This window comes from Apteryx rowi, unplaced genomic scaffold (assembly GCF_003343035.1).
Source record: "Apteryx rowi isolate R43461 unplaced genomic scaffold, aptRow1 scaffold_260, whole genome shotgun sequence".
Classification (NCBI taxonomy): domain Eukaryota; kingdom Metazoa; phylum Chordata; class Aves; order Apterygiformes; family Apterygidae; genus Apteryx; species Apteryx rowi.
This window is the reverse complement of record NW_020448975.1, coordinates 980,095-1,052,183: the sequence shown is the minus strand read 5'-3', so window position 1 is coordinate 1,052,183 and position 72,089 is coordinate 980,095. Positions and strand designations below refer to the sequence as shown.

The window sequence follows — 72,089 nt, the reverse complement described above, 5'->3', positions numbered from 1 at the left end:
GAAAGGGAGAGGAGGAAGATGAGGGGAACTACAGGACGGTCACCTGGCCTGGGTTTTTGAGTTAGGCTCATAACTGGAAAAATGACAGAAAGTTTACAGTAAAAATAAATTTTTAAAATTCTGTCTTTATGAAGCTAAAATAACAGTTTCTAAAAAATAAAATAGCTAAAAACAGAATGAAGGGAACAAATCTTGAAAAGAAGTGAGATAACAGAATGGAGTCACAGAAAAAGTAAGCTGAGGGGAAATTTAATGCTGAAAAAAAGAGAAAAGAAAAGCATGTGAGAGAAGAGAAGGACACAAGCTATGAAGAAAAAGAAAGAAGGAAGACGGATAAATAGAAAAACAGAGAGCATAACAGAAATTCACTTGACTAAAGTCATCCTTGGTAGAAGGGCTGCACTTGGCTCATTTTTATTGTGTAAAAAGTGTTTGCCAAAGTCCATAATGAGGGCTGGATAAATAGAAAATCTACTCTGCATTCTCTGGGTCTCTGCATATTTTTAAATTGCTCTAAATATCACAGAAAAAAACTGATAAATTAACACTCTTCTGTGTCTCCTTACATGGGAATGAGATTTTATAACATTTTGAAAAAAACTACACACAAATTGTGATCATCAAATACGGTAGCAATTTAAAAACTGTGTATTATAATCACAAGAGATCATACCACACAAGAGATCGTTACCACATCTATAGACAAAGAAATCTGAAATAGCCTTTTACCAAAAAGGCAATAAAGTAAAGCAGTTTTATATAGATCTTAGCACTTAAAATTTCCGGTAGAATAAAAAAAGTTGAATTTTTCAGATCATATCACTGCAGTGCTTCTGCATGTTTCAAGACATCATCATCATCATCATCATCATCATTATTATTACCAAAATTAAACCCCTTGCATATTACAAGTTTGACTAAAAACATACCATAATTCCTCATTAACAGTCCTATAATCCTAAACTGAATCTGTCTATGGAACATAGTACTTAAAGATGAATGAGAGCTATTTCCACATTCACAGCAAATTTGAGATACCAGCTGAGAGACTGGTAGATTTGTATACAATATTCTGTGCAATAGTTGTCTTGTGCATGACAGATGAACTCCCCAAGTGTGAAAGGCAGCAATGCAATGCAATGCAATATGCTATTTAAGAATCGATTCTTCTTTATGCAACACAGATACCTGTATAGCTGTGTAACTGAAGAGCTGGGGGGCATTTGTGCAGAAGAAAAAAAATAAAGGTCAACTCAGTGATCCTGTTCATCCTGTGTGAGATACCCTTCAGGCTCCACCAGTGGACAGAAATTCAAGTAAGGGATTCAAATAGTCCAGAATGTCTCCTCAAATTCTTATTTTCCAAGTATACCTAAAACACTGAGTGTCTTTGTATTGTAAAAAGAAAAAAGGAGGTCCTGATGACACTGGTACGCAGTGCTGTACTGACATCATTTACCATCCTGTCTGGTCTGCTTTCTTGCGTTTTTTTGTTCTCATTTGTCCTCAATGCATCTGCCCCTATGCTCTGAGCGTTATAAAATGCCAGAGCAACTACTGAAGTCAGGATTCTTGTGTTTTTTACTTTTCTCTGGTTATTAATAGGGTCTATCTGTTCTAACTGAAACCTCATATCTTGAAACTTATTGGAATCTAATCTTGAAATCTCTCCTTGCTCTGTGAAAACAGCACAGCAATCCTACTTAAAGCAATAGCTATGGGAACAGAAGGGTGGCAGCGTTACTTTTGAGGAAGTGTTTTTCCAAATTGGAATGGCTAGTCCGCGAAACTCTTCCCTCCCTTCTTTCTTCTTGTTTGAGAAGAGGAGAGCAACGGATTTTACCAGGAATCAGCAAGAATGGGCTGATCCACAGGGGTTTTGGAGACCGGAGAGGTCTTGCAGAGGGACCTCCCACCGATTAAAAGAAAGGAGTTCTTCGTGCAGCAGTGAAGAGAACTGAAAAGAAGGACGTGAGGCACATAAAGAGGAAGGAAGGGAGAGATGGAAAAAAGACAGGATCTGGATGAGAGGAAGAAGTGACAGAGAAGAAAGAGTGAAAGACAAAAAAGGAGGAAAAAGCAATAAAACACAGACTAGAGGATGGAATAACCGCAACCCCAATATGCGCAGGAAAACATCACAAACTGGGCTACAGTCCCCTTTTAAACTTTCCCAAGAATCAACAGGCAGTTTGGCACCCAGAGCATTTATGGGAAGGATCCTCAGCTGTGGGGCAGTTTTGCCTATCGATATATCAGAATTGTTAATTTGTTGGTCCTTGTACTTCAGCATACTAAAGCCAGATCCTTCCCTCCCCCTCTGCTGATGGGGATCCTTTTTCCTGGGTCTAGTATTCAGGTGAGTGGTCTTCCACTGCTGACATTTAATATTGTTCAAAACAAAGAGACTGTGGGACCAGAGCTCTTTATCAGCAAAAAGCAAACACATTTGTAGTGCTAAATTTTGTTGGGCTGCCTGAAATGAAAACTAGACTGAGAGCTAACAGGTTGAAACACCTGAGACTCAAACAAATCAAAGATTACTTTAACAGGGACCAAGAAAAGTCTTTTGAAAAAAATTGCAAGAGCAAAATACTGTATGGTGGCAAAGAGATTATCTTGAGATAATTACAAGCTGTTTTTCCCCTCCACAAATGTCAATGCAAAAAGACAGCTGTATTTTCCACTACAGAAGCTGGACAAATAAATGTCTATTCCCACAACCCTACTCAATCCCCAATGGCATTCTTACAGTCTTTTCTAAGTCTTATCAGCTAGTGAGAGAATGGGAGAGCACTAGTTAAGGTTATATAAACCATAATGTTGCCTCTTCAATGTGATTTTGGGAGTTTCCTATTTGCAGGCTGAATGGAAGGATGCTTCCAGAAAGGGTATTTCATTCTTGGGTAATAAGATCCACATCAGACAGCTTCTGCCACAGAATTACACTCGACAAGAGTTTTCAAGAGAGCTTTCAGAGATGAGTGAATAGATAGATTTCCCTCGCTTAAAACACTTCAAGGTAAGAGGACTAACTGATACTAGCTCTGTGCATTAGGCACTGTTGTCTGCCAGTGCCCTTCGCTTGGAGAGACACCTCCTTCTACAAATATTTCCCTTTCCCTTTACTGCAAGCTCCCTCCCGACAGTTGCTTCTCTCGGTCCTTTTACCAACAATAGCATCTGAGGGATGTTCTTTCTCCATGCTACATTAAACGCTACCCTTACAAAACACGGCAAATTTGTGCATCTCTGCCTTGTGCTGTGCAATAGTCCCTTTCACACAGAAGACTAGAAGCAGATGAGCATGTCCTCCCCCTGCCACCCCGCCAGCACTGCTTCAGGAGCTCCTACTCGATTCCCTCACAAAGCTCGCCCCGGTTCCGCTTGTGATCACTAATGCAACAGCTGTCTCTGGATTGCCTGCCTTCTGTCACTTCCTGAGGTTAAAATGTAATTTTTGCTTCTGAATAGAGTCAGGCTTGGATTCAGTAATGGGTGCTACATCTGGTCCTCCCTCAGCATTAGCATTGTCCAGCGGAGCACTGTTGTTTGCAAGCTGGTTGGAGCAGCAGCCAAATGCCCTGATGTTGCCCATGCCTTGTCCCTACCACCATGAGTCTGGTGCCATCCATCTGGTGAGTGGCATAGTCATTCCTTATATCTGACTCATCTGACATGTCTCTGGTCACAGTGTGCAGGCATTAAGTGACACAAAGGTCTGTATTTCCCAGACTAAAAATATGGGGGCCCTAAGTATCCCCTGCTGTGGTTGCAGTTGCAGGGCAGTCCCTGCTACCTCCTGCAGTTTGCTCCAGGGCTGCTGCCACCGTGCTAGGTGCAGGACACAGTGCTAACCTCCCATGAAAAGGTAGCTGCTGACCATGGTAGTATGATTTACCAGATCTGCATGAACCTGTGATGAATGATGAATGTTGCCAAGTATTGGCAAGGGGCATAAGTGCTGAGGGAGTATTTTGATATCTTAGAGGTGAGTCAAGGGAATTCCTTATTTTCCATTACCAAGAGTCCATTCCAAATAGAGATAATAGCTAATATAAGAATAGCTATTCTCAGCTCCAAAGCTAACATTACTGAATTCTTCGCACCCCAGAGAAGCCCATAAGCATTTAACCACCCTATGTTACAGGAAGTAAAAGCTGAGAAGCAGCTATTTGCCTGAGTGTCAAAGCTAGAATTAAAACTTGGTTGCTAGCCCCCAACTGGTTGTTCATATCACGTGTCTCTTCTAAGACACAAAAACTTAGAATGGTCAAATACTTAGTTCAGGTTGTTGCTCAAACAGAACCTGATCCAGTCAGCATGCTAATGGGAGTATTACTTCTGTGAACAATTTGCTGTGTAGTCAATGAAGCTGTTCACATAAAGTAGGTGTCCACAGCTTCTCCCTGTGAATAGATGGAAGGCTAGAACAAATTATGTTTTCTCTAAAACGGGAAAGAGAAACGGTCAGACAATTTTCCAAATTCAGTATTGTAAGCTGTTGCTAAATTAACAAAACATCCAGTACGTGACCAAATTATCAAATGGCTTAAATACAATTATAGTGCATTTTAAATATCAGTTCTAATTATATTTTCCTTTGACAAAGTAATTACACTTCAAGAAACTGCAATCAGAACAATTTTTCACTGCCAAATCTGAGAACAGAAGGTGAAAAAGGTGCATTTAGATGATTTTATAAATGACTAGCTTAACTTTTATATAATAAAAAACCATAATAGTAGAACAGCTTAAAATAGACTAGAGAACTCACATTTTAATCTTATTTCAAGTCATTCAATGATTTGTAATTTAATGAACCTTAATACAAAGCTTATATTTAGTTTTCTTTCCCTCCATTAACTTGATTTCTTGATATTCAAAGTTGCTGGGCTGAAATAGAAAGACTACATATTTCTATTCACACAGAATTCACACAAGAAGAAAATTAAACAGAGTCAATTCCTGTCCTACCCCAGATCCAGCAAGGTTGTCTGAATTTCTGCTGGAGAAGACTGCAAAATATCCCTGTAAGGACTGTGAGGTTACCTGGTTTGTGAGGATATCTGGCAATGGGCTGTTAAGCATAAAAGAATAGAACAAGAGACAGGAAGACAAGTAATAAATTAAACACTCGGATACATACCCAAAGAAACAGGAGATAACAGTGACTGCACCAAAAAACAGAGATGGCAGATCGTTTCTTGATGGGATGCTGCAGGAATCACTCCAAAACCTTGAGGAGCTTCAGCCAGAACTTTGTAACTGATAAGAAGGGGGAAAGAAGATTAACATGGGTCTCAAAGGAAAGAGCAAATTTATTATGGGATACTTGAGGGGGATTGTGGGAATGTGGTAAACATACTATGGCATGTTTAAGGGAAGGGCTAAAGGCAGGAAAAGAAAGGGATCAGGGTGGATTGGGGAGGACTAATAATGGAAAAAAAGAGAGGAGGGGGGACAACAGTGGCTGATGGTGCGTAAACAAGCTGCTAGTTAGTACACTTTTCTGGCCAAGTAATGTGCCTCATCACCGCAGTCTGCCGTTATTAAGCTCTATTCCTAACTATTTTCCTGGGAGAGAGTGCTCTCCGCTCTGTGTGAATGCTACGCTAGTGAACTTCAGGACAGAGTTGCTGGCAAGTAGGATAAGAGGTCTGGGGGCGAGCTACTGGGGAGACCCTAGGTCTGGAGGCCAGGAAGCGGAGTCTGAGAGCCCACTGCTGGGAGGGACTGTACAGGATCTCCCTGTGCGGAGACCCATTTGTGTTTGTGTGTGCACATGTGTGAGAGAGATCTGCTAGCAAGCTCTGAGCCTGATCAGCCAGCAAGTAAGGGTATTTCATGTTTATATGAATGCTGTTTGTATGTATGTGGTGCCTGTAAAGGTGCTGCTCTGCTGTATGTGTTACTCTTTTGGCGGTAGGCCATGTCTATAACATACTGTGTGTGTGTGTGGTGAGGATGCATGCTCAGCCTCACTGCTGTCTGGACCAAGTGCCAAGGGATCGCAGCAGCCTGGAGAACGGCTCTGGGCCCTGAAGCCCACAGGGTTCAGCTTCCTTCCAACAGTGCTCTCAGCAGGCTGTGTTCTCCCGCTTAGGTACACACCTCTCCAGGTTTGCTTTGATGATCAGATCCATTCTGTAAAGGCAACATCGAAAAAAAAAAAGTCTGCCGCTTCCCTGCCATGTGGACCTGGTGTTCTTCCAGCCTGAGGGAGTAAGTGATGCACACAAAGACTCCCAAATTTCCACTGAGCTGACTTTGATGTATTGCTCCATCTGGACTGACAACAGTGGGATATCATCAACATGACGAGAGCAAGGAAAGCCACTGTTCAACTGTTTTCCTCACGCCTCCTCAAGATGTGAAGCATGGAAGGGATTTCTGATGGCGCTCAGATTATAGACTTAAAGGGGACTATAGGATCCTCTATGAGAGAAGGTTTCCTCTGAAGGCAATGCTGCATGCATGGTGACCTGGATGCAGCTCCTTCTTAAGCCCCACCTTAGTTTCAAAAAGCACCAACAAGCTCTCAGAAGTCTCAGTAACCACTCGACATACCACCTTAGCTACTTACCTCCCCACAGTGCTTTGGAGAAAACCCACAGGCCCAAGATAGCTAGCTCACTGAAAAGCGCATGCAGATAAAGGAAAATAGTGGGTTCAGTAGAAGTTTATCGGCACAGCCAGACTAGTAGCAGACTGAGAGGGGGAAGATGATTAGCAATTTTGAGATGTTGACTGTATGCAATTTGAGACAAAAATATTTGTTTTGAGGCTCTGACTCATATTTTTAGCACCATTTCTGTACCAGTCTCACTTTCGGATGCTAGATGCTGCCCAAATTCTTACTGACTGATTTTTTTAATCTCCATTTTTTTGGGAGAGGGTGGTTCGTCTGTGATTGAAGTACATTACATACTTCTGCAATTTGATAGTTTTGTTCAGTCTTCTTCTTTTTCCTGTATTCAGCTAATGAACGTCACAGCCATTAAATCTGAGCTTAGCTTGGTGCTTTTCAAATCCCACCCACCCTTGTCTGAAAGGTTCAGAGCCACTGCAATCTCTTAGCAGCTTCTTGCATGCATCCAAGTAGCTCATATTCTCTGAAGGATATTCTCTAACATATGTTCTGAAGAAGGGAAATATCCCTGGAGCAGCATTGCATAACAATTACAGTTGTTATCCTGACTCTTTTTGCTGTATCAGAGACCATTTTGTGAAGGGAATCCTCTTTTTCATCCTTTTTCATTCCCATACATCTTTTCCATGTCTTTCTCCCATAGTAATGCCAGAACATGTGTCACTTGTTTCAGTGTATACAAAGTGTTTCGGAGGCAAGCACTGGGCTCTGAGACATTGTGAAAGCCACACAATTGAACTTCAGAAGTGCAGCATCAATGTCTTCCTGACAGGTAGGACCTGAGAGTGACAATATATATGCTGGTCACAAAGAGATATTGGGATGTAGCTGTGGAAACAATGTCCATCATCCTTGCTGCTATATATGACCGGACCAGAAATAAAGGCCTACCTCGTATCAGCTTTACAGAGAACAGTAACTATGACTGAGACCTTGCAGGCTAACTGGCCTAATCAGGACATGTTTTGACACTGGAATTCAAATCTATTTCTCATATGAATACTGGAATATACTGGAATATTGCACCCATCCAGTGTTTGACTGCAGTTCATCGTCAGGTTCTGAATATGAACAATGCCCAGTAATCATTTCTTAAAGGCCTTTTTGTAATAGTGATTGCGATTAGGACAGAGAAAAACAAATTCAGGTACATTGGTATTCAGATCCAAGTAAAAAGCATTAGTGTAGTCCTAAAAGTCATTGGCCTGATTTATTATATTGCTCCAGGGTTTCAGTGATGACATACTTGCTTCATGCCATATGTTTCACACAGTTCTTGGTCTTTTTCAGTATTATTCTGTGAAAGTTATCATTTATGCAAAATAAAACTAGGAGAAGATTAGAAAGGCTATAATGGTACTAGGCCCAGCATACAAATCACACTGCCAAAATGGCTTATATATTGTTGCCAGTGGCACACTTGTCCCTTCTGCTTTCCACCCCCACTCACTAAAACATCTTTGTTTTCCCCGGAGTATCATGATGCTTCTTGGAGAAGTCCATGAGCGTAGCCTTGAGCCAGGGTTTGCAGTGGTAGGGCTTCACTGCTGATTGTCAACCATTCTGGTGTTTTCATTGATTACCATTCAGGTTTCTCTCCTACACAACATCTGAAATGATTCTTCATGCTTTTGTTGTCCTCTCTCCTCATACAGGAGGAAAGGGCATTCCCCAATACTGGAAGGCAGATAAGAAACAGTTTCTGCAAGCAAAACATGACTAGCCTGTGGCTAGACTTTCCCACAGTATTCTGCTAAGTAAGGCAAGAACTTTCCTAGATCCTAGAATGATTATGCATTCGTACTGATAAGGAAGATACCCAGAGGTACAATGCTAAAGAATAACAATAAAAATGCCATGAACTGTGGTAGGAATATGTGTCCTCATTCTTTCTTCAAGGTACAAAAAGCTTCTCACTCAAGGAGGCTAAAAAGAAACTTCCTCTATATTCAGAGTATTCCATAACTACCAACTGTATTTCTGTAATACATCTGGTACTTCCGGTTGTTGGAGGCAAAATACTGAGACAGATAGATCAGTGTTTGAGTAACAAGGTTATTGTTTCTTTATTAATGCCGTAAACAGTGTTACTTTTATATTACTTAAATGGTGATTAAAATGGACTCCTATTTTTCCCAGTAGACCATTCTGCCTTTTCACAAATGCATGCCCACTCTTACAGCAGTCAAAAAATAAGACACATAAGTGTGATACCCGCATTTTTTTCTCATTTTTTTCATTTTTTCATTTGTCTCCCAGTATTTCTTTGCAAGTCCTACTAACCGGTTTCAACAACCTCACAGTTTATCTTGCTCAAAGCAAGAACTAATTTTTAACTTGAATTACCTATTCCCTCACAAGCCATCTACCAGCAAGAGAATTTTTTTTGTGGTTTTAAACTGACTTTATAAATACACTAATATGAAGTTGGAGGCAAGAGTTAATGACAGTTATTTCTACCTTTCTCTAAGTACTGACTATATATGCAGGGACTCAAAGCAATTCTTGTTTCTAGCAGTATGTGTCCTTCATTAGAAGATGAGGAATGAGGCAAGTTTCATTTCCTTTCCAGGAGGGCAGGCTTTTAAAGACCTAACATCACTAAGAAATCAAATGCTAAAATAACAGTACTACCATGCTTTCATTTGCTATTTCACCCCAGGTTGCAGGCACACCAAATATGTAGCTGCATTGTCACACATCATTCAAAAAGAAATATAGAAGACATTGTGGACCTTCAGCCATTACTGTCACACAATATGTGGACCAATGCCAGACTGACTCCATATAAAGTGTGCCTAACTTCAGGATTTTCCCAGTGGAAAGCTCCAAATGTTAATTCTTCACCACTTCTGAAATCTTGAGCACAAACATTCTTCTGTTCTAAATGAATAAGCTTTTCATTATGAGTCACTGGAAGTGTTAAGAATGATATTTTAATTCTATTTTATTTATTTACTTATAGAGAGGCTGAAGTCACAGACATTAGCAAAAGCTATTTTACTACTGATAACATATGACAAATGAAAAGACAGGTATAGTGTTTAAATGGCTTTTCCTCTTTAAGTCTTTGTAAATAATAAATGTTTATCATGTTTTTAAGATCTGACTGGCAGTTCCAAAGTTGCAGGTTCCCTGATGAAATAGTGCAGTTTCACAGAACTGGATGGCAACTCCCCCCTCACCATACACTTAAATAATTTAAATAACAGCAAGTATTTAAATGAGCCATACTTTAAGTCTTCTCCAACTAAACGTGTATAACTGAAAGCAGCTGAAAAAGAGGCAAGAAAGGGTGATAAGTCACCACCATGGCAAGGAAAACAACTCCTTGTCCAACTTAAGACACCAGCTTTCCAAGCCTTCTGCATATGATATATAGAGTCTAATGTTTCCCAAGTATTTTGCCTTGCATATTCTTTAAGACTATAACTCACTTAAGACATGCCTTGACAAAGAACTGAAGTAGGCATCACACCTATGGCAGGTAGGCGCTGACATTGTAGGAGAATATAGGGACATTTTAGACATCATATGAGTGTTTAGCCAGGCGTGCCCAAATCCTGGTTTTCTGGACCAGCTCTGTGTCCTTTGCCCTGTGGACCTCAAGGACACACAAGAAGTGAGCCCTATCCTCATGCTGTTCCTTCCTCACAAGACCAGCTCCAGGGAAGTTAACAGCAAGATTAACTCATCATTTAATGAGAATTACATATGTGACTATGTCATTTCACATCTTGCTCTACAGTTTATACTTGCCCTCACTAGAAGAGTCCCACCAAACGGGAACTTCTCTGGCTTTCTCTGCATAAGCTGCACAGCTGTCAGAGGTGCTCCAGACATGCACATGAGACATCTGACATTTCAGAGAGCATCAGACTTGCTATCCAGCTGTGAACTGATTTCACACAGTATGGACACTGAGTTTCAGATATGTCCAGCCTCATCATGAAAATCATGCAATTGAGCTATGCTAAAGCTAGTTATTAACTTCTGTAGCTAAAACAGCCCAACTAAGGCAAGCAGCCCAGTAAAAGCAATAGATTATAGTGAATGAGACAGAGCTAGTTTTGCACATATTCACCAGATGTGTTCTCAACCCAGCTGGGAGGTGCAAGTTTGTGAGCAACAGTGGACATAGTCCATGGCTGCAATTTGTAGGCCAAGAGAGAACTCTCCAAATGCCTCAAATCCTGGAGCTGACAAGCCTGCTCTATAAATAAGAGAAGTGGTAGTTTTTCATCCTGAGATTAAATTAGGTTTGAACGTACTAAAAAGCCTGTGAACCTGGAATGCTGATAGGAGGTACATATCTTTACTCCCTGTCTGATCTGTCTCAGACTAACCTCCCTTCACCCATGTAACTTCTTTCCATTTGGGGGAAACTTGTGACACTGATTCAGACCCAGAGAAAGGTTTAGGTATCTTATCCAAAGTACTGTCTCCAACTGAAATGCTCAGTTACTTATGGAGGCACCTATGCTCCCTGGCTAAGGCTCAGCAGTGCAGTCCCAGGGCTCTCACATCTGCCTCCAGCACACACCCCACGCATGCAGTCACACAGGAACCTGTAGCCCGAGAGCAGCTCTGAACGTCAGCTCTCCTCCTTGGTGAGATTCATAAACAGCACCTTGCCCACCTGCTGAGTCCGTGGAAACAAACCCAGCAGACTCTCCAACACTACCAACCAACTCAGCTTCATTAAAAGAACAAACCAAATACAGACAATGAAGTGGTAATTCTCCCCCATTGGTGCCCACCAAGCAGACCAGCGGTTAATGCCTTGTTCACCGTTGATGTAAGCATGCCAACTCCAAATCTCCTGCTACACCTTCAGGTGTAATCTCGGTATAAACCCAGATTTCCAGCAAGAATATCCTGATGATCAGATAGCATTTTAATTTCTCTTGCTGGAATTTCTCCACTTTGTATACAATTATTTAAAGCCTTTTAGAACAAAATTTTAATGTCTAGAATCTACAGTTCTGGAATCTTCTTGTGATAAAACCCTCAGACACCATATATCTACAAAACAGTGCCTGCAGAAACTGTCTCCCCCAAAAGTGTTCACACTACATTAAAAGATACTTTATTCCCCTAACGGGATCTGTCAGAGGCCTTCTGATGCCCCAGTGCAGAAAAACATAGGCTTTTGGCTTCTATTGCCAAATTTCTGATCATAACCAGTAGAAATTTGTCTTTTTCTTTAAACTTTCCTTTTTTTAGGTTGAGGTATACTCTCAAGTGAAGGGATCCACTTTTCCTTCTGCACTGATCAATGAGTACACCACCATTTTTTCTTTTTCTCTGGCTCTAGTATTTCCAGAGAAAGCAACTTACTGAGCTCTTCTTTCCGCCTTAACCTTAAGGTGAACTTTCTAAAAACATCAGAAAGGTGTTACATTACTTTTGTATTCTTCTGTACTCTCTTGAGAGTTTTTGAATCCAGGGAAGAAGTTTTAAATTTTTTCTCCTCACCCATTTAGCTTCCTTTCCAGTGAACTCACCTTCAAATGAAAGCAAGGATTTTATGTGTTCTTAATCCAAAAATAGGCATTTTATTCCCTGGTACTATTACAAATAGTATCTGTTCCAGCTTATTTACCAATAAATTTAAATCATATATTCCCTTATAAGAGTTAGCTCTCCACACTAAACTTGAATTTTACCTATTCACCTTCTACTGATGTGGATTTTCTTTCAGAACTAATATTTCAGTTGCTGGCACTATATCCATATCCAGCTTGAAATGAATAAACATCCATTTCCTTTCATGCTGGCAGCTCTGTAAGCTTTTGCTGCCATATTCTTATGCAATATTTTCTGAGGTAATATTGTTGCTGATATCCTCTTTGACTAGCCTGTGCAAAAAAAAAAAAACTAGAAAAGCAAATTAATACATTTTAGTTCTTGCATCTTTGTTCCAATGACAGTCACCATCTTGGGTTGTGTGATTTGATAGATGTGCTGCGGTTTTGTGGTCTCAACCTTTGAACTGTATCTACTTTATTTTTAAAGATTTTGCCTCTCTATCATACACATAGCAGCAAAATACTCACCAAACTCCATAAGGTTCAAGCTGTAGTGGGTATCTTCCTTTTCTTGGCAACTTCTAACTGTTGTGTAAAAGCTTAATGCTTGGTATTTGTATCATGTGCCAGAGTAGTCTGTCCAAGGTCGTTGTCACACTATGAGCATCCCAAATTGGTCTTAAAAGAGCTTGCGTGAAACCTGTTTTCAGTCTTTTGTGCTTTATTTTAAAACACATCAATCATATGTTTCATGAAAAGCGATACTCCTGAAATTTCTGTACTACATTTTCAGAATAAGCCTCCTCTGACTGAATTAAGTGAAACATTAAGTACCTCAGAACAAGCTGCTGTCAAAAGTGAGGCTGCCTTTTCTCTGTCTCCGACAAGTTGCATTTCCTCTTTGTTTCTCATCTAAAGAGATTAAAATAAAGGTATTACTTTAAATGTTTTCAGTTGTCTACTACAGCTCCAAAGTTTAAACATTAAAACTATTGAAAGTTTTTAAAACTTTCAAATGTTTTATTCTTCTATTCAGGGCATTTTCTTAATTCATTTTACTCCTGGTATCTTGTGTTGCTCATAGTGACAAACACCAAGTATCCAGCAGAATAACAGCATCGGGGCCCATAGGCTGGAAAGCATCAAGAGCTATTTTACAGCTACATCTATGCTAGCAAATTTAAAGTGCCTGACAGAACAGCCCATGTCTATAATAATGAGTCTTTTTCCTTCCAGAACAGGGTAGCTGTCTCCAGACTCCCACTGGGAACAGTCCTTGGCCTAAGTTAAACTCAAACTCTGCCTGGGGACCCTCTGTGAGAGTGCTAGCTGACACAGGCTAAAACCAGGTCAAGGCTCGTATTAATAATTTATTAGTAAAGACAATAAAGTTTGAGCTTGAGATATTTCTCTGGTGCTGTTTCACTTACTAATATGCCTAAAATGGCAGAAAAGGAAGCACTGGAACTAAAATTTGCCAGACACCCTATTTCATCCCATACATCTAGGAATAAGTGTGTTGCTGTTATTTTTTTGTTAGTTTTTCAGCAGTCACTCAGAGCCAGGAATTCTGAGAACTATTGTATAAAGTGTACAAGTGAGACCGGGAAAACAGCCACATATCAGCAAGTTCTGCTCCGCAGACCTCAAGTCCCTAAAAGATATGGTCCTCCACACACACATACAATCTGGGAGAGACTCTCTTGTCGCAGGTGCTGCAACCTCTATTCTGAACAATAAAACTCCTTAAGACGCTCCGTTTAAAACACAGGGGTGGCTCACAGCATGTTTTCCACATTGATCTGAAATAATACAAATCTGTCAGATTCCAGGTCATGGTGTAAGACTCATTTTTTCCAGTGACTGGGAAGGGGGACACTGTAACAAGATGAGGCAGAAGGCTGTGAGAAAATGTGTGTGCTATTTTTGCCTTCACTAGTTAACATCTCTGGGTGGTGAAGGCAAGCTATGGTAGTATCTGATATTCATGGATTACATATTAAGCTTTGTTAAAAGCACCCAAATGGCACTTTTTGTTACAGGATTTATACCTCAAGGTACTTAAACAGTAAACAAACAATGAATGAGAGGGACAATGTACACATCTTCACGGAAACCAATCTGCTGGGTACCTCTCCCATCCCCTTCAATGTCTGAGAAAGGAACGAGCCTCACAATACACCTGAAAGGACTCAAAAGACTCACAATTCCATGAACTTATTTTTTAAATTTCTTTGGTTGGGAGAGTTTCAGATTTTCCACATTTTATATTTATTCAGAACTGAATTTTGGATAAAAAGTACTAATCTTAATATTTATTAGTTGATTCATAGGAAAATGTTTCCAGGAAAAAAGATCCTTCTCATCATCCAACCCAAAGACATACTCATGCAGCTCCTATTAATGAAAGTGTAATGAATCTCCATCCTTGGAGAGCCTGAATAGGACCATGAGCAATCTGATCCAGCTTTGAGGGTGGCCCTGCTCTGAGCAGGAAATGGGACTAGATGGCCTTCCAACCTAATACTCTGTGAGTATGTAGCTTTAGCATGTTATAATCATCTTATTATCACAACTCTCCCTCTCAGGAAGTTTTGCTGTAGAACGGTCTGTGAATCTGGTACTTACGAAATCACCACACAAACAGAGATTACTTAACCTGCACAGCAAAAGAAGAGATTGTATAAGCTTCCCAGCAGGTTTTACAAGTTTAGTTTGTAAATACTCATTTTTTTGCTGTCTAGAGAAGGCCTGCTATACTAACTGTATCAGTGCTCTTAACACATGATACCATAAGGCTTATATGTTGCTTGCAATCCTTGTTCTTTAGGTGGAGAACCACTCAATAAAATCCAAGTGGGTAAAAAAGGTGTGTGTGTGTTGTTGGGAAGTGTTTTCTCCTCAGGTCTGTGTGCTTCCCTTCAGTCCCCCTCTGAGCAGGGGAGCTCACAGTGGGCAGACTCCTGCTGTCCACAGTCCTGCTCAGCAAACCAGCCAGCATCTTTCCTTCTGCACTGGATTTCCTTACGCTCCCTTCCCACTTGGGATCCCTGACTCTGTCAGTGTTTTGGGATGTTCCCAACTCTACCAACTCATTTCCAAAAGGGAGAAAAATATGAGAACTGAACTTCTCTGTGATCGACACAGGCCAAGGTGCAGCTGGTGACTATCCACTCACATAGAGCTGACCCACTGATTGAAAAGACTAAAGCAAAGCCTACTTAGAAAGCTCTCACTGAATCCAACCACAACAGCCTCTGTCAAATATGAACACATCACAGCAGACTTCCCCACCATCTTCTGGTTTGTCTTTCTTCAGGGCGCTTTAGTCCTCCCCCATACTGAATCCAGGGTTCTGAATTTTACTGCTGTAGACAGATAGGTGGATACTAAGAATTTGTCACTTCTTGGGTGGGTAGAGAAGAAGCTCAGGTGGAATTCATTTGAGCAGTATAAAACAGATTGACTGCAGCTACTATTCCCCCTCTCCCTTATAACTTGAACACATAAGGCTAGTAAATATGACCTCCTGGGGTGATTAGTCTGATTCTCTCAGTAGAATTCAGCTGTTGGAAATGTAATCTGTTAACTCTCCAGCTTTGGAAAGGGTGATGCTAGACAAAGAGGGATGAATGCGGCAGAGAAAACTGAGGCAGAAGGAAGGACAGAAAGAGAAGCCACTCAGCTGCAGAACAGGCAGTGTCGCTTCACATCCCTGCCAGAGAAAAGACGATAAAAGTGTGACCAAATGATTTTAGAAGAGTGTTTGTATAAGTGTTAAGTTGCCCACATGATGCATAAACAAAGAGCCTGAAAAAAGCAAAGAAGAGTAGATAAAACTTTGCATAATGAGGCAGTCCTAAGCCAACAAGGCTTGGTAAGCGGAAATCTCTTCTCGAAACTGATTTAAAATAAAGAGCTGACTTTGAACTGTGGCTGAAGTAGTAAAGGTAGAACCTAAAGTGCTGTTACTGCTCAGGATGGACCATGGCACAGGCAAAGGGATAGAGAATTATTTAAATAAGGATGGAAATTTATTCAACGAATTGTCATCACTGTGTGTCTTTATGGCTTTAAAGTCTTTGGATCACAACAAATCATAACATTTTCACAAATTTTACTGTATTTGGAGACCTTTATTCAATGCTCATTCATCCACTGGAGCTCACTTTTATTTTTGTAAATAAATTGTCTAATTGGAGAAAGAAACAGTCGGATCTATTTTGGCAGGCGATTTAAGTGAGCATCCAGGCTCAGCAAAAAGAAAATAGCCAAAACAAGCAGCTCACAAGGAGCTTATGGCCTGAAAACATTCTGTTCAGACTAACTGGTAAATAAATGGCTAAAAATAACAAATGTAGCTGGAGAAATCAAGGTTGGTTTGAGAAGGATCTGGCTAAATTTGCAATGACTCGATCAGCTTTACAACCTTGATATTTCCTACTATCCTAGCAAGGATGACTGTACAATATTTCTAGGTGACAGGTACAAGATATGACCAAACCATTTTATTTCTTGTGATCTACAATGGTGAAGTGACACACAATAATTAGTCACTTCAGAATTTATCACAAGCTTGTGATTCCATCTTTGCAAGAAATCAAATGTTGCATCAAACTATGCTGTAAATCTTTTGCAAAACTGGGGCACGTGATCAGTATGTTAAGCAAGATCTGAAGTTAGTTTTTTCAAACTTATAAAATGGCACATCAGCTTCCTCCTTTTCTTTGCTATTCCCAGTGCTGCAGATAAAGACAAACTTTAACTTTGATATATTTTAGAAAAGGACTGGGCAAGTCAGTATATTTGTTAAGGTAATTGGTGAGTACATGGCTTGCATGATATCCAGCAGCTGACAAACTCTTTTTACACTGTAGTAACTTTTTATCTGTATTTGTTTTAGTATAATCTAATTGTTTTTAGGATTATGTAACTGTATGCAATTGTGAGATTGCTTAAATGTGTGGTTACTTATTTTTTGGCCAATTAAGAATAAGCAGTACTTTGGGCTGCAATGTAGCTTAGTTAAATTGTCTTACTCAAACCACCCACTGAAAATTTAATGGTTAGTTGGACCTATTACTAGTTCTATTTTTCTTCCATTTGATTCAGGTTCCTTTGCACTCTACACTAACCATGTATCTAGTGTTTGACCTTTCTTTCCAAGTACAAGGAAAACCTTTTAGTTTTAAGGGAGGAGGGATGGAGGAGCACAAGAAGGACTGCAGAAATATATTATGTAAAATTCCAAGGGATTACTTCAAACTTAAATTCTTAATTAATTAATTAATTAATTTCTTCAAACATTTTAATCAAGCAATAAGAGCTCACATTGTGATAGCTTTCCACATTTTTAATAATTGTCACTCCTGAAATGGTATTAGTCCCCAGATCATTTCTCTTTATCTAAGAAGAACCTTGTAATTTCTTACCTCTCCTTGACAAACAGCACAACATTGGTAGTTTCTGTGGACAAGTCTTTTTAGTAAACATAAAACCAATGAGGTCACAGTGTGCATGTATTCACTGTAGGAAGTTCCAGTCTTTCTGAGAACCAAAAATCCAAGTAGATTTCACAATGTCCTATGTTCTAGCATGAAATTAGGAAATGCTTCTTTAATCTTTTCCTCCAGTCCAAAATTCACGGGAGTATCAAGCTGCTTTTCATGTACACTCACTCTTACTAGCTTTCCAACTACATGAAGTTTGACATTTTTGCAGTTCTCCAAACTTCAGTGCATTATTTGGAGGCCTTTACTATCCTTCCATCCATATGCTCACTGACATAGAGAATCCTGTAACTAACAGGCAAGGATGGAATTTAAAAAGTATGAAAACTTTAGGGTCTATTATCCCATGCTCATTGTGACAAAGATGCAGTTTTGTCCCTACTAATTAACGCTGACACTGAGGATACTACACGGTAGCTACATTGCAAGCTGTCTTGTTTGTGTTAATTGCTCTGTAGGCATTATTTATCTGTCCTGCATTACTTTAAGCAAGAACAGTTTCTGTTCTTTGGATTTCAGTGAAGACTGTATTAAATATAGCTACTTTCATTTCCTTTGCCACTTTTCTTTGATGTTCCAAAAAGACCAATTTGAAGAGAAAGAAGAACACAGTAAATTTTGGATCAGTGGGAGATGCACTCACAGTTGGATCCCTTCTTTTCATATTTCTCATAAATGCACAAGTATGTTGCCTCCTGCGTTTTCCTAATGACAGAAATTTCAAGTCCTAGACAACTATCAACACTACAGGGGCAAAACTAGTGCAGTTTTATTACCACAGAAAAAAAAAATCAAAAGCTTGATCTGAAACTGTACGTTTTCAACTTTTTATTAATTTCAGTTTTTACCACTTTTGCTTATCATTCATCAAAAAACAGGGCTCTCAAGCTATTACTAATGATATCAGACCATTTTAATTAAGTGTGAATAATAAATAGTGAGAGTAGTGCTTTTTTTACTGACCGTGCCATCCCTATGAGTAGCATGTAGACAGAGGACACTGAATCATAGACAGGTTAAATAACTTGTTCAGAGCCCCATATGGAATAAGTGGCAAAAGAGGGGCATGGATAATATTACCAGGATATTCTGCCAGACAGGAGTGGGCTTGGAGAAAAGAATGTGAGGACTACACCAATCTGCACGGGCAGAATGTAAATATACTTAACAACTCCCACCAGCTGCAGTAAGTTTTCTCACATTTTATAAGATGACATTGCTGAGTGTCCAGTCAATGCCTTAACCTCCAGTGGGGCAAAATTAAGTTAAGACATAAACTCCATATCCAAATTAACAAGTCCCCAACCTGTTCAGCCATTTCTAATTGAAAGAGAGGAAGAGATGACACTAAGATTTTTATTTTGGAGTAGGGGTGTATGAAAGGTTAGGACAGAATGTTGCTGTCCAAATGGGGTGGAATAGCTGCCTTAGAGATTTACTGAGGAAACCAGTGAGGAAAAAGATCGAATGCCCCTTTTTGTTTCTCTTACTTTCAATAAAAATAAATAACGTGAGATCAAATTCCAAAAGAAGAAAAAAGAAGGTGTTTGCCACATTAAGGACCTTAGTGGTAAATAAGGTTGAGGACATATGCAGCTATATGACATAAGTAGGATTTTGTTTAAGGAATTAAGAAGGTGGTGGATGTACTCAAAGCACCATTCTCCACTCAAATTCCCTTTGAATTAAACAACGCTGCAAGAATCACTAACGCGCTGGGAAGATAACAGATGTTCCTCAACTGAGTAAAATTACAGGGAGATCATCACAGAAATACAGTCTGATCACAGAGACATATTATTTTTTTCAGGATCTATCAACCTCTGCACAAAAGAAATAGAGCCAGAATCAGACCTAATTTACACTGTTGAAAATCCATGTTGAAGCCAATAATTTATTCTAACCAATTATTCTGAATGAAGGTTAGAATCCATTCCAGAGCCTATAATTTTTCCTCATGCCTGAAAAAAAAGTTGTATAATGGAACTGGATATCACAGGACTGGGACATTATAATTCTTGAGAGACTGGATAATCAAGAAAGGTCTGTAAGGAAAGAAATTGCCAATGTCTAGTCTGGATTCTGCTCATCAGCTGGATCGCCATGATCAACTCTGCACTATCTCTGGCACAAGAAGGCTCTCCACTGGAAGGTGCATGAATTCATGCATTTAGAAGAAAACAGTAGTAAAAAATTCTTTTTATTAAAGACATCAAAATCCTTAAGACTTCTTGAAAAAATAAGATTGTTTTAAAATAGAAGACAGGAAAATATATGTACAGTAAAGCCATCCAGGTATTGGTTTTGTAGTTGTTCTAGAAAGATAAACATTCACATTCTCAGATATACAAGGGGTATTCCATTTTATCGCCTTATGAATGAGGGGGAAGGAAATGACATAGCTAAGTTCTTCCTCCATACCCTTTTCTGTCCTCTCTCTTATTAGTGCTGCATCTGTTCATAGCACCATGCAGACCAATGTATTAATATTGACAAAATGTTAAGGTTCGACTTCCTGAATGAGAAAATCACTATTTCAATCTACATGTTATTCATAGTGAGCAACACTGTATTGTTATTGCTTTGGCTGCTTTTGTAATTTTTTTACATTCCCAGCAAAAGCAGAACAGGATGTATTAGTTAGGCAGAATGAGTGATTCACCGTTTCTTGGGTGTTATTACAAAATATGAATTTTGACATCCTTTACTGGAGGGATTTGTTCTTGTTCTTCATGTTTTTAGAGCTTCAAAGATTTTCTTGAAATAAAAATAGAGGCAACACAATAGTATGTTTTTGAATTTTACATTACTATATATGCAATTTTTTAAAATAACTGTTAATAGTGTAACAGAGACATGCAACAGATCCTGATAATGTCTTACAATAACACCTTTTGCACTGTCCAGGCTCAGGCACCTAAAGGGCTTTCAAATTGTAACAAACTCTTTATTTGCACCCGCACACACCTTCATACCGAGCACTATAGAAATTTCAACAGCCACTGCAGCTCAGCAGAGCAGCTTTTCACAGCTCACAGCAGTACTAGAGTAGTTATAAGCACAGAATACTGAAGAATATATCCAATGAAGCTGCAGGGGGATTTAGAGAAGCAAAATATAAAATAAGATATTATAAGCTAAACTAGTAGCAGTGCCTGCAATTAAGGTTATCTGACATTTTCCTTTATCAGGCTCTGGTTTCAGTTGTTTGTAATTTTAATTTAGCTATTGAGTTGGAGGTTTTCTATCCCAGATGCCTGTCTCAGGGAACACTATCTTAAAGCTTTAGCTCAAAACTTTTCCACTCTTCCCAGAATGAGGGCATTGCCAGTGGGGTCACTGCAACTGGCTGCAAATGGTTTAAGAAGTCACCCCTCCAATAGGTTTCCGTTACCACTGAAGCAGCCAAAGAGCTCTCACATGGCTGTGAAGGCTCACGCAGGCACTGAAAGGCAATAAAACTTTCGGCTTCACAAACCTGACCACAAGAGCACTTCCACCAGTGCTATGAACATAAGCAAAAAGTATAAGCTTTGGGCCATAAATTATTTTCAGCCGTTTTGTTGTAATGTGCTAATGCCTCTAAACTCTGAATACAGCGTTTGAAAATTAACATGAAGGGGTCACTGAGGTGTTAGAAATGATAAAGTTCCTCTGAGGACTCAAAGCTTAGCCAAAATTACAGGGCTCGAGGGAAAAATCTTATCTGGCACAAATTAGTAAAGCCAGGGTAAAGGATGAAGATGATCTCAGGAAAGATCTGTCCTCACCAAGGATTTTCACCCCTGGGGAAAGGAACTGGAAGGACTCAGGATGCTGAGTTAGGGGCTGAAGACCAGGGACTCACTCTCAGCGGTCCCCAAAACAGTACTCATCCACTTTCAAGAAGAGAAAACCAACACAGCAGGGCACAGAAGAATCCTATATGGCAATAGGGAGGAGTCGGAAAAGTAGCTAGAAAGAAAAAAAGAGTGATTTATTAGCAGTGTGGAAGGGATGGGAGATTTTTGAGGAAGAGTAAACAAAATAGAGAGGGTCTGGAGCTAGGGAGGCAAAGAGAGTAGGGGAGACAAGGGGGCTGGGGTTGGAGTAAGGGCGGTGATCAAGCAGAGCTGGGCGAGGAGTCGGCAGAGGGAGTTTGCAAGAGTGACGGCAGAGAACAGGCAGAGCGGGACAAGCGTGGGAGGAGCGCGACAGCCTGGGGAAGGGAGCAGAGAAATGCTGGGGGCACAGCGCACAGGACGCTCCTCCAAAAGCCAGAACCAAAGGCAGTCACCCTGAATCACTATATTCCTCTTCTGTACTGTTTTTGCCAGTTAAACTGGAAAAACAGAAAGTCTGTCATACTGCACCATGTGGACCTGTCCTGAGGGCCTGACATTTTAAATCCATCACACAACCTTGAGCTAACAGTGACTGATAGCTGCATCGTACTGTTCTGCCTCATGAGGGCCTGCTATCGCTGAAGCACACAGAATATTAACAGGTTTTACAACTATTAGAGGATAGAAGAGGATACATTTAAATTGGAAGAACTTACGAATAGGTCCATATGGTGTAGTACGACAGAATTTTCACGTTTTCAGGTTTGTTCATTTTTTTTATTTTAGTTAATTTAGTTAGTTAGGCATTAAAACCCTAACACAATTGGAAAGAAGGCAAAAAATAAATATTCAATAGTTATCTGTACATGGAATGAACAAGGGCTCCTGTGCGAGAAAAGAGCATGTACTTCAAGGCAGTAATACATTGCATAAATCCAAAGAAATCAAATTTATTTTGCAAAGAAAAGCTTCAATCTAGCATTTCTCAACCTTTGCAAGTTTGACTTCCACCCTAATATTTCCTTACTGTGTCATGAAATAAGGGAATTATACAAGCTGGGATATGCAGGCCACTGGGACCGTCTCATCACCTTTCGTACCAGAGTAGCCTGGGACATTTAACTACCACAAAGAACAAGGTTAAAAGTTCACTTTAAGTGTCAGTGCACTACAGTTCTAGGCATCCCTGGGAAATGCTCCCCTCCTCCTGCAAGCAGATCATAGGGAGCTACTGAGTGAGGAGCAGCAGCTCCTGAGACCCAGGAACTGCACAGTCTGCAAAACCAGGCAGGTCATCTCCAGCCTGGCCGGTCTTGTTTAGAAAGTGCAAATCTAAATGCTCAGACAGACATAGAAAGGCTGCTGCAAACCACAACATGGCCCAAAGAGACTGGCTAGTGTCATAGAAGGCCATAAAGCAGAAAGCTATTTTTGGAACTGCTACTTCTTGTGCAGTAAATAAGTACTTTTTCTTTCTTCAAGTTCTTCATAAGCAATTTCTCACCAGCACTGGGTTCAACCTGTCAAATAATATATTATGTCTACCTACCTAGGTCCTATTTTTGTTGTTTTTCAGAGAAAAGAACCAGAGGGGAACTCCTGAACTAATGTAAATTCTTATTTTATTATTGACCTCATTTCACTGAAAATTGAAAAGTGAGGACAGCTTAGGAGTTATACTGGGCGTTCTTTGACATCTAAGGAATGCAGAGCTCAGAGAAGATACTAGCCACAAAAAAACTCACTGCAGTACCAAAACAAAACAGAAGAAAGACCTCAAGGATATTTTTTTCTCTTGAAAATTACAGTTTGGACGTTTTCCATGCCTACAAGCAAAATTCAGGAATGCAGTCAAATACATGTGCACAGCTCCCATTGAAGATGCTAAGAGTTTCATATGCTTAGTGAAGGGTAAATAATTTTCTCTGAGCCTCTGAATGTTTCATTCGCAAACATGCAAGAATCTATATGACTAGCATGCACAGACATTATCACATTTGATTTGCCTTCAAACACAAATAGATTTGGAAAATGAAAATGCTGATAGAGAAACTGAAGCAGACAGAAGTTCAGCAACATCAGCCTGATTTTGCATTCCTGTAACCCTGGCATGACTGCTACATAAACTGAATTATGAACTGATCCTTTTATACATTGTAGGCTATGCCCCTTTGGTATTTAAAAAAGAATGAATAAGTTACTAATATTTGAAAATGTGGCTACAGTGCATGTCCCTTAATTTTCATCTGGCTTTTTAAATCCATATTCCACTATTAACATTGTGATCACTCCAAAGATGCTAGGAATCAATATCATCCAATATGAGTCCTAGCTGTTAGTCTTTGGAGCATGTTCTTACCATGACAATAATTTAATGATTGCTTAATTTATAAAAAAATTTCTTGAACATTTTACAGTATCATAATGCCATCTAGAGGAGGGATATCACTGAGGCTCCCACTTACATCTGTGCCAGAGAAAACCAAAGTTGTTAGAGATATGGTGAGATGCAGGCCTTTAAGGATAGGCTTTCGCTAGAGTGCACATAGTGCCATATGGCATGACCCCCATGATGGGGAGTGTTTCTGATGAGTCAGGTCCCATCCCATATCGGTGTAGCGTTGGGAAGTAAGCCTCCTAGAAGGTGGACCTTTGAGGGCTATGGTTTTGCATAACTTCTGGCTCAAACCCAGTAACACTGACTTCTTTCTTACTCCTCACACGCCAAATGGAGCTGCTCAGATGATCAGGCTCCCCAGCTGTATCCAGGTTGGGAATGAGAGTCACCCCACAGTCCAGTGCTGCACATACACCCCATGTAGAACTGAGAGGAGGAAAGGGAAGTCCGTTCTGAGAGCGTCAGTGCCAAGGCACATGATGTAAGAATGGAAAATATGCTTGAGATTATGGAGAAACTATCTAATTACAGTGAGCCAGCTCATGCCCTTTCAGTTACAGACCCCATTACAGACAGGAGCCAGGAAGGGTGAAAAGCTCAGCAAAATGAAATACACAGTTTTCAAAGAACTGTCTGCTCAGGGAATGGAGCATGGACCTTCTACATCCAGACAGTCCACCTGATCAGTTGCAGAAGTCCTGCAGCCACATTTCCTACAGTTTTCTTAGTGGTATCTAGAAATGCATGAACTCTGCCTGGGCTCATTCATAGGGCTCATATCTCCCTGTACTCAACCTTTGTTTTCCCCTGCAGAGTCCTCCATCCCAGTTAGTGCCAAAGCTAACTGCAGTCTTTTCCTCAGCAGAGACACTAACTGAGTCTTTCTCCATTACCTAGCTTCTTCCCTTTGTGAAACACTTAGGAACTTAATATTTGAGAGTACTCAATCAGATTTGGTTGCAATTAGGCCACAGATTCGAACACTATTAGGGAACAACAGGAATTGCTAGTGTGCAAGCCTCATTAGGAAACTAGTTAGAAAAAAAAGAAACATTGCTCACTCACAAAGGAAAAATAAGCCCTGGTCAATCTGCTGCTTTTCTGCCCAGCTCTACTAGAAACCGTGCTGCATCTGGCATTCCTTATTCACCTGCTTGTGAAGTCCTGCAGAAGAAAAAACACTTTATGGATCAATGCTGCTTCAAGTAGTAAGATGAGTCAGGCCCATTTCAAAAAAGAGAAATGAAGAAAAACACAGTCAGCATTGTATTCACCACCTGTTCCTTATCTGCCTTGGCCCCTCAATTTCCCAGCACTCTTCCTACTTTCCTGAAGTAACAGGCCCCGCTGAATAGGAATGAAATATTGGAGCCTACCTGCCGTTCACCACCCTCTCACAGAATCACAGGACCACAGGATAACTAAAATGGGACCTCCTGCTCAAGCAGGGTCAGCTGTGAGGTCAGACCAGGTCGCTCAGGGCTTTATTCAGTCTGGTCTTGAAAACCTCAAAGGACAGAGACTGCACAACCTCTCTGGGCAACCTGTGCCTTCATGGACTTTGTGTTTGATCGTCCTCATAAGGAAAAAGTTTTTCTCTATAACCATTTGGAATGTCCTTTTTTTTAATTTATGCCCGCTGCTTCTCATCCTCCCACCATTCACCTCTGTGAAGAGCCTGGCTCTGTTTGCTTGATAATCTGCTCGTAGGTACTTCCATGGGGGGCTTCAGTCCCCCCAGAAGCCATCTCGTCTCCAGGCTGAACAAGCCCCGGCCCCTCAGCCTCTCCTCACAGGGCAGATGCTCCAGCCATGAGACCACCTCACTCTGATTTATCAATGCCTTTCTTCTGTTGGGGTCCCAAACACAGGCACTGTATTCTGGTGTCTAATGAGTATTCAGTAAAGGGGGAAAATTGCTTCCCTCGATGTACCAGCTGTGCTCCTGTTCATACAGGCCAGGATGCCATTGGCCCCCACAGCTGCCAGGGCCCACTGCTGGCGCTGGTGCAGCTTGCTCTCTGCCCTGACCTTCAGGTCCTGTTCTGCAGAGCTGCTCCCCAGGCAGGCAGTCCCCAGCCTGTATTGCTGCAAGCTCAGGCTGAGCTACTCTTTGCATCTCAGTACTATTTTTAAGATACATAAATTCCTTTCTGTTTTTAAGATCCATAACTTCTACTGCTCTGCTTATCCTTCAGAAGAGTGCTTTTTATGATCACGTCCTTCTGTATGACACATCTATCCTATCAGCTGCTGTATCTTCAGTCTTCACACCCTTCCATAATACTTCCTCCTCTGTTATTAGATGAGTTTAAAGAGAGGCTTGTTTAGCTCATTAACAAACCTCAGCATTTGTTATAATAGATCTGTGTCATACATGTGTGCAAACTCTCTTCATCTTTGTAAGGGGAGAAGAAATAAGGGAGAAAGGAAAAGAACACTTACAAGGAGGCTGTTGTTGGGAACTGGCAAGAGAGCCATGATTGTGTTTGGTTATGACTCTCAATTCTTTTTACCTTCAGGTGATTCTTGTCCTGTTTTTTAAGGATACAAGAACAGTAAATTAAATAAGGGTATTGCATAGCAAAACTACTGAGAAAAACAGAAGTATCTTTCCCCACAGCAAAAATCTATCGCTTGGTTTACTTTATGCTTCCTATTACATATAAAACATATGGATGAATTTGCTTTACTGTCTACTGTTGTATTCCTAGATCTAAAGAGCAAGCTAACCTCAGCATTGAAAAATAATATGGAAAAGAAAGACTCAACTCAGCACCCTTGCAAAACAGCATCAAAGGCATTCTGGAAACCACCCTCATCACTAGAAATATATATCAAAAGTAGTAATTAGTACTGTAATTACCCTGCAGGCTTGGCATCTGGCTTGTATAAGCATTTAAGCTCCAAGAAAACAGGTCAGAATGACTTCAGTTGACACTCACACGTGAGATAGGAAGAGCCAACCAAGACTCCAAAAAATACCATGTTAACTAAGTCTGCTTTCACGTGGACAATATTGCATGAAACACTGATGTTTTCACAAAGCTCCCGACACTATCTGTGTACTTCATCCAACAATTCCTCCAGTGTAAAATTCATAAGCAGTTTCGGAAGCAGGAACTACTCCATTGCCAGCCACATCTTTTAATGAAAGCAGTCATTTCCACTGGCCTTCATGCTGCATTAGGTGTTGTTAGTGTGTATTTAGCATGTCCTAGGCACCCACCAGATAGGACTGGTGTGCCTCTTTGTCATGTTGGTATATGCATAAGCACTCCCAGCCACTGCAGGCATGTGGAGCAGCAGCTCTCAGCCACCTCAGGCACACACCAAGGAGGCTCTGGCAGAGGGGGCAGGGCCCTAGCAGATGTGCTCACATCACAGCTGACATCATGACGGGCCTGCTGTGGCAGTTCAGAACTGAACAGCTGGAGCTACCACTGTCTGCTGTCAGGGCTCACCCCTTTTGATGGATATTGCTGCCCCTGGCAGGCAGGTGTGTTGGAGTGACTCAGTGATGGTAGCATCATAGTTTGCAGCCTGGCATAGTAAAGGTAAACTGACTCTGATTCAGACTTACTTGGGACATGCAGATCAGTCCTTGCTGTCTCGGTGGGAGAATATCCATCAGAGGGGCCAAGAAATGGTGGCTGCTGCAGGCTCAGCCATCCTTCCTTGCACCGATTTGCTCAAAGCCTCAGAGCACATCTGGAGATGGCAGAGATCTCTGCAGATCCAAGACTTGGACTTAGCATCCATCACAAGGACTTATCCCATTCTGGATTTACTTCATGGGCCTATGTGCTTTTGTGTCTCTGAACCAGCAGAGTTAGTTTCAGTTAGAGAGGAGAGCTTGTAAATTCTTTTTGCCCTTTTCTTTTTTTTTTAGGAAAGGAATTAGATAAAAACAGGGCCAGATCTGATGCCAGAACAGATCTACATTTTTCTAGCCTCTGAAATTTCCGGTCTCTTAGAACTGCAAAAATAGATGCTTTAAGAGAGTAATAGAACTAATAATTTCATCTCTAGTAATATAACTGAAGATACGATTCTTATTCATAAATATATGTTTCTAAACACCTTTGAAATCTACTGTTAAAATACTGTAGATTGAGACTATCTGCTTTCAAAAGAAAAGTTCAGGCTTGAATCTTTATATATTTATTTCAGAATAATTGTATTCACTTAATTTACTTCCTTTCAAGATTATCAGATGCTCATCTCCCAGTACGGAGGTGAAACTTTCCAAAAACTTGGCACCAGCCTGCTGAGTTTGTCTTCTTTCCTGAATGTCAGATGCTTCTTTTGAGAAACACTGAGAAGTCAGAAGTCCTGAGTCCTCAAAAACTATCAGTAAAATTTGAAATAATTCTGATATATTTATTATGACATATATGAGAGAAATATATGATTCATATACATATGAATCATGATATACTTATTGGATAAATTATATATTTATTAGAATGTAAATGAGTATTTCTCAAGAAAATTTATGGTCTCTTTAGTTAATTATAAAAGAAGTTTATTTATTTTCATTTTTTATAGATAGTCAGTTACAGTGTTAGGTTTTCTAATTCATAAGCTAATATTAAGCTTCCCAGCCAGTGTCTGCCTTGTGAGTTAATCCTACACACATTATCTACACCACCAAAAATACACCTTTGTGACTGAAAGAAATGGCACCTTTACAGAAAATAGAAAAGAAAAGCAGCTGCCCACTGCAATGAGAGAAAACAACCTGAACATGATGTTCCTCGAGGACCTGTTTGAATTGATACATAATGACAGCCACCATCAAAACAAAGATAATGTCATAGAGCTCAATAAAACAGGAATACTGAGAGGGCGTAGTAGCATTTGTAGTAATAAAACAATGTTTCTGACAAAACCCTAAATAGAGAACATACTAATACAGCCAAGGAAAGAATTAATGGGACTGGATTTTCTCCTAAGCAATCCCATCCTTTTGAGCTAAAATGATGAGCAACTAGTTAAAGGAAAAAAACAATCACATTAGCCCTTAGAGGGTGCAACAAAGGATTTATAAAGAATAATTTGAGTTTCTAGAGCAAGAAAGCTAGTGAGAAAACCAGAATGTTTATACTTGCACTACCAAGCGCTCTTTCCAGCTAATGTGCTAATCTTTCATTCTTCGTGATTCATCTCCCTGTGCATGTCATTCTCATTAACCATCAGTCAAAGAAGACTTGTAAGCACAGGGCTCTGATAAAAACAGCCCAGAGACTTCCAGGTCTGCGACCCGTATTCCCTGCTGCTTGTCTGGGCCTGACCTGCCGTCCAGCACAGGAGGGCACTGTTGTACAATACTGATTAATACAGAATCTTCTGTTTCTTCACAAAGCCAAAAAAAGTGCAGTAACAAGACCCTTGGTACTTATGGACTCTTCCATACTTTTCCTGTAGTGAATATACTGAACCTATATCCTGTACTTTCATATAGCTCAAAGACCATGAGCTGGACTTGGCCGCTTACTGAAGTCAGCAGTTACTTTGCTATGGACTGACAAGGTGGGCCCATACTTGGCTTCCATGGGCCTCGTTCATACTTGAGTTCAGGTTTGTTATGCCTTGTCCCAGGGAAGGAAGCTCAGGAGAACCAGTCCAGAAGCAGGGAGCTCCAGCTGAACTTCACTCGAGTACCGGCAGTCCCCAGCAGCAGGGATGCAGTAGGGCTGCCCTGGGGAATTAACCTAATGAAGCCCTGTTTGTATTCAGCAGCTGCAAGGAATGGACCCAGAACAAGGGCAATGGAGTGACAGCATAAAGTGACACTCCATCCCCCTCTGGTTGACTTCAGTTTACCAAGCTGTCAAAGTTCACCTGGGCTTACAAAGGTGAACTGAGACCTACGTGCTTATTAAAACATCATCTGTCAAGACGTGAGCTTTTTCTTTGACTCATTCCTGGTTTTCTGCATACTGCACTACTCCTCAGGCTTTATCACAAAGCTTCATACTTCAGCACTGTTAGCAAAGGGAGAGTCAGTAATACGTGTAAAATTAACTACCTGGAACCCTCACACCAGCTCTCAGAAAGGAATCAATATAAATACAGTGTTTGGCTACTCCATTTATTGCTGATATGGTAGAATATTAAAGTCCAACCTTTATTCATTGAGAGTGCTGTTCTAAACATAGATTTGTATTATGTCTTGCTATGCATACAAGAAATATAAATTATCAGTAAAAGTACAGCAGCCCCTCAAAACACATTGCATTTACCTGAACTATTATATTTTTCTGGAAACACACCTTTTACTCCTTTCTCCTGTCTTATTTACATTGTAATCTTTTAACTTTTGACAGTATAATGCTTTCTGGGAGAGTTATACTCTGAAAAATAATAAATCATAATAAAACCTCTTAGCAGAGAGTCACACAAGAGTGAAACAATAATACATGAGGTAACACGAGAGCTCAAGAAACATTGTCCTATTTTTCATGTCAAAAGCCACAAAGCTCATGAATTCTGACTCGTGTAATGTGCTAGGTCTATCACTTTCTGCAACCCTGACCTGTGACTGGGACCCAGAAATAAAGAGCAACTTTGTGTGTTATGTATTTTAAATGTGAGGTCTGAATATTTGCATATATAGTCAAAAGACAGAACTCTAGAAGGATCCCTTTTATCTATATATTTGGCTGATTTTTTCAAAGACCCTCTAATGCTGTGTATTCTTTCTTGCAAAATGACCATAAATGTCCCTCTGGAAACTGCAGAGTGCTGTTTCTTTTAAACAAGCTGTTCTACGAGCAGCGAACCAAGGAACCCTTTTGGGAGGGGATTTGTGTCCTATATTCCTTGCAATTTTGGTTTTGCACATAGGTGGTAAGCAGGAAGAAGAGGAAGTCCTTCCTCTATCTCAGCTTAAGGCCAGAGTCTGAGTCTTCTAAGAATTTAGCGTACTTCAGTTATAACTTTGCATAATGGCCTGTTCAGGTGTTCCTTGCAGCCTTATAGTCAAAGACACGATAGGTTAAGAATTTCAAAATGAATTGATTCCTTTTCTTTCCTGGGAACTGGTGGACTAGAGGTTGACCAGTGAATTAGGCCGGTCAAGTCAAGGAACGGCCATCAATAATGATCTCAGCATTATTTAAAGCTAGGGAAACCATAGCCACTTTTAAGCTACTGAAGACCCAGGGTGGAAGAAGAATGACATGGCTGCACATCATGCTGACAGAAACAGGTCTCAGCCATCCAGAAGGTCCTTCAAGGTACACGACTGTGTCATTTCTCGTGCATGTGCAACAGTGGGGAGTGAATCTGTGGAAGGGCTGGACTGTAAAGACCTTGGGAGTTGAATCATGACATACAGGACTCTCTAAACACAAGTTCAGATGCACGTGCCTTGGACAGCCTTGGATTTACCAGGTAAGTATACTTAGGAGAATTCTCACCTTCCATTAAAACTGTACCACACCACTTGCATGCTCCTACGTATGCTGGCATGACGCAGCCCATACCCCAGGCTGCACGGCCGCAAGCCATCTGTCATGGTGGGGCTACATCTGCTCCTCCAGCGATTACATCCTCAGGGTAAACTGGTCAGACCCTGCTTTAAAGTAAAGTCTGAGCTTTAACCCTTATTGCCATTTAAGCCAAAAGGTAGGGGTTTGAAGCCACATGTTTACAGGCTTCATGTAAGGATGAACAGGGATCTGGGTAAGAATAAAGAGCAAGCCCATGGTACAGACAAACCCCATAAATTGCTTTTTGATGTCAGATTATAAACTGTCTAATGTTCTTGCTGTGTAAGAGCTGACTGAACTGGCCTCATCCTGGTAAACACAGTTACTTTATGTAGCATTCATTCCATGAACTTTTGCATTTCTTTGAGTACTACTAATAAGTCATTTAGCTTTATTTTAAAATTAAAAACATTATCTAATTTGTTAATGAGATCTGGAGTTTTACTTTTAAAAAGTGTTTACATAAGTATCTGCAGCATCATGCTATTCTGGAAATGTAAAATGAATTCCTCTTCACCAATTCAAATCTTGCAAGAATTGTTTAAATGGCTTTCTTGACAAAACTGCCAAAACACAAATAAAACATAAAGCATTTAAAGAGTATTCATGACTGGACCTAATGAACTCTGATATATAAGCTTTGTCTTGAAATAATTGCATGAATTGTACTAATTTAATATAATCTATCTGCACAGATTGCATAGTCCTCCTAAAAATAGGTCTAAAGGTTCTTCTCCAGGTAAAGAGCTATAATTATTCTCAGTTTTTCTAACTTTATTTAGTATTCACATAATACAGACTCAGCTCTCCTGGAAATATGCATAGGGTCATAAGGATGGAAGAAATGTCATATAAATTATCTCTCATTCTGACATCTTCCAGAATATTTTACTTGTTCTACTTCCAAGTAAATTTTGATTGTGGTTCAACCAGGCTCTTTTGAGTCCATAACCATGTGCCACCATCTTATAACTACAAAAACAGTAAACTTACTAAAACAAAGAAGTTCAAGCTACAGGGCAGAATGTAGACCCTGGTGTCTACTGAAGCTGATAGAAAAACAAATCCACTCTGCAGCTCCCTAATTTGAAAAAAAAAAAAAGACATCCCAAGATTGTCTGATGTTTTCCCTTTAAAATTCCCCAGGTGCCACAGTTATCCCTTAATGCTCAACACCATCAGGGAAGTGTGTCCTCCTGCCCCTTCCTCTGCAAYAGCCTTTGGGTTAGAGCACTCCTCCTGAAAGCAGCGCACACAGGTCTCCCCCCACTTAACCTCCAGGAGTTCAAAACAAAAAGTAGGAAAGTGTCCTAGTCACTGGGATGTATACTGTGGTGGTACTGATCTGTTCTCCCCTTGAAGCTGTTCCTTGTAGGCAAAAAAATTAAAAAAGAGAGCAGCTCCATCAGTGACTCACTGGCCTGTGCATGGAAATGGAGTCCTGGGTCTGCTTTACACAGTCCCACACAAACTGCACCACTTGCAGTCCTCGACATCCAAACAGGAATTAAAAGTGCATATGCCTGCACAGTGAAGTCTGGACACATATTTGCATTCACTGAGGCAGCTCCAGGCTGTCGCAGTCAGACGGTCCTGGGCTGGCCCTGGCAGGCATCTTTTCAGCTCCACGTGGCACCAGAAGAGCCAGCTTGTCTTTAACAGGCTTGTGCAGGTGCTCCTTGGTGCTCCTAATTTTTAAGGGCTAATTTCCCATAGAAGTTTATCCAGCACAAACTCTAAAGTAAAGCACTACTGTGCAGTCAGAAAATAAGGAGTGCTTAACATGGAAGGATAAAATTCCTACATTTTTGTGTGCTACATTGCTGAATGATATCATAGGAGCATGTGAGCTGGCTGTTTTTTTTCTTTGACATCACATAAATAAAACTAATAAGTAAGTTCATTCTTTGTTCATACCAATGACATCTTTTATCTGAGATTTACTACTGTGTCACTACAGAGACAAATTTTGTTGTGATATTCTCCAGCACAAAGTTGAATAATTGAATTATCAGCCAAACAACTATTTGAGATTTTTAAAAAATATTTATGTCTTTCTAGCACAGAAGCATTGTAGTGTTTGCAATACACATTTGTTCCTTCTTTAAGATTTTCAGATCATTCAAATGAAATCAGTCTTTATTATTTTAAAGGATGTTTCTAATATGTTATTATATTATTTCTACAGAAATTGAACATTTATCAGTCCAGGCAAGGTTGTCATGGCTAGCAACAGCTTTTGGAACCATGTATATTTATGTATTGTGCCTTGCTATCTAGCACAGCAGAGGTATTATCATTTTTATTTTCAAAAGAAAGCATGTACGTACAAGTCCTTTATTATTCTCTTCACTTTTGATGCCTCTTCTCACATACAGCAACCGCTACTTTTAGCTACAAGTAACTGTTGGTATTAAGTACTGGAAGCCACTCTAGCCTGTCTAGGCCAGAAATTAGAGCAAAGTTTCCCAACACCAGACAATGAGGTACTTGAGCAGCTTCCTAAATGGAGAGATGCAGACAGAAGTCCAAAGTGAGGAACAGGTGGAGCTTGAAGAGTTTATAGGGGGCATCTGTAGAGCATCGCCAACTGCAATCCCACACAGTGGGATGCTGTAACACAGGAGACCTTCTCAGGTTGTATGTTCCTGTAATTATTCTACATATTGGTAAATTCYCTGTCATAATACCATCTTGCTGCTACCTTTACCCTCTAGGTTTTGTCTCCCATACAGTGCTCTAGCTTGAAGAAAAGCTAAGGGAGTGGATGTGCTGGTTTGTGTCCAGAGGCTTGTTTTCGCTTTACAGAAATTCGACAGGTGCCCCCTGGTGCAGTCTCTGCTCTGTTGCCCCTGCCGTGTGTCCCACATCCCCACTCCTGGCCACACTGTGACTCCCGAGCCCAGGACCCACCCACCCAGGGTGCCCCCGGGCAGCCCCACTTGCCACTGTCCTCCCCTCAGCACAGCTGGAAGTTCTGCCCTAACAGCCTTAATTGTAGTATCAGCACTGATAGTCAACAACAAAAGCCGCAGTAATATTCAGCTATGTTGGTGCCATAAACAGAACTAAACTGCTTTCATATTAGGTCAATTAAGCCATAGGTAACAAGAGTCTCTTAAGCCATCAGAGTGTCATTTTAAATAGGTCACTGCAACCTGAAATACACTTTATTTGATCTGGGCTTTATCTTCTGACAGGGGTATTTTCAAATCTTTGCACTCCTTGCAAAAATACTCTTGGATCTGGTTACTATCAACATAAGCAGCTCTACCAAAGTCAGTAATAAACAGAAGACTTAACAACAGCATAAAGTACAGCAGACTGTGGAACAGGGCAAATAGAAAAATGAACAGTAGACTTCAAGCAAAGAGTTTTGGGAGAGATAATGGAACAGTATGAGCAAATAGAAAGTAATCTACATTTTAAAACTGAGTGAACAAAACTGGCCAACCTACCAACATAAGTACCTATAGTCTTTTTTCTAATGAATTAGTTATGAGGCAGTCTGTTGAATTTTTTCATGCTGGGTTACACCTAAATGTATTATATAAGGAAATCTTTTCTATATTGATCACATTTTTTTTCTAAAAGATCAGTTTTTATTGCTCTTGAATAGATGAGAGATATGGTTTCTTCCCTAGACAGGGAAACTGGAATATCAGCATAATCCTTCTTAATGCTTTCTTTGCTACTTTAGCTGTGTAATCGTTTCCAAAAATATCTGTATGAGTAGGGATCCAAAAGAGCTCAACAACAGCTCCAATCGATTTCAATTGTTCACACAGCTGTATCACTTAAGAATATATCCCTTATCCTTATTTGGATTGCTAACAGACACCCAATAAAATCCTGTATGATTTTATCTGTTTGTGTGAAACTGCCTCTTGAGTAATATTAACTTGCCAGTTTAAAGCTGTGATAATACAATTACCTAGAACTAGATTTTGCAGCACCGCTTACAACCGTGAACACATACAAAATTCAAGAAGCATTGAGTAACTTACAAGAAAAAAATACAGCCACTGTGATGAGGGATACATAAATTAGTCTTTCTGAATTTACACAGCTGAAGTCAATGGGAGCTTTCACAGCAGTATAACTAGACCTCTATTCGGTCTGCATCCTTGGCCAAAATTAAAAGATGAGTACTCCACCAGTACAATATTAATGTTAATACCTCCTATCCATATAATTAAAATTAAAGACAATTCTGACATTGTAATTTTTAGAATATTACATGGCACAGATGATGGGGAGAAGCAATTTTCACTGGCAGGTTACTGATCATGTCATTTTAACTATATACTGAAGCTTTTAAGTATTAATGAGACTATCACTAAGTCATCAGAACTAGCAGGTACAATTAGAACCCTAAGAACCCGAAAGTTTAGTTCACTATTTGGAATGGAAAATGGGATTTTTTTCTTCAGTTAGAATTTTCCTTGATCCTGAAATGCATTTTACCTGATAGTATTATCTCTGATTCCATATCTGACCTCTCACAAGACATCTTTCTAAGAAGCAAATGATGTCTTCCAGTTTGCTATGCTAGTGAACACCATTAGACTCCCAAAGCAAGAAGAGGCCAGGCTGAAAGCATTTTGCTAAGTCATGCCAAAATTCCAGTGCTTAAACTCTTTCTGTAACAGATGAGGCCAAAAAATGTGGCTGATATCAACACATCGTTTCAACTATGAAACAGGTATCAAAAACATTTTTTGATATCAGGTTTAACTGTTTGGTTTGATTGGGATCAAGTATTTATCACATCCTGAAAATACTGGTGCAAGGCTTTAATAGCATGACAGGCATTAGTTTAGACACTTCTATTGCTACAAGTTAATCTGTCTTGGTTAATGTAGACTGAAACACAACTTTGAGATTTTCTTCCTAAACTTTTGTCCACGTGGTCACAGTCATTATGAAAAAAGTCAGCATTTTTTTTTTCCAATGGGGGAAAGGTTTCTGAGGTTTCAAAAGGGCTTCCAAACTGACCCCAGAACTGGCTCACTTTTTGAAGTTTCTAAACAAGTTCAGAAAGGATCAAAGTTCCAACCTCTCTTCCCTAGACATCGTGATGTTTCTGGGGAAAGAATAACCTGGTACAAGTGTGCTACACTCCTTAGACCACAGTGGCCTTCCACATTGTTTTTCGGCTAAAGATCAAGAGCAAGGTGATCTTTCAACTGTTTTTTTCAGTTTATTTGCATGACTTTCAAAATACATCATCCTGTTTTCCCAAGTGATCCAGCACTGATGACTCCCTTTCAAAGAGTTTTCCAGGAATTGTTTGACAGTACAGTTGTCTACAACATGAAATATTAGCAGCACAAAACCTCTGTAAGCAGAGGAAATTCTGCTGTATGGTGCTTTTTTTTTTTCTAACTTTAGAGAAAATATTGCATCTGACATTTTTTGTCTTTCCTACGATAAATTTAACAGTGTGTTACTTCCACCTATACCATCCTCCTCAAGAAATTTGTTATGATATGTTTTTTCAGTGGGTCTGTGGGAACACGCACCAATTTCATGGACTCTTCACATCGCCTCCTTTCAGCTTCTCTGCTTTGTATTTATATTTGCATTTATTTTCACCATTTGCTTTCTTTTGAAGATAATATTGTTTTTATTTCAGTGGCACACCTGCAATTCCACTGGCTGAGCTATACTTCTATATATGCTTTCTGCCTGTTTACAAGAGCCGAATAATTCTGGAAAAGCAAGAACCTCACTCAGCCTGGCATGCTTTCTCACACAGTTTGCCATGATGCAAAGTCCCACTCCAATTAATACATTTTGTGACAAATTTGCAAGATTTTTAGGTAGACGATTCTGTGACCATTGGGATTGATATGAAAAAAATCATATCTTTAGCAATAATAGACCAAACATAAAATAGGCGTGAGATGCCAAAGTTACTAAAATGACCAACATATCATTCTTCTCTCTTTCATGCATACATACATTTGCTATTATTCACATATAAACTTCTGAGTTTATTATAACCAATAATTGCAAAATTAATTAGTTAATTGTATATAATACAATGCTTATTTATCTCCAGTTCACTGACTGTCACTTAAAAGGCATGTGCCTTCTCTGTGCTATATTTCTGAGCACACTGAACTTCAAATGAATGATATTTTGGGGGAAGATCTCCACACGTTCAACAATCACTGCTGAAACTTTGCTATGGTACCTGGATAATTTCCACTGATATTATTTAACTTTTCACTCTTGTTTTTCCCAATTATTTCTAAAATAGACAGGAAAAAATACTTCAGGGAAAAGGATCTTTCAACAGTATTTCCTAGTGGCATTTGTGAAGCAAGTCTGCTTGACACAATTCCATATCAATATGACATAAATGGGCATCAGTTAACTGCATTCCTGAGTATATAACTAAACTGAAATAATAAATTAGATTTTTCCAGAGACTACTATGGGTTTAATTTCAAACTATCACAGATTTGATAATAATTACCTAACACCTGAATTATGAGAAAATGCATACAAACATTTATGCATTATCTCCATTATTGTATTTTTTAAGAATTAACATTATATTACATTCAGAGATACTGCTTCAAGTTTCATTTCAATAGCAGCTATGGTATTTATTTTCAGGTACAAGCAGAACCTACTTTCAAATTGGACTCAGCTGTGCATGGACCATGAACATTAGTAATGTCAAGCATGTCAATACAAGATGGAAATTACCATCTACAAGATCAAAATAGCAGCATTTTTGTGGTTATCAGGAAGTTATATGAGGTAAGTGAGTACATGAGATGCAAAGGTTTGAAGAATTAAGCCCTTTGCCTTTTATAAAGAAGCCTGTGTAATGTCCTAATCATTTCATTCCATTTTCCCTAAGAATTTTTTAGTCCCCGATTTTATAAACAAAGCTGAGATTTTACATTTTGGATCTCATATAACACCATATGGAAATTGCATATCCTTCTATTTAGTACAAAAAATATTCATTATATGCTGTTCTGATTATATGAGATGGTATTTGGTAAACTGATGTGAGAAGCTTACATTAACAATCACTGTAGAACCAGTTTAACACTTAATAGTTTTCTTCTGGTTTAGAGATGTTTTGAGAATCTCATTTTTCCTAGTGTCAGAGGAAATAGAAATAAATCCTACAAGCTGGCTATAGTAAACCACCATGAGTTTCCACTCTGCCTGCAACATCTACCTGAGACAGTTACTTTCTTTATTTGCAGATGTTTATGGCTTGTGTCATTCATTATACCAGAGTTTTACTGTGAGGTGCTATTGTCACCCATTCAGAGCATATCCTTACTGCAGAAAATGCTATGATATGCATCTGGAGAGATGAAATTTGTTTGAGGATTCCCTGGCAGTGTTCTTAGCTCCCATATCATCATATCAAAGAGCAAGGGTTTTCACCCCCGTAAGGAAAGCTTGGCAGTTTACTCCCTGCCAGCAAATGTCCAGATGACCAGGGACGCACAAATGTATCCTGTGTCTAGACAACACTGCTGCCTGGGTGTCACCTGCTCCTACTCTCACCCAAAGCCCTAAAAATGAAGCTATGTTTAAGAAAGCACTGATGGACACTTCCTGACCACAGATCCTAGGAGGGAACATCGACTAATGGAAATGATTAAAATGCCAACACTGTACTTTACTTTCTTTTGGGTCTGGTTCAAACAACACTTCTGGACAGAAGCCAGTGAAAAGTCAAGATAACAGCATGGCATGGTTTGTGGTCCACCACAGCATGTTTCCCCTCTTTGTGAAACCTGCCCTTCTCTCTTCCAGGGCAGGCATTGATCCAGGCAGAGGCCAAACCAGGACATAGAACTCCCATCTGGAAGGAATGCTTTCCTGTAAAGCAGGCTGTTAAAAATGTGCCCTCATTTCCATGAAATTTATTTTCACTGTTCTTACACATCAATCAAATTAGGCTCCTCAGAAGAGATAAGCTGTGGATCTCAGTAGGACTTAGGTGTGAAGATGAAGGTACTTTTGTGCAAATCCTTTTTAACATTTCTTTTTTAGCTAGGAGATTTTTATTTTTCCATCCTGTCAGAACATGGCTTGGCTGATTGCCATATAGCACACAACTGAGGAACTGAAGTTATCAGTTCTTAGATAATACAAACTAACACAGAATATAAGAACACATCTCCTCACCAGACTGGGAACACAGTTCATCAGACTTGGAGCACTTCAGAATTGCATCTGCTCCCTACGGCAGTTCCCAGTGCATATTAAGTCAGCTTGAAAATGCACAATGGCCTGGATCAAACTCAGCTAACAGGTTGCCAGAGTTTCAGGATGAAGAAGACCCTGATCACTGACCTTATCAGAAAAAATGAAATGTTTACTCATAGGGTAGAAGCATGCCTGAAAAGGAGGATTTCAGGGCAACAAATGTGGAACACAGAAATTAAAAGCACAAATCTCACTATCTCCTAATCAAATGCAAAGTACACTTCAACTTGACATTCTTCAAGGCTGACTTACAATGCTACTGATATGCTCCAAAAAACTCTACTTACTCTAAACCAACAATTTTTCATTTAGGAGATGAGAAGGCAAATGAGTCACTTGTGACAGATTTTGTGAAATATGACTCTCTAAGGTGGGCCTTCTACCACTTTTTCTATGGGGTAGGGATGCAAGACACTAGATGAGCTATCTCTGGGGAACAGAGAACTACTGCAAAGATATCCCCCAAGGAATCTTCTCCTTTGGGTCCCACCATGTAAGGTTGATGAGACCCTTGGCTAAGACTTTTGCTGCCTAGAAGCAGTAGCTAAGGAATAAGGCTCCACTGAGCAAAGCCCTGTAGCCCAGTAAGTGTGACACTGCCACTACTAGTAAGAGGCTACAACCTTTGCATTATGTCTGCAAAGCCTCAGAACTAGAACATGTCAGGCTGGCTTGGTTTGGATTTGTCTTGGTCTGCCTGGTGTTTTGTTTTAGCTAGTTGAGTTGTAACAGCAATTGTTTAAATGCCAAGTGAATATTACCTAATTTGTTTAAGTTTTAGCTTAGCTTTGTATGGTTGTGTATTGTAATGCCTGTTGTTATAATAATTTTGAGATTTCTGTAAATAATAGATAGTAGAGCAGTAGTTATTTTGTGCTGAGGGAACTATAACCTTAGAATAAAACTAGTGTAAAGGAGTACAAGTAAAGGATGATAGCAGAGGTTTTTGAACATGTGGGGACAGGATGGAACCACAGGTTCCTGGGCTGTAAACAGATCACCAGTGATCAATTACTGGTCATTAAGCCCTTGGGAGGCTAGTAAAACTGGCTTTAGAGATAACAGTGGGAACAAAGAACAAATATCCAACATCCGTAAAACATACCAGATATAGTAAATTTAGATATAACGTGGAATTGTGGACCTATAAAGAAAGAGCAACGTGCAGTGCATGTTAGGCAATGTATAAAAAGATCACCAAGCAGATCCTCGAGTAAGGAGGAAGAAATCCTTCAGCATCATCCTTCTTCCAGTGAAGAACTCAGGACGCCAGCAACTCACCATAATCCTTTCCTCTTCTTCTTAAGGAGCACTGGAAGGGTGAGCATAACACCAGAGGACGGGGTAGATACAGGTAAGTCGGTGTGCCTCCATTTCAATTGCATCATTATTGGGAATGAGCTACAATAACTGGAAAATCTGGAATGTTGGTTTTAGACTACTGGATTAATAATAACTCTTTGATTAGACTGCTACTACTTCAATTAATCCTCAGACTGATATGTAAGATGTGTTTCTCTAGCCCACGTAAATTGCACAGTGTTTAGTTTGGTACCCTGACCATGAGGCTTAGTTATAATTGTGAATGCAATACAGAAACACATTCAGAAAGCTGTTATTCCCAGGAGCATATGGACTACATGATGACAAGAAATACCAAGTGTGTGAGATAGAAGTTGAAGTATGAGTCAGTACTAAAGCAAGCAGATTAGCTACAGGAGACAGAGTTTTCAGAGAGAGAGTTCAACTGTGCTTATTTCTTGGAAGAATAAATAAAGCCTCCTCAGTTTACAGAAGATGAGCATTTTTTATTCTGACAGCTCTGTTTTCCCATTAGTAGCTTCCCATGGCATTGCCATCAGATTGTTGTTGACACAAATGTGGTTTTGTAAGTATTAATTTCTAGAGGGGGTGGCTCTGTCCCTTAGGCCATAATTTTTGTCACAAAAGAAGCAGCTTTTCACATTGCTAAAATTAGTCTTTTGGTTGACTTTGCTAGCATAAAGATGACAAATGCTTCTGAAAATTCTTATTAAGCAAATTTCATGGAGATATTTATTGTAACTTCCTGACATTCTAAAAAAAATGCAAAACAGAGAGAGCTCCTCTGAGGTATATGCACACATTTAAATAGCTTCTCACAAAAATAACAGGACATAAATGAGAATGGTCAAGATGGCAATAACTTTACTGTAATACATGCCAGTGTCTCCAGTTCCATTGCTAGCATCTCATGCATTCTGTGTTTGAACTTTCTGTCTTTTTACTTTTTGTCTTTTCTAAATAACAAAGAAGTAGACTCCATTTTCCAGAGGCTGGAGGACAGAAGGCCCAATAGAACCAGGTAGAAATTGTTGTCTTTTTCATATACATTCTCTTAGGGCTACTGTGTGCATATTCCCAGAACATAGTCGCCTCTGAAATACTACTTGTGAAACCTGAAATTCTGTATCTTTATTTTTTGGGGGGAGAGACTTCCAATTCCTTCTTCATTAAGGTAGCTGTAAACATTACCTCCAGAAACAAAATAAACTCAATGTGCCTGATATAGTGTCTGAGAGAGAGAATCAGAGAAAGGCTCACTGCTAGTAATAAGAGTACCTTAAAAAAGCTGAAAGAAAACAAACAGAGAAGCTAGGAGAAAGAAGAGCAGAGTAGAATACGGTCAGCACTGTGACATCAGTAAGAGCAAAGTGTGAAGAGAAGAGACTTTAAAGACAGAACGTTCATTCTTCTGTGAAGATCGAAAGCAAGACCTTTTGGAAGAAGTATGGCATTTAATAACAACTCTTGATCATTTCTGAAGAAGTGACTCATTCTTTCCAGTGGGTTAAGTGTTTTAATCTTGCTTTACAAAAACATGGAGACTCAGGTCAGTGCTTCATGTTCTCAATCCAGATGAAGACAGCTGAGCACCAGCCTTGCAGGCAACCAGGGTACCAGCTCAACTCACCCTTGTATTGATCCTAACATTGCACCTGTTCTCCGGGTGACAGCATTAGCACTGGCTAGAGTTACTGTGTACACAACCCAGTTCTCCAAATAACACTGGCAAGTGCAACCTGGTTTCCTTAAAGAACTGATTAATTACATTTGACTTGAGCCACACCACTCAAGCCCTGCTCAGTGAGTGAGAGAGGAGTCATCCAAACAATGATCTCACTCAGTCAAAAYATTGTCTTGTATTGTTCAAATGACTTGCTCTTTCATCTTCTGCTCAGTGGCCAAGCGTAGCGATGATGATCAGGCATTAAAAGTGTCACCTGATATAATAAGCATTCAAAAGGCCTGAATAAAGCTCTTGATGAGTCTCAGAGATCTGACAACACTACAGCAATTCCAGCTCTTCTCTGTCATTGCAGGACTGTCACCAGAAGTTATTTACTCACTTAAGTAGCCTGTTCATCTTCATGTACCCTCGGTATTGTTCTCTATCATAATGCTGTACAAATCCTTTTTCCCTAATTAAGTGTAATGTCATAAACATATCACTGTATGTCAAGTTCCACCCTTCTTAAGTTAGTGTGGCTTGAAAGATATCTAAAGAATTTCTCCTAGGCTAAAAGTTAACTTTTATTTTTGCCTGTGTCTGCTGCTTATTGCTCACTTGATAATAAAGTTCCTGTTTTCAAAAGAAAAGTACAAAAGAAGGAGAACAAATATATATTCTGTACATTCAACTAGTCTAGAAGAAAAATTATGTTTTTCAAACTCTTCCTGTGTTGGATGACACTGCGCAGTACCAGAAATATCTATTAAGAAGTATGTGTCTGGAAAATTCATTTTTTACAAGTTGTCAGGAAGGATTAAAACAGATACAAATACTGTGCACATGGAGTCAGAGATAGTTTGGCAGGGGACTTAGGCACTGCAGAGCTCAAAGGAAGAGATTTAAGTTAATGTGATAGCATTCATTGGAATAAGTGAAGAGCATGGACATGAAGAGTTAGTATGGCTCAGCTGATATGTGGTGATTCATTCAGCTGCTGTGACTTGATCGTATGTTTGAGTATTTTGGCAGTGGGGGTGCTTTTGTCACCAGCTGAACTCTGCAAAAACTCTGGCTATGCCAACGGTATCATTACCTAACTACTGGAATGAGGTTCTTCAAAATACATTTGGGGCTTTTGTGTTTTTTCTGAGTCCAGCCGATTGATTGGTTAATCTCTTTACATTTTCTATGTTGTTATTAGCGGAGTTAATATTTTTCCTTGCTGTTCATTTTTTCATTAACTAGGCTATAGCTACAAAGCCACTATGTAAATAGCATACAATATGCTGGTATGGTTATGAGCACAAGGGGCGCAAGGAGTTTAAAAGCTTATTTTCTCTCTCACAGGCAATTCCAAATTTCAGAATATAGCTTTATCCTAAATGCAGGCAAAAGTTGAAATATTGGGGTTTTTTCCAATATGAAATTTAAAAAAATAGTTTCTGTTGAGAGTTCTCTATCAGTTTGCACATGCATAAACTTCCAGACAAGACATTCAGCTCTCCAAAATATACTGAACACCTCTTGCTAACCTCCTCTAAATATGACAATTCTTTCATGGAATGGATGCAAATCCAGCTATAATTATTAAGCAGGTGGAAAACCATCATCCCTGCTTCATGGACCTTTGTAAATAAACTTTAAGAGAAAGCACTACATGTACTGGAATGACTTATAGGACATACAACTTGTCAACTATGAGAATCTATTCACAGTAACATAGGAAGATTTCAGCTTAAAGGCTTTACCATCTGTTAATAAATCTTTCTTAAATAAGTCTTTCTTTTCCTAGCCCAATTCTGAAATAGTATTGAATGTGAATACACAACCCAAAATACTGCCCTCACTCCTGTCAAGTTCAAAGTATGATGTCTCTAGTTGGTGAGGACTCTCTGCACAAATAAAACATTCCTATTATGACACTATCACATTTGAGCAACATTCATGTCTCCCTTAGTCGCGCCAGAAAATACAACCTTCTAACCCCAGAAGGATCAGTCAAACCCCCAGAATCTAAACTTTGCTTTAGTCATTTGACTGAAATATTTCAATATATTTTGAAGACTTTTTTTCACTATACTTCTAGAGAAAAGAATGATATTCCCAGAGCACTTCAGTTGCAGGTATTTTGCTTTCCATCTTGCAAAAAATCACAGTAAACTTTATCTCTGAAATGCTAGGAAGTTAAAATCCTGCATTTCACTCCACACAGACAATGACTTTATCTAAGATGTCAGAGGATGTTTTGGCCTCCTGATAGGCAGTGCAGTTAGAGTATGTTCCCAGAAATTAAGTGAACAATAGTGTCACATGTTTGTTGTAATTTAAAGAAAGGCTAATTAGAGGCAGAGTAACTAGCTTGAATGTGACAGAAACCCAGTTGAGCATGAACAAAGGCATACACAAGAGCTATCTCTGGTCACAGGGTATCTTTATCTGCTGGGACAGCAGTGAAGGATGATACCAAATTGTATTATCATCTCAGAACTGGAAGTGTCACTCTGTGAATAAATGACAAACACCACCTGACCAAAATTACCTTTTTTTAGCAGCCAAGGCATTATATATTAGCTGCATGTGTCTCTAATGCCTTTAATCCCAATTAAAAAGTATTGACTAGCCATAATGGCAGGTATCCAAAAAAGAGAAAATAATAGTAAAAATGGAAAAGCTCGTACAATTGCACTTTCCCATTTACCTAGTGACACTATTGTAAGTCAGAGGTCCCACTATGATTGTCCCTACTGGCTTTCTCAGGTATATTGAAGACCAATGAGACAAAAGGGCAACCTGAGACATCCCATGGACAAACATGAGAATTTGTGTGTGAATCTAGTTCCTTTGCAGAGATTAACTTTAGAAGTAGGTATCCAAGAGAGCTCTGGCCAAGCAATGCACAGCAAACGGAAAAAGCTCCCATCATTACTGACTTCCAGCCCTTCCACATCAGTCTAACTTCTGACAACAAGAAAAATTATTCCCCTTCTTCTCCTTCTCCTCACTTAAACACTTTCTCCAGGAGTGATCAAAATGAAGCATGTTTTGGTTATGTGAACAGGCTGGGTGAGATTAGTGATTCCTACAGAAGGAAAAAAGCTAGAAATGACTGACTCCAGCAAAGATTCACCTTCTCCCTAGCTTTGAACATCTGATCACACCACAGCTCTTCTCTGTATGTATATTTTTGGCTTGTATTTTCACTTGCTGATCATCTTACAAAATGCTGTTTATCTCGGTCTGCAACTGCAAGAGACCTGCTCACCTGCTCTGCCCAGTGCTTCTCTCACAATCTTACAGATAAATCACTGTGCAAGAAAGAAAACTAAAGCTGTCAAATGTTCTAGAGCTTATGTTCAGTAACAACATGGAAATTCCCACTCTCTAAAAACTGATAGCAAATTTTCGCAGCTGAGAGCTTCTGCCTGAGCACATGAAGAGAGCAAACTATCACAGTAAATAGTGTCAAGTGAAGTACAAGAACATTTTTTGACTATATTAGAAAAGGAAATGTTATCTAATTTGGCTCCTAAACACTTTTTTCTTTTCCTTTGGTAATCCAGTTTCATGGAGTAGCTTCAACTTAATCAGATAAATTTCTAGCCAGAGATGATACCATTGTACGGAAACCCCACTCACAGTAAGACCTGTATCTGTGATTTTGTGACGGGTACAAGAACCCGATGTCTATTCTTTTGGGGAAAGCTGATGTTAAGCCAGCTACTCCTAAACACTAAGATCCCAATTCTTTATTCCCAAAAAGTTATGCTTTGTGCAGAAGTGCCATGATACAGGGTGGAGAAGACAAGACAAAACTTATTTTTAAATCATGTTACTGCATGCTCTATCTTCAGGTAGAAAACTATTCTGTTCTGGCATCATTGAGATTCAGGGCAATCAGTGTGTGTGATGGTGTTCTGTGGTCTCCAACATATAAATTCAGAAAGGTATGTACACCCTTAACTAGTTAACTTCCATGAAAAATAGAAGTCTGATATCTTTGCAATTTTTGGACCTCAGAATAAGGTCCTAGCAAGAGATCTACTTTATTATGTCCTCCAATCTGTGAATGTTGTATATAACAAAGAAAGGCTTTACAACACCCAGAACTTTCATTTCAGCTGCTAAAACTTTAAGGCACGTTCCCAAGACTATACCTTTCTTGACAAGGAAAACATAAAACCAAGTATATTTCAAACAGTGATATAACATAGTTACAAATGTTTATCACCAGCCTTGAGATTACATTTATCAGTAAATTTCAGCCAGCCTTTGAGGTGCCTCACAGTGTCTCTGTCGGCATGCTGGCTCCCCTACGGTACCGGTACTGCTTCTCCCAAGTGGCAGCGATCCTTGTTCTGTGTCCTGGGACTCCATCATCTCAACGTGTGTTTGCTGTCTGACTGAGTTTTCGTAGTGCAAAGTGACAGGCTCTGTGCCTCTTTTCTTCTCTTTATCTTCTGAGGTTTTTTTTTTAGAAGGTTGTCATCTATCCACAATATTTCTGAGCCTGGGAAAACAGCCTCCTACAAACAACATGCAGCTTTGTAACACCACTGCTCTTTTTTTTCCTAACAAAAGGAGCACAGGCTACTAATGATAGGAGACAACAAACAAACAAAGAAAAGGAAAGGTTATGAGGGTCAAGGGCTCAAAAATTTATCCCAAGGACACCAGAGGAGAACATAGAGCAGAGCACCCCTGGCAGCACACACTACTCCCAGCAAGCTGCTGGGCGGTTGGGGGATGTGGCCCAGTGGTGCCTCCCTGGGACACCTAAGAGGATGAAGGAGCGGAGGCAAGCCCCCCATTGGGGGATCCTCTCTTTTGAGCTCCTTCCTTCTGGTGACATGGACGGCCAACATGGCCACAGCCAGGAGGGGGTCAACAAGGAGGTCCTGTAACTTACTGGGGCCTTGGATGGGGGAGGCAAAAATAGAGAAGTGAGAGGAGAATTGGAGCCGAAGCTGTCAGAAGTACTGGGGAAGCCAGAGGAAGGACCGCAGCCTTCCTCCACAGCACTCAAGTACCTGTGTACCAGGGTCTCCTGCTTGCCACACATGGGGCACATGCGAAGCAACATGAAAATGCCTGTGCCCTCTGCTCCATCATATAGACAAGATCTAATAGAGGCTTTGCCCTGGGGTGCCTCGCAGTGGTAAGATTTCCCACCAGCTGGTGACTAGGTGAGATGCAAGGGTGAGCAAATGGAGTCTGAGTGGAGCACAGGCATGCCAAGCACAGTGCAATTTGGAGTTGGACCAGCTGTCGTTCCTGCAGCTGGCTCTAGTAGTCAGTGGGGAGCAGCCAAGGAAACTGGGAACAGCAGCACTGCAGGGCTGAGGAAGAGCTATGGGTGAGGCTTACCCTCCCACAGGGCTCACCTGAGACAAGAGAGGAGCCGTGGAGGTTCAACAGCACTTCACTCCTGGGGCAATGGTGGGGGATGAGGTCATGTGCAATGGCATGCACCAGGCTTGGCCTTGAGCCACTAGTGGCAGTCTTGGAGGTCTCAAACCTTGGTGAAGCCCACCAGGAGCATCCTCTGGCATGCTGAGAGGGACTGGCGACCTGCACATGGAGGCGGAAGTTGTGCAGGAAGGGTGACAAAGAGGTCCCACCTCTTGGTGGCTGCAGGGGTCCTGGTTGCTCCCAACAGCTCCCAGGTCTGGAGGAGGTCCTGGTAGAAAACAGGAGCCCAAAGAGATCTCCCAAAAGCAGATTTCTGCAGTGGATGGTAGAGAGTTGCAGTCATAGCAAAGCTCTTAGAGGTGACGGAGGCCCAGTACTTCCCTCTGGAGGCTGGCCAGGGTTGGGGGAGAAGCGGGGGGTGACACAGGTTGTTGAAGCAGTACCATGGCATGGACTGGACTAACAGGTTGAAGACTCTTCCCTGAAGATAAAGGACCACAGCAGCCCTGCCCACCTTTGCAGCTGCTCTGACACCCTGGCCTGGAGCTCATTCCAATTCAAGGCTGTTTTTCCTGCTTTAAAGTTGCATGGCTCAAGAAGCATCAGCAGCTCCCAGGACTCCAGCTCTCACTGATGTCTCCTTGTGTGCCCATTTGTCTGTCTCTGTATTCCTGTATCTTCGCATTGAGTCTGACATAAACATACAAACTTTTGTTTACAGTTGTCTGCTGATTGGGTGTCAACCCAAGCTTCATGGGTGCCATCCTGCCATTGACAAGTGGCGGGTCCAGTTCTGAGTCAGAATTGGTTTTATGGTAATTTTTCTTGGTATTTTTATACTTTTTTCCATTAATTTATTGGAATGAGTAAGAGGACTGGACAAAACCTCTCTAAAAGCATAATTCCCTCCTTAAACTCATGTTTGCTGAACTGTGGCCTGTTGTGACATATGCTAGATAAACAAAATAAATTTTACATGCTACAGTTTTCTGGAGTATATTTGTCAGGGGCATTTGTTTGGCTGGAGTGCCAAACTGTAAGAGATAGCAAGGCTGTCTCAGGGAAAGGAGAATAATGGTTTGGAAGAACACATATTAAGCGCAAATAAACACATCCTCTCCGGATTCAGGTTTTTTCCTGTTTTTCTGTTTTCCGTAAACTCTTTCACTAGATATGGCCTTCATTTGCCATATATGAGATACCTTATCCTCTTTCTAAACACAATTGTGCAGCTGAGACTCATGTACAAGATGTCTCCGGCCTTTTCTTTAGACATTTGAATCCTGAAATTACCTACATGTGTGCTTTGGAAGTTCCTTCTCAGTAGTACTGTCAAGTTCAACACCCTCAAGCCATCAGGCTAAATTTAATCTTGTATTAATGATATGAATTGTTTTCTGAAGCATCTTATCCTCAGTAATTATTGTTGCAATAATGGTGACATGTACAAATGTCTCTCTGGATTTGGTTCCATTTTTGTTCAAATGCTCTGGAAATACCTTGCTTGCAATTTCAAGGTTATATTCAAGTTGCAAGTCACACTTCACAACTGGAAAATAACAAAAAATAGCCATTAGCCAGGTAATTTCTTATGATTTATCATCAGTTTCAAATAGCACTGGCCTTCAGTAAATAAAAACAGGTTTTTGTTTATTTCCATGAATAGGATCAAATCCTTTTTTTTTTTTCCTCTCAATAAATTCATACCTAAGTTTTCTTAACTCATAAACTACTGTGATCATTTGTTTGGACCACACTGTTTAAAAGGATTATATCAACATCTTCTCTGAAATCCTCCATGGATGATTACTCTCAGGTCTGAAATCTCTAATTAATTTCTTCTATTTCTCAATTTTTTCAATAATTACATGCTAGATCAATGAGAATCTTTGCCTGATCACACTCTCAAGGTGCTACATTAGGTACCTATTTCCCAATACTGTCCACCACCTAAATAATGTTGGAGCAGAAAAGCTGCTGAATGTTTTCCTGTGATTTACAAGTTTTTTGTGTTAAGTTTTTTTCAAGTATGTTATTATTTCTGTCACATGGCATTTACAGTGTTGTTTGTCCAGCTTCAGCCCAGAAGCATGGTTTCTTTCCACAGCTGCTTTCAGCCTCTGTTTTTCATCAGATCTAATGTCATCTGGGAAAATTTTATTAACCTGTATGGCATAAAAAATTTATCATGTTTTTCCTCAGGTGCCAACTACAGCCTAAATAGAAGACTGAGAAAACAGTGCTGCCCACAAAAGGTTTCCTGGAAGTTCAGAAACAGGCTCTTCTCTTTTTTGTAATATGAATACCTGCGAGGAGCCCAGTGATGTACCAAAGACAGAAGGGCATTCCGCGCTGGCCATATCTCCCCTTGGCAGCATGATAGACTTGTTTTGTTCCTTTGGGTCTATTTATGGACAAACAAGGGGTTTCATCCTTCTTTTCTATAACTAAAAGAACTATTCTGTCAGTTCTTCCAGTCATCTCAGAGCAACGAGTGTATCTAGCTCCTTTAACCAGTGCCTTGCAATGTGAAGGACTTGCCTAGATGTAAGAACTGTTGGATAGCTCAGCCCTGTCTGCATCATTTAATATTCATGAGATCTTGATCCACTGGGAGATGGCTTCAAGTTCTTTCTCCACTTTTTAAGTTCATATGCTTAGATAGGATCTAAATGCTTAGATTGCCTTGATGATTTCAAGGGCATACAACTTTTCCCCTTTTTCCGTTTATTATGTATCCATACATTTATTTCATATATATCTTTCATGGGGTTAGCCTCATGATTTTAAGTTTCATGAGTAAACTGTCTTTCTTTCCATTCCCTGTAGATTTTCTTTTAAAGCTAAGAACACTACTTTTGGCAGCATGTTAGTTGATGGATCAGTGTACAGCTGAAAACAAATACTGTTCTATTTAATTCCAAACTTCTCCACTGCCTCAGTGCCCACTGCTTCTGTAAGGAATCGTGAGCGAGGTATGTTGTCATCATTCACTTTACCCTTACCATGCACATCTTGCTGACTCTTGCAAGCTCTTGCAAAGTGATTTAATCCTTTTCAGTTCCAGGATTCTCTCCAGCGGTCCGGGCATCACACTGGCTTGTGTCTTTGTCACAGTGCATAGGTGACATGGACTGTTCTTGTCTTGGATCTTAAACATGATCTGATCTCTTCTGTAGAACTCAAGCTCTCAAATACTGCTTCTGCAGCCCTAGAGTAGTCACAGGTTGTTTTGACTTCAATTTCTTCCTATCCTTTCCCTTTTTTAGAAATTACTTATATGGTTTATGTTCTCTAAGTATTTTCATGCTTAGTGTGTTTTGTAGGTAGTCTCCACACTCTGATGTAACTGAAAACTGCTGTGCCCACTAAGTGTTCCAAAACCAAGCTGATGTAAAAATATATATTTTTTACTTTCTTCCTCTTTACTGGCAGACACTGTTTGCAGATCTTGAGTGCCCTTTTATTTAAATCCCCTTCAATTTGTTTCCCAAACATCTCAAAAATCTCAGTGCTAGTGGGACTTTCTTAGCCCCTTTCTTCTATCTATCTGGACTACGATCCAGTCCAGTGATCTCTTGATGCTTAACACATCTGTTTTGAATTATGCCCCATTCCAAGTAGACGTGCAACATCAAAAGCTTTGCATCCTCCCAGGGGCTCATCCCTTAAAGACACACTTCTCAATACATATCCGTTGCAGCCTCTGGCTTCATCGGATTGCTGTGGCTGCCAAGAATATCCCAACAATCTCAGAGATCAGGTAATTTCCACCTTCTCCATGCCAAATTCCTTTCCTCTCAATGTGACATTCTTATTGTCCCTACCCATGGCTGGAATGGCACAAGAGAGTTGCGACACAAAAGAGGAGCTCTCCTTCCAGGCAAATAGTTGCTGTTACTCTTTTTCAACATTCTTGCTTTATGCAATTCTCAGGTTAGTCCTCCAAAAGCAGAGGAACGTTGCCAAACCTCAGTGCTGGCTGATAGCCAAGGGGCAAGTCAGTGCTGGTATGACAAAAGCAACCACAGCTTCACCTCAGCTGCAAATACAAGGGCTGGGACTTTCCCTGAGACATTGACGGGAAGTGCTTTCACCCTTCACAGACAGACAAGGCTTGCAAAATCCCCTGATCTCTCCCTCCCCTATGCTCTCTCCCTGCCTTCCACTAGATAAATGCCTGCGAGGCTGTCAGGGTTTATGCACTCAGGTCCAAGCAATAGGACCTCTCTGCAGCTCCTCAGGCCAGCTCCAGCACAAGCAGTGGGAAAGCACTGCTTGCCTAAGGAGAGCTCAGGAGGTTGAGTGCATAGGTAAGTTTTACAAAGATGATTCTCAGGTACCTCTCACTTCTGTAGGTGGGAACAGTGAACAAAATGGTTAAACTGTCAACTTGTGAAGTTCAGGTCGGCTTGAATTCAACTTTTTTAAGTTTCTTGATACAATTTTACCCCAGTGTTTCTCCCTCTACCTAAAAAATACAAGCCAGAGCATGTCTCTTGGCTTTGTATTGACATTATGCAACCTATTATTCACTAAGAGTTGATATACGGAAGCACTGAGACATAAAAGAGGTTTTGTATCTGTAAAGTTATGACAACTAGAACTTTGAATTAGTCAATTGGTATTCAGAGAGCTTACAATAGCTGGTGACAAGTTTATTTAATCCTTCAGAGGTGTTTGTTTTATTTGAAGAAGTGGAGAAAGCTTCTGCAAATATGGGTTGTTCGGGGGGGGGGGGGTGTTAAATGATGAAGCTGGAAAGCAGATTTTCTTTCCTAAGACAGCGCCAAAATTCTGGTTTGAATTTTAGTAGACAAGTGGAGCCAGTCCAAGGGCATTTTATTTACCCCAAATCGTAAGTTATAGGTAATAACTCTTGGAACTAAAGATTCTTTTCGCTTCTGGATTTGTATGTGGACTTCATGTTTTCTCTTCCAGTTCAAGCAGCATACCAATTTTAGTCCTGTTTAATATTTTATAAGCAAGGGACTTCAATACTGCAGAAAGAAATGGATTTTTCTTAAACATTGTCTTCTACCAGCACCACGTTATTAATTCACAGAACATTTGCAGCTGTCAGAACTGTTCTTCAGCTTTGATACAAGAAAATTTCATATTCCCTCTAAACCTGTAAACATAAAGTGTCACTCACATTACAGCCCAATTTTTTCAGATTGTTGTGATTTTATAAAATTATGCTTTTAGTTGAAGCTTTAAATTCTTTTTTAGATGTGGCCTTCCTGAAGCTCCAAGATTTGTTGATAGCAATGAGTTAGACTACCATGAAGCTGTAATAACTGAGATGATAGTGCTGTAACTGCATACCAAAATATTCCAATAGCCTACCGGAATCAAGCATCCTTGTACTTTCTTCATCCATATTGAAAATTGCTTATACATGCATGTTAAGTGCTTTTCATGTTTCTACAATGTTAGGCAGGTGGCATGTTTTTAAATCATTCCTCTTAGTTACATGCAGAGAAGGTGGATAAGCGATCTGCTTGTCTTGCACAGGCACTTTATTAAGATAATGCATTGCCTAGATTAGTGTTTTATCTCAAATCAGGACTCGTTTTGGAGGTGACTCTCCTGCTCTCCTCCAGGTAGCATGCTTGGTTTCACATCACAGAGCAGTCTTGGGACATACAGTCTCTGTTGCTTTTTGATGAAACAAAGAAAGTCAATCACATTCAGCTCACTGGACCAGACTAGAGTCAGTCCAAAGCCAAAATCCCTGCAAAACACATAGTGAGGACATTAGGCGCTCAGAACCACCTTTTTCTCTCTACAAATCCATTTCTATTGGGCCTCAGAAATACAGAGACAGCAAATGAGACATTCAGGGACAGTAGCTCAAATCTGCATATTTTAAGGCTTCTCTGACTGCTTCCCAGGCTATTTTTATTAAAACCTGTTTATCTGGTAATTTCAAGATTTGAGTTGAACATTTCTCCCATTTTGTTCTTAGTAACAGAGCTACCAGTAAATGGAACCAAAACATTATTTATTTACATTTTATTTTCTGCAGAACATTTTATAGGTGTTAACATTTTGAGATCATTTTTGTTCTAACCATTTTTTAATGTATATGAATTTTGGTTTTTGAAAACTTTTTTAGGGAGGAAAGGTGGGGGAAGATATCTGAATGTCACTTTCACACACACTTCCTGCAGTTCAAATTTTTCCTTTTTTGTCACTGCACGCTGTAAAACCAAAAAAGTTGGGGGGAAGGGGTCCTCTTTTGACATCACTATTTTAGGCTCACAAACTCTTTTCTTTTTCAAAACTTCTCCAACCTATAGCCCCTCAGTGAGAGTACGGCCAATAAACCAGTAAGTAAATTCAATTACTTCATGTTCCAGGCTGGGCTGTAAGAAATGGGCATAGTTTAAATTGTCTAAATTAGAAATGGACAAATTCAGTTCTCCAAAATTTTCTCTCTTCTATTGTCCTGGGATGCCTTTCCCATTGAAGTCTACCAGCTTCCATCAATAGTTTTTCTGGCTTAGCTGGAAGCATATCTGACAGGCCAGTTCACATAACATCACCTAGGTCTCCTGTTTTCCTCCTCTTTTTAGGTTTGGATTTTGCTCTTTTCTGGGCTTTTTTTCTGGGCTGCTGACTTCAGCTCTCTCCTAATTGCTGTTGCAATTCTGGGCATGGTGCTCCAGACGGACGGTGGTGGGCAGTGGGTGGCAGTCTGGGTAAGCACTAGTTATATTGGTGCTTCTTGGAAATGGAGGAGGAGAGGGAATGGCTGCCAGTGAGAGGATTAATTAAAGGATCAAAAAGAGTGCCTCATGACTTCATAGTGACTATACGGTAACCCCCGGGGACAGAATCGCAAAGATGGTTTCAAGTATTTTTTTTTTATTTTTTCAATTTTGTCTGCGGGTTGGAGGCACCAAACGTGGTTAGCCTGTTAGGGGAAGAGGGATGGCAGCAGGCCTGCTTCCCCAACCCCCCGGCAGTGTGCTGGCTGCTTCGCTCAGGACTGCTCTTCTGATTTTGGCTAAGCCGTTTCTTATTTGTGCTGGCAAAGCGATGCACATACCCCTGGTTCAGTGATAAGGCTAGATATAAAATTCCCTTGGTAACTGTAGATCCCATGGTTTGCTTTGGAATACATGACATTAAGAATAGATCAGGAAGGAGGACTGTTTCTTAACTCGTGATGATTACCCTGTATGTGCTTTTCCAAAGCGGAGTAGACTCACCAGCAAAAAATTGAATGTGCAGAAAAACTATTTCCATAAACAGCAACATAAAAATGAGAATATCAATAAATCTCATTTGTGTTCTACAACCTGAACCCTGCCAGAACTTCATATAACTTGGCACTTCAAAAGTGCTTAATTATAATAATCTGCTACAAACTGCTTGATCAATGGTGAAAACAGCTCAGCCATCCACCTCTGGCAACTTACAGCACCTGAGGACTGGAATCAAAGCATTTTTCTGCTGTCTACCACCAATCCATTAGTAATACCAAGTATGCAAGCAAGTGTCTGTAGACCACTAGATAAACAAGCCTTAAGTGCTAAGAAATTTAGCAGAGAGGTTGATTGCCAAGGAGCAAAGCACTTTCTGGCATCATCAGAGCATTAGGAATGTTTGACTAAGGATTCCTCTGGGGTGGTCCCATGCTACGAGAACGATGAGAGCAGGAAATATGTAAAAGAAGACACGAGTACTCACAACAAGGGGTAATTATGCAATAATCTTAATAGCATAAAGTGGTAGTATAATAAAGATAATAGGTTTATTCAGAAAACAGTTCCTCATTTTCTTTTGCATTTCCTTGCTAGAGCAGCATGAGAGGGTCACCCTGCAGGAGGGAATTATTTTGTCCAATTAGGCAATTATGAAAACAGCATAATACTTTCTTTTCTGCCTCCTGGCACACATTCAGCTCACTTTTACCCCGAATTATAGTGAATAGATCTCAGTGACTTCCAGTAGGAGTAAGCAGCTCTGGCAGTGTTAGGGTCAGAGTTTTCTGTTGATCCCAGATATGACTGCTCAGATATTTAGGGCAAAATTCCATCCTGAAAGACACCCAGCAGATCTAAATTCTTTGGCTGCTAAAATTAATGGAAGATCTATACAGACAGAGCAGAAGATCACTCAGTGCTTCCTCTGTGCAGATTTAAAGGAGATTTTCCTCTTAAATAGCTGGATTGGAAATTTAACACAAACCTCTGGAACACCAACCTGTAGCACTGCCAAAAGATCTGGCTTTTTTAAGAGAAAAGAACTATACCAGTGGTTGTTTTGGTTAGTTTGGTTCTGTGTTTACTTAAGGAATTTTTTTCTTTAAATATGCTATTGTAGAGTTTAAGATTGAAGGACTTTGAGCTAAATTCCCTATCAACATAAAAGTGAGTTATTTCTTCCAGTCAGACTTTTCTTTTTCTTCACTGTGTCTTTGCAAAATACAGGACTATAAGTGTCAGTAAGTGATCTCTTTGTTCCCTCTCCTTTCCTCAACTAATTTTAATAAGAACATGTAAGTCATAGCTTTTTATTTCTCTCTCTTCTACATCATGTCGCAAATATCAACCTTTTCCTTCACTACAATTACACAGATACAGCCTGGCACTACTTTCTTGTGTATTCTATGTTTTTTACGTGCAGAATGAAAAGCAGAACTTCTGCCTTGACTCCCCAGATATCATGGGGATAGGAACAAGTGACATCCAGTGGCCTTGACTCAGAGCCAGGCATACCTGGCTCACTGAAACCAAGGTGACTTCTCTCTGAAGATGGCAGCCTCTGAATAACAGGACTCAGACAGCAGAGATTTATTAAAGGTCCTGTGTAATGTTTCCTATGCCTGTGTGCTTTAGACCACGGCATAAGATAGTGCTGGCTGCACTGTGCTGTACCGCTAGCAAGCTGGTGGCAATGCTATGCTCGGAGATCAGTACCTCACGTGCAGTACTCTGACAGAGAGGTTTCTGGGTTACTACCAAGGTAATGACCTAGTGCTGGGCACATGCCCCCCTAGTTGCCATGCAAAGAAATTAATGTCATTAGTTCGGGCATGTGCAAAACCTGAGCTGAACTCAAAGGGAATTTTGTTCGCATAAAAGGGACAGATGAGACTTTTCCATTTGTCAGTATAGGATGCTGCCCTCAGCAGTTCTGCAGATTTTTGACTAATCTCAGCTCTATTTTTTACTTTAAGAACATGTTTCTAAATTCAGGCTTCTTGGCAATTAATTTTCAAAGTCTGTAGCTTAAGGTTGTTGTTTAAAGACTTCTAAAATCATTGTTTCAGTAAGAAAAGGAATTTCTTCTATATTTGAAAGAACTAGCTTTTTAAAAATTGCCTGATAATAATTTTTCCTTACTGAAAAATGCAATCTCATTTAAAACTGTGGGGTTTTTGGTGAGGAATATCATTTCTTTATTTCTGAAAATATCAGTGTTTATTTTCTCCTGGATCCAGGCATGTCTCTGCAGGTGTCAGTTGCCTGTCACCAAGTGGTAGATGAAAAAGTTCAAGTACATGTAAAAGACAGAAAAGAAACAAAAAGGAGCAAATAAATAGATTTTAGTGCATTTCAAGTGAGCAAGGGTGCTGACAAAATTATCCACTGTTAAACCATGCATCTTTAAAGACTTTCTTATGACAGTGTTTTAGTGTATAGGCTCATGTAAGCAAGAATGCAGGTTAATGAATTTTCTGTAAAGTCTGTTTGGCCCAAGTCCAAACATGTTGCAAATCCCCATATATTTGTTTTGGCAGGAAAACTTCATATTTGTGCCATTTCTTCTTAAATCTTTCAACATACTCTCCCTCCCGCTCCTCAAGTATGCGAGAGCATAAGAAAGCCAAGAACATTCTCACTGAGGCCCCTGCGCAGCAGCGGGCAGCTAACCTTTGATTTTGTCACAGGTGTTATGCAACAAATGGGCTTCATTTTCTTCCTGTTTATGCCAACTCAATCCAAAAGTAAGTTAATTGAAAATCAACAATTCCATCAGTGTAAATGGGAAGAGAATTGGGCTCATCCCAGATTCCTAGAGGACATGATGAATACATGTCTTGAATTCTTAAATTTGTATCATTTTGAAAGTCTGATTTTGATTGGTTGCTGGGGCATATCCAGTTAATAATAGTCTAGACATATCCTACTGATGGACTGTCAGTAAAAGCATTTCAAATAACATACCCCTGCTTAGTTCTCAGTGTCTTTTGACAGAACAGAATGACATAAGATTACAATTCAAAAGCAGTTTCTCACTTGTTTCCTTCTCTTTTGGTGGTACAGACGTGTGTGTGTGTGTGTACATATATATGTATATGTATATGTGTTTATGTATATATACATATATATGCACATATATCATGCATTTTAGGATGTCCATTATTTTAGCCTGATTTCTGTAGGAAATCACATATCTCTGATCATTTTGAGGTATTCGTGAGTGAATGTGTGTTTATGTGTGTCCTTCTTAATCATTTCTTAGGGCTGATTTCATATAAATATACTAGGAGGAGAGAGGACTCTAAGATTGCTTTCCTTACATTTCATAAAAAAAGGCAGCTATGCAGAGGCTGAAGACCCCACAGGAGAGTCCTGACAAAATGAAAGCCTATACCATGCCTATACACATTTAAACACCTGAAAATCCACATGAGAAGAAAACTTATAGGAATGATCTGCTGTGATTTGAATGGCTTCAATCAGCGCTCGTTATCAATCAAGAAACACAAATCCCCAGGAATCTCAGCCTCATTATTTCTAGTACTCACAGAGCTTCTTGTTAATATCTGTAAAGTGTAGATAAAAGATGCTCAGAAGCATAGCTTTACTGTGAGGGAAGAGAGCCACAGAGGACATAACAGGAATCCAGGAGGTGTTTACCATGCATGGTGGATCTGAAAACATGTATTTCAGTGGCTCAGCCAAGGTCCCAGAATGTGCCCTGACCTTACTGGAATAAATCCACTGCCCCCTGGCCTGGGTTTTAGGCAGGCTTGTCTCTCTCCTGCTTTCCCTCTCTCAGCTTCAGGTATTTTATGAAATCTTTTCATTCTCCTTGCAGTAGACTAGGCCAGATTAAAGCTTAATACCTATACAACTCGGAACAGTACAATAGCCCTAAAAGACTGAGAAAATTACTCAGGTTATAGCTGGGTCTTTGTATTTGTGGAGCTGTTGGAGGTGGTGAGATCTCCAGCTCTCTCAGTACTTTGTTGTGATTTAGACAACATTAAGCACATTTAGGCCTACACTTCATCGTTTCAAAGAGCCTCCAGGCAGCTGTAGTGTTCTGCTGACAAAAAGTAAAGATGTGGGAAGCGTGATGTCTTCTGTAGTAGGATTTATTGTCTAAAACAAACAGTTTTTATCAGTTTTGTCAAAACTTGGAGCTCAGGACTTTTTGCTGAGAAGAACAGCAAGCATTCATTTACTTGAAAGAAAATTCATGAATAATATGTTGTGTTATGTTTGTTAGGAGCTATTCTGCTTTCTTCTTTATGTGTTTAAGTACTGGATTAATCATGGAACAGTAGCTTTGCCATGTGTCTTTCAGTTTTAGATGTATTAAATAACAGAAAATGCAAGTTATAATTTAGGGCAGATTTGGGTCTACAACTGTCAGGTTATAAGAAACAGTATTTGTTACAGAATGCATTCTCTTTCTCTCTCTGTGGGAATAGTAACATGGAATTTTAAGTAAATGAGATTGCTTCAGAGTAGTGCACATGTATTTCTGACGTGTCTTTTTAAATCACATTTCACTTGTTCTCCACATTACACCAGGATTACTTAATAAAATACATGCTGTGATATACTTCATAAAGATACATCCAAAGTTGTGATACTAAATATGCAAGAAATGAGATGTTACTTGCTCTCTTTTTCTACCTTATTTAATGGGCTACTACGTTTAATTTTAGTGTATTTGGGCACTTTTGGCTAGTACACACATTTTGTTCATAGATGACTCAGGTCTCAGACCTCCCAGGGCAAAGCAGGATTCTCAGCTACAGAAAAAACAGTTGGGGATTACTTCTACTTGTCAGTATATGCAATAATCAACTCATAAAATAATGAGAATTAACTCTATTTCTGAGAGAAATTGTTTAAATTTGGAGAACTTGAGAGTATGGGAAACAAAGGACCTAAAAATTACCAACCAAAAAACTATAATCCAAACAAAAATATGGAGTGTAAAGTCAAAATCAAGGAAAGAATTGACCCACCACTCAACTGAGAGAAAGTTGTTGACTCCGAGAAAGACAACCTTGTAATGCCTACTTTCCTCTTTCTTCACTATATGGGTCAACTGTGATAAAAGAGCTTACACCAGTAATAAAGAGCTGAGAATTCAGGCTACATAACCCAAGAAACAGATTAGACTGTGCTTAGGTAAGTTAAATGACTTCAGACCAAACTAGGCTGATGAAACTCACCTCAAACTGTTCAGCCAACTAACTGAAGAATTTTCACAGCCATTAATAGCTGTCTGTAAGAACTGTGCAGGACAAGTAAAGCTCGGAAAGACTGGGAAGGCAAGAATAACCTCTATCTTTAAAAGTGCAAAGAAAGAGGAGGTGGCGAATTATGGCCCAATCCCTTCAAATACAATTCTTGAACAAATACAGGGAGCAAATACAAGATAAGAAAGAGATGGGTTATAGGCACATGAATTAATCAAGAACAAATCATGCCAAACCAACCTAATCTCTTATAATAGGATAACAGGCCTGGTGAATAAGTGAAGTTTTTAGTATGGTAAATGTTATAGAACATTTTCATAAGCAAACTAGGAAAACATAGCCTAGATTAAACTATTATAAAGTAAGTTTCTGCAGAACTAGCTGAAGAACCATTCTTAGTCTTATCATTTAATCTCTGGAAGACTACACTTATTGCAGATATCTGGGGAGGGAGGTGTCTTTCCTGGCTAAAATCCTATTCAGGAATTTCATTAAATGGCTTAGATGCTGGAATAGACAGTATACTTACTAAAGCTGACAAGTTGACAAAGTTGAAAAGGGCTGCAAGCACATCAGAGGACAGGCTTAGAAATCAAAATTATCTTGAAAAATTGAAGCTACAGTTTGAAAAAAATGTTACTGTTCCATAGGGACAAGTGCACAATACTGCACTGAGCAGGAAATAACTATGCAAATAGAGGATGGAGCAATTGGCTAGGGAGCAGTTTTGCATTAAAGGATGCAGGTGTTATAGGATGTACTTACATTAGTATTTTAGTTCTGACCAGAAATGCACTGTTGAAGCAAATCATCACTTATCATGCTGTGGATTACATCATGGAGAGGTCTTGGGACATATGAACCTAGATTTCTTTCCAGGGAAAACAGAGCCAGATGTGCTCCAGGTGCACACCTAACGCACTCCAGCTGCTAATGGGCACTCAGACTGTGGTACTAGAATAAAGATAGTTCAAGCTAAAAATCTCTGACACATGTACAGCGTGAATATTGGCTGCTCAGCACCAACTGTTTCACTCAACTTTGTTCCTATTGCACCACACTACTTCTTAAAGAACACATCTGTAATGCATGACAAGCTGACTATGAATCAACAGTATGTTGTGAAAAAGGCAAATGGGACAGTGGGACAGTGTGTTTCCTGCAAAGCAGCTGAAGCTGGTAAGATCTCAGCTGGAGTGCTGCATTTGATTTTAGCACCACCCTTTTAATAAACATTTGGGCCAGCTTAGACTACAAAGATCAGAGGAAAGCAATGAGAACGATCAACACTCAGATGCATGAGTTGGAGGGAATGATCTGAAGTCATTTTATCTAGAGAAGAAAAGTGTGAAATGATAACAGCTTTCATGTCCAACGAAGGCTGCCGCAAAGAGGAGCAGAATAACTGGACATCCACATCTACTGTGAAGGAGGCCATTTAGATTAGACATAGAAAATCTGTCTAATAGTATGGACAGTGAAACAATAGTATGTGAGGGAGATTGCAGAATCCCCATCACAGGAAGATTTTGCAAACAGGTTAGTCAGGCATCTGTCAGACTTGGTTTAAATGTAGTTCATCCCGCCCTAGGGAGACAGACAGACATAATCTTTTGAGATCACTCCAAGAACTATTTGTTTTGCTTCTTTTTAAAATGTAAATAGTAAAAATTTCTCTTTCCTGCTCCTTTCATCTTGTCTTTCTACCTTTTGAATCATTCCACTGGTCTCATCTGTCGTTTCAAGTTACATCTTTCTGATCTTTTGGTTTTCCATCCCAGTCTGTCTCTGCCCCATCCCTCCTTTTTCACTTTGGTACTACATTTCATTTGTGGCACTGCTTCTGCTATGTAATCCCTCCTTTTTCTCATGCACAAAGCAACATGTCTGTCTTCATTCAAATTTCTGCATAAATGAAGTATTTGTGTATAATTGCTGAACCAAGATTGTATCTTCATCCAATTCACCTTGTGTTTATGTACTGGGTAGTTAACGGCAGTTTTGCACAGCTAGCTGCTTTTGTTCTTTCAGTGTCTTCTTTTATTACTGACCAAGTGGTGATCAGCTGAGAGATTACTGCCAATTTTAAAAAAAATGGGATAATTCATTATATAAGAAAAGAGTAACAATGCAGAAAAGAAAGGAAACAGTTAATCATTACAGAAGCTTGCATGGATTATCTTTTAAATAACCAAAAAGCATCACTAGTGCTCTAGTGTAAGGGGGATAGACACAAGCAAAAATATTATGTATAGATACAAATCTCTATGGCATTTTCTCAGGTAATATATGGGTACATATATACAAGAACAGAGAATGATTTTTATATGTTTCTTTGCTGGTATTTCTGTTTTCCCCCGGAGCTTTGAGAGCACCCAGCGTAAGCAGCAGCTCAGAGCAGACCGCTGGTGCCATCTGCTGCTTCCTGCAACCCTGCTGCGAGCACTAGAGCTGAGCTTGCAGACACCAAGGGAGCCAGATGTTTTGTGATGGACTTCTATAATATAAGCAAAACAGCTTATATTATAGCAAATTAATACTTTCTCTCATTACAGCTTTGTTACAGTAGTGCCTGGAATTTAAAATCAAACTTACCTTGCCATTTGCATGTCCTTCCCTGGAGTAGCTGATGCACAATTAATCAACGTTTTACAATATACTTTATTTGTTAAGAAACTCATTGGTGACCAGCTTATTCTTGATACATAATGTGTACCATCATAACAGAGATTCAGTAACAGCTGTATGCATCCCTATTAAATAATTCTTAATAAGAAAAGCTAAATTTTGCTTACTTTTTTCAAGCAAACTGTCTCTTTTATTAAAAATGGGATTATGTTAGATTAGCCCACGAGCATTAGAGGCAGCTTTAACTTTCTTCAACTTTTTATGGAATAATATTCATTACCATGTAGAAGGCCCTTCATATATTGGATAATGCTCTAAGAAACAATATTTTTTAAAAAGAGTATTCCTTGCATTAATTTTTCTTTTCATCTCCCTCTTGCTCTCTTTCCTGACAAGATGAGTTCAACGTTCACTACCAAATAAGGTGTTCCCTATTAATGAACATAGGAAACACTTTAAAGACTTATTTCTTGCTGGTGAATATTAAATATTTTTAAAAGGTTAAATGATACATAACTTTAATTGATCTACCAAATATATCACCCGATAACATCCATTTGATTTTTTTTTTTAATCTTACTTTGGAGAGAGAATGATTTGAGTATTCACTCAGCACCAGCTTAATGATTTCCTGAGGGCAGATACAGAACTGGACAATAGTGTATTACAAACAAGGTTTATTCTCCAATTTAGATAGGAGACTACTTCGTTAAAAAGAAAATTAGAGAAAGGAAAGTTGAGTCTTACTACATAATGAGTTGCAACCATTTATTAATATAACATATGAAATTCTTCTGTTCTGCTTTGAAATACAGACTATCCACAAAAGGGAATTTTATAGCTTTACTCCCATTAGAGCCTCATGGGAATTAATAAAGCCCTCAGAGAATGATTTTTTAACCATGCCAAAAGACTCTGCATTTGTATGCATGTGTCAGAGCATACAAATACGCAAGATGCATTCAGATGGGTCCCGCTGAGGATCCATTTTTGCACTCAGTCGGTTACTTCATGAAGTATACAAAGTCAGCGTCCAGCCGGGTAGCTGGGGCGACAACCTCAGGAGAGCTGGGGTCGACACCCTGCTATGCCGCAGAGCTTCCTGGGGCACCTGGACAAGTCACGTAGGCCACAAGAGCAAAGATGCTCAGGCACTGCTCTTCCCGAGTGGATGCCCTGCCCTACCGGCCATAACAAAATTCCCTTGGCAGCTGTCTAAAACCAAAGGCTCCTACAGCTCACTGGCAGGCAACAGCAGGGCTGAAAAGGCACTGGTGCCACCTGAGGGCTAGCAAGCCGCACATAGCTCTAGCCCAAGCCAAAATCATGACACAGGATTCTCAGAATAAGCATTTCTCTGTCTATCTTGCTAGTGGAGCTTATGCCCTACACCACGCGCCAAAATCATGTAAGCATCTCCCACTCAAACCCCTTAACTTGAGCTCAAGCAGGGTAGGGGGAAGGTTAGGTTTGATTTTTTTGTTCACCAAAGAAGTGCAAGTTTTGGGCCAACCAATCTAAAATCATGTCAGATTTTTTGAAAGGAAAAAAATGTGCTGGATAGAAAGACATTTAAAAGAAGCTGAAGAATATTATCTCAATATTCCTAAATGGCATAGTTGCATTCTGAACAGTGCTTCAAAAAGGAACGTAAGTGAAGGGTTAATAAACAACAGTAGCAAAGCAATTTGCTTCAGGTCTAGCTAACCATTTCACGTAATTCCTTCCTGCAAATTGGAAAATCAGTTATTCTCACATCTTTAATTAATACACTTATCTGAGATGCAGAGAAAGATTTGAATCAGGCCTCATGCAAATTAAATGGCTGTTCTAAGTACTAAACTATTGGCCATTGTAGGAGAGAGGTTTCTCAAGAGCTCCTCTGGGAGATCTGCCTTTGGGCCTTAGCTTCTCTGTCCTCAGTTCACCTTTTGTAAAGTAAACATAACAGTATATGGTTCTATTGAAAGACCTTTGGAGCAGACTCTCTTGGTTCTGTATATGTATCATGGATCTCACTCTGTAAGTACAGAGCACATGTACTGGTACGACATTGATAATACATTAAAGACTTTGGAGCTCCCAGGTGCAGTGATGAAGGAGGCGAGATAAAAACCTTAAAGAGAATTTTGAGTAATATATAACTATCGAAAATAAATGTTCCGCATGAAATATTACAATTCCACTGGCCAAATGCTTCACAGGACTTTCTTCAGGAATTTGGAGAACAATAATGAAACAAACTGGCACTGACTAGTCATATTACAGAAATACTGAGGACAACGCATAAGTTTGTAGATAGCTTTTCTAATGTCTCTTCTTCAAGTATTTTATGAAATGACCTTCCAGGTTCTAATCTGGTTAGTGCACTCCTCTTTCATGTTTTTCTATAACATAAAAAAGCAGAAATGACTCTGAAGTGTGTGCAACTCTTGCTGCCTGTGCTCCTGTATCCTTTCCTCCCTCGTTCCCTTTGAGAGAAGAAAACAGCAACAGTTCAGCTGAATATTAAAAACCATAAGATGGATGGAGAGTACTGTAAGACTGAAGAATTGAATAACCTGAACTTGTTTTTAAAAACTGTACAGAAATCTTCTGAGAGTGTGTATTCAGAAGAGTGTCCAAAAAGCACATTAAGAAGCAAGAAAACTCTCATATGTTTATTTTGTATAGTCAGAACTGACACTAACCTGCCATTTTCAAGAGATTGATGTTTTGCTTATTTTTTCCTTTTTTTTTTTTTTGTAATAGATGAATACAAATCCTTCGAACATAATGGCTTTGACTTCTAACACTTCCAACAAAAAAGAGACAGTGTGTATATTTGGAACAGGGGATTTTGGAAGAGTTCTGGGGTGTAAAATGATTCAGTCTGGCTACTCCGTTGTGTTTGGAAGCCGACAGGCACAGACATCCAGCCTGATTCCCAAAGATGCAGAGGTGTTGAGCCATGCAGAGGCTGCACAGAAAGCTGCCATCATCATTATAGCAATCCCAAGGCAATATTACAACTTCCTTACACCATTAGCAGAAATTCTCCATGGAAAAGTGTTGGTGGATGTAAGCAACAACTTAAAATTAAACCAGTATTCTCAGTCCAACGCAGAATACCTTGCTCAGCTGATCCCAGGGGCTAAGGTTGTGAAAGCCTTCAACACTGTGTCAGCCTGGGCCTTGCAATCCGGCCCACTGGACGCAAGCCGACAGGTAAGACTGAGCAATGGCAGTTTACAGTATATCATACGGTTTGTTAACAATTAGACAAAACACACACATATGGGATATATGAATCAGGCAAGGTTGAGATGGTTGAGATAATCAAATTAAATGTGAGCTAAAATTTAGTTTTGGGCTCTAATATGACATAAGGAATATTGACAGCTTGCATTTTGATAACCCTCAAAATACAGTAAGATGTTAGGAGAGATCAGAGAAGCAAGGAAAGAAAGAAAACAGAACTACAAAGAAAGAGAGAGATGGAAAACCCAGAGGAAATGATGGGTGCATCAGTTGTTCACTTGGACTGTAAAGTCAAAGAGAAAAGATAGAGGAGGAATATAACAAAACAAGAATAAAATGAAGAGGCCAAAAAAAGGGAGGAGAGGGGTATGGTGGGGCAATAGAATGAGTATGAGCAACAGGAGAAGTGGGATGAAAGGTGAAGGAATTTTCTAAATCAACATCCATCAACAAGAAAGTCTAAAAAAATGTGTGCAAACCATTTTAACTAACTGTGAGCACAGGGTTGGTCATAGGAAGCAACAGCACACAGCTTACCTGAAGAAAAATCATTTAGGCTCGCCTTGCTATCTGCTACTCTGAGGGACTGCGCCCTTGCACAACGCGCTGTGTCAGCTGGCTACTCAAACCACTCTTAACTTTACTTTGGATTGGCAGACAAATGGTTTTAGCAAAATGAAAGGCCACAGACTTTCCACTCTAGGCTTCACAAGCCTTCATCATAATTAGATCAATAAAAGAGATTGCCCCCTTTCTTCCAGCTCCGAAAGGAGTATTGTCTTGCGCACCCATAGAAAAGAGGCTTTCTTCACTATGTTACTAGACATGGGAAGAAGTAATATTTACTTTCATGAGAGGGCAACTATGTTTTAATGATCTCTCTGCCCAGTTCCCTGGAATCCTTATGAACCACTGTAGTGGCAATGGAAAACTTTGCTCCTATCTACAGAGTCTTACAGAATCTCATGTCACCACATGTGCCTACAAGTGGCTTGCAGGATCTTCAAAAGTTATGTTATAATCCAAGTATTCTAAGCAAAAACTTGTACTAAGTGTGTTATGGTTTGTTGTTTTCACAGAAACAATTTTGCCAGTTGAAACAATCTCCTTTTCCAAAGGAAAGGATCTGATTCTTAGTTCTTGGGCCTGTTGGTCAAGAAATAACCTATAGGTCAAGGCTAGCAAGGAAGCCAACGAGTAGTCTAGGAAGCTTGTGCTCTTGTTCTACATCTATGCAGGATAGCAGTAAAGAGTATCACAAAAGTTTGTCAAAATAAAGCTTCTGTTTGTTTTTGGCTGCAGGTGTTTGTCTGTGGAGATGACAAGAAAGCTAAACAAATAGTGATGGATATTGTTCGTGCCCTGGGTCTCACACCATTAGATCAGGGATCTCTCTTGGCTGCTCAGGAAATAGAAAATTACCCTCTGCAGCTCTTTCCAATGTGGAAGTTCCCCATCTTTTTGTCTCTTGGCCTGACTGCATTCTTCTTCTTCTACTCTTTGACTCGTGATGTAATTTACCCTTATGTTTATGAAAACAAAGATTTTTCTTTTTTTATTGCAATTTCCATTCCAAATCGTATCTGCCCTATAGTGGCACTCATCCTTCTTGCCTTGGTCTATCTTCCTGGTGTACTTGCTGCAATTATTCAGTTATACAGAGGTACCAAATACAGTCGTTTCCCAGATTGGTTGGACAAATGGATGCTGTGTAGAAAACAACTTGGACTAGTAGCCTTGGCATTTGCTTTTCTACATGTTTTGTACACTCTTATTATCCCAATTCGCTACTACGTAAGATGGAGAATGAACAGCGGAGTCCTCTCCCAGGTAAGTTTTGCTCCTCTCCCACCTTCATTCTACATAGTTTATGTGTTAACAAAATAAGCAGGAAAACTAAAAATTAAGATAATTTAAAGAAACATATTTCCCTGTTTCTGCATATACCTTTAAGAATGGCACATATTCTGATTTTCTGACCTTTATGTTTATATAATGGTATGATGTTAAAATATAACAATTTTCTTCCAGTTATCTTAAAAGATATTTTTTCTGCATATTGATCCTAAAACTGCTATCACTTTAATATATACCTGGTTTTCTTCTCTTTAGGCACTGAACAACAGAACAGATCCATTTATTAACACTTATGGCTGGCTTAATGACTCTTATTTGGCCTTGGGGATTTTAGGATTTTTTTTATTTGTTCTGCTGGGAATAACTTCCTTGCCTTCAGTCAGCAACAGTGTCAACTGGCGAGAATTTCGATTTGTACAGGTAAGAAAAAGACTTTCTTTAATAAATCTTCTTCCCTCTGCCTCTTCTGGAAAATTTCCTATTCCCTTGTAAACTGTGACCCCAGACAGGTTTACTAGTGACTTAGTGCTCTTCTCCATTAGTATCTCCAAATGTGATGTGTGCACTTTTTACCATCACATGGTAAAAAAAATCTGCATGGCTATATAGCTCCCTATACAAAACAAAAACAAACAAAAAACCCCACAGCTCTGAGCACTGCTGATGGTAGAACTGGAATTATTACATTAACAACAGAAAATAAGGAAGATCTGAGCTCCTAAATGACAAACAGAAAGCAGACATTGTAGAATTACCAATTGCTAAATTATACTAAGTCACAAAACATTTTAGCCACTTATTGGGCTAATTTCCTTGGTTCACATGAAAACTCAGTAAACTGAGTTAAGAAGATAAGTCAAAATGAGTCTGAAATTCACTTTATCACACAAATCCTCTCAACAACAAGGAAGGGAATCTGCAGCTTCTGCAGACTCTAAAATTTGCTATACCTGTAAACAGCGTGCCCTTGGTAACACTATAATCTCAGCCCTTGGTTCAGAGGAAGCTTGATGCAGGCTGCAGTGTCTCTGCAAGAACTGGCCTGCGAGGGAAGGTGAAGAAAGATTACTGTCACTGAATGTTTTATACAGGCCCAGAACCTGCACTGTATGGTAGTTAAGGCTGGATTAACACTAAAGCATAAAAAAGCTTGGATCTCTGAGCTGACTTCACCATTTTCTCTGCATTTTCATATATATGACAATATATAGGCAGTATGTGTGTGCTAGCAAAAAGTAGCAGGGTTGTTGCCAGGAAAAAAAAAACAAAAATGATGTTTCACCTAGGTCCATCTGAATGAAGCTTTATTAAAAAGAATAAGAGCCTTTATATTCATAAATGTTTCACTTTAGCAGTCCCAGATTAGTCCCAAATCTGACACATTCCATAAAGCTTACTGTACACTGTAAATTGGATTTGTTCTGAATTTTAATATACTATTTTAACCTCCACTTTTTTTCTTTCTTTCCTTCGTTTCCCCCTAGTCCAAGCTGGGATATCTGACACTGATTTTGTGTACTGCACACACACTGGTTTATGGTGGAAAGCAGTTCCTGAATGTTTCATCGTACAGATGGTATCTTCCAAACGCCTACATGCTCTCTCTCATTGTTCCTTGCATTGTACTAGTTGTTAAATTTGTACTTGTGTTTCCTTGTCTAGACAAACCACTCACACAAATTCGACAGGGTTGGGAGAGGAATCCTCGATACTCAGAACAGTCAAACTACATTATCAACAAGTCTGCTGTATAATTAGACCAATCTGCATTATCAAAAATGAAAAAAAAGATTATGGAGGCAGTATCAAAATGAAGCTTATATCCACCTTTATCTGGAGGGTGAGCGAAAAAGTGAAAAACGTGGCAAAGCCCTGAGTAAAATAAAATCACCCCAGTCACGAGATTAAAATATAAATTAAACAAGGGGCCAGTTGAGCTCCTGCTCTCCATGTATGCTTTGACACAGGAGTAGGCCTTCATTTTTGCTCAGTACATTTTCCCCTCATCTATTTGTCCTCTATTCCTAACTGGAATATGAGAGAAAATGATGCCCAATGTCCCTCTTTTGTCATTCTGAATCTCACCCTGGGCTGGGCAGAACCAGAGAAACCTCTGCTGTTATGTGGTGTCTGCTTCTCTTCCCCATCCTGCCCACACAGGCTCAGGCCTACAAGCTCCTGTCAAGGAGACTTTCTCTCTCTCTCTCACACACACACACAAACACACACATACACACTCTGATCCCACCCCTGAAGCCAGCGGCATCTGTAGAATGGGGCCAGAACGGACACTGGCTGCAGAAGAGTTCTGTTCTTCGCAACATTTCTTTAGCCTCTGTTAATGTCTGATCCAAAAGATACTCATACTTTAGAGATACTTGAGCGAGATTTGTTCATTTGGTTTGTGTATAGGAATTGTGATGTTCAAAGTGTATGGGCCAAGGATTACTGAATCTTTGCTTTACTGTAGTACTACAAATGTAGCTAGCAAGGGGATGGAGGAGAGACAAAAATGCCAGAAAGACCTGAGATGGTGTGGTCACACACCTAAGCTGCTCTACAAATACGTGTGAAAAGTAGCCAGTAATTCTGTGTATGCAGTGGGCTGTAAGGAAAGAAACTGAAAGAAAATCCTGTTATATCAGGGGTTTGTATTATGTATCAAGTTTATATCTCATGAAGATTGTATTGCTAATTTTTCCAGAAAGAAATTCTTGGGTGCAATATTAAAGATATTCAATGGAAAATACACATTTTAACCACAATAAAGAAAATTCCTTAAAGTGTTGAGCTCTGTTACCATTTTGGAAACTTCTTTTGATATGATGCGGCTGCTAATATGCTCAGTTGTTTAGTGGTGTTAGAATAGGCCTTGGGGTGAGGAATAAATGGGATCCTGTCTTCACCAACTGCCAGTGCGTGCCTTCCCCCATCTTTGTTGCTCTGCTCTTGGATCCTCACATAAGCAGATCTTTGCTTAATCATCGAAGCAGGCTCAGTATGTAGCAGAAAAACAGGACCCAGCCAGGATGGTGACGTTGTTACATTGGAAAGAGAGGATCTAACAGCCTAAGCAGCATTGGTGCATGCTTCATATTCAGCATGGCATGTATGTATGCTGACTGATGTCTATATCATTATGGAAGTTTTCTTTGACCTTTCAAATGATATAGAAGTACCTCATTTCATGCTTTGTTTAGAGATTTTCCAAGTTAATCTATGGAATCACTTCCTGAAAAAGGGATCATATATTGGCTCAAGGGGCCAAAGTAGCAACACTGTTGTGATGATGCCTGTAATAGCACTTTCAGACACCCTGAAAGACTTCCCTCTCTAGGCAGAAGCAGAGAGAAAGAGAGACAGTAAGAGAGAGTATGTGTGTGAGAGAGAACAACAAGAGAGACCGTGTGTGTGTGTGCGCGCACGCGCGCGCACGCGTGCTGGTAGAGGAGAAAGGGAAAGAGAGAAGAAAACAAGTAGCAGCAGACTGAATGGATATCCTCCAGATATGCCATCTTGGAGCCAAATTCTGCTCTGTGTCAGATTTTCACAGAATCGCTGAGGTTGGAAGGGACCTCTGGAGATCATCTAGTCCAACACCCCTGCTTAAGCACGGTCACCTAGAGCACATTGCACAGGATTACATCCAGGCGCCTTTTGAATATCTCCAGAGAAGGAGACTCCACAACCTTTCTGGGCAACCTGTTCCAGGGCTCTGTCACCCTCACAGTGAAAAAGTATTTCCTCATGTTCAGATGGAATTGTCTGTGTTTCAGTTTGTGCCCGTTGCCTCATGTCCTGTCACTGGGCACCACTGAAAAGAGTCTGGC

At 39.8% G+C, this 72,089-nt stretch overlaps 1 protein-coding gene across 2 annotated transcripts; it reads left to right on the top strand.

The window, feature by feature from the left end:
* The first annotated feature begins 52,257 nt into the window (after nucleotides 1-52,257).
* Nucleotides 52,258-71,049, top strand: STEAP4 (STEAP4 metalloreductase). 2 transcript variants are annotated; one of them, XM_026067686.1, is made up of 6 exons: nucleotides 52,258-52,384; nucleotides 65,914-66,369; nucleotides 67,705-68,232; nucleotides 68,515-68,679; nucleotides 69,744-69,835; nucleotides 69,922-70,011. In XM_026067686.1, coding segments are annotated over exons 2-6 (1,242 nt in total). In that variant the 5' UTR covers nucleotides 52,258-52,384; the 3' UTR covers nucleotides 69,923-70,011. The 2 variants fall into 2 exon arrangements, with proteins under 2 accessions (XP_025923471.1, XP_025923470.1); XM_026067685.1 differs by having other exon boundaries at nucleotides 52,259-52,384; nucleotides 69,744-71,049.
* The last annotated feature ends 1,040 nt before the right edge of the window (nucleotides 71,050-72,089 follow it).

Excerpts from the sequence above, each read along its gene's own strand:
- STEAP4 (XM_026067685.1), top strand. The coding sequence starts at position 65,914 with ATGAATACAAATCCTTCGAACATAATGGCTTTGACTTCTAACACTTCC. Across the intron at positions 66,370-67,704 it reads CACTGGACGCAAGCCGACAG|GTGTTTGTCTGTGGAGATGA; the intron begins GTAAGACTGAGC and ends TTTTGGCTGCAG. Across the intron at positions 68,233-68,514 it reads ACAGCGGAGTCCTCTCCCAG|GCACTGAACAACAGAACAGA; the intron begins GTAAGTTTTGCT and ends TCTTCTCTTTAG.